At 46.3% G+C, this 71,260-nt stretch overlaps 2 protein-coding genes across 3 annotated transcripts; both read right to left on the bottom strand.

Annotated features, from left to right (window-relative positions):
- Nucleotides 1-4,707: 4,707 nt before the first annotated feature.
- CRHBP (corticotropin releasing hormone binding protein) lies at nucleotides 4,708-17,614 on the bottom strand. Of its 2 annotated transcripts, XM_084802301.1 has the most exons (7): nucleotides 17,345-17,614; nucleotides 16,913-17,006; nucleotides 16,455-16,612; nucleotides 14,784-14,994; nucleotides 12,919-13,067; nucleotides 9,354-9,471; nucleotides 4,708-5,397 (listed from the first exon to the last, which is right to left on the bottom strand). In XM_084802301.1, the coding sequence occupies exons 1-7, from the start codon at nucleotides 17,423-17,425 to the stop codon at nucleotides 5,237-5,239; spliced, it is 972 nt and encodes a 323-aa protein (XP_084658427.1). In that variant the 5' UTR covers nucleotides 17,426-17,614; the 3' UTR covers nucleotides 4,708-5,236. The 2 variants fall into 2 exon arrangements, with proteins under 2 accessions (XP_084658427.1, XP_084658428.1); XM_084802302.1 differs by lacking the exon at nucleotides 17,345-17,614 and having other exon boundaries at nucleotides 16,837-16,923.
- Nucleotides 17,615-42,663: 25,049 nt separating this feature from the next.
- S100Z (S100 calcium binding protein Z) lies at nucleotides 42,664-67,396 on the bottom strand. The gene is made up of 4 exons (XM_084802576.1): nucleotides 66,423-67,396; nucleotides 47,238-47,325; nucleotides 46,725-46,925; nucleotides 42,664-45,663 (listed from the first exon to the last, which is right to left on the bottom strand). The coding sequence occupies exons 3-4, from the start codon at nucleotides 46,863-46,865 to the stop codon at nucleotides 45,505-45,507; spliced, it is 300 nt and encodes a 99-aa protein (XP_084658702.1). The 5' UTR covers nucleotides 46,866-46,925; nucleotides 47,238-47,325; nucleotides 66,423-67,396; the 3' UTR covers nucleotides 42,664-45,504.
- Nucleotides 67,397-71,260: the final 3,864 nt, after the last annotated feature.

The raw sequence follows: 71,260 nt of genomic DNA, 5'->3' as shown, positions 1-71,260 counted from the left end.
TGTGTTTGAGCCTTTAAGAAAATCAGGGAACTGTTATGGCTTGTCTTAGTTAGGGCTTTATTGCTGTGAAGAGACACCATCACCACAGCAACTCTTATAAAGGAAAACATTTAATTGAGGCTGGCTTACAGTTCAGAGGTTTAGTTCATTATTATCATGGCGGGAAGCATGGCAGCATGCAGGCAGACATGGTGCTGGAGAAGGAGCTGAGAGTTCTACATCTTGATCTGCGGAAGAGACTGAGCCACAATAGGCCTAGCTTGAGCATATAAGACCTCAAAGCCCGCCTCCACAATGACGTACTTCCTCCAACAAGGCCACACCTCCTAGTAGTGCCACTCCTTTATGGGCCAAGCATGGGTCTCTTAGGAACATCCCTATTCAAACCACTCTACGGTTTAAATATGAAATGCCCTCCACACAACCTCCCCCCAGAAGTTCACAGGTAGAATGCTTAGCCCCTAGGTGATGTTGCCACCTTGGGAGGTGTGAGAACTTTAGGGGGTGTGGCCTCTCTGGAGGAAGTGGGTCACTGAGGACATGCCTTTGAAGGGCATACTTAGTCCCTGGTTGTCTCCTCTTTCTCTCCCTGCTTCCTGTCTACCATGAGGTGAACAGTAGCTTACCCCCACGTGATGTCACCGCCATGATGCTCAGCCTCACCAATGGAGCTCAGAATTCAGAACTGAAATTCTGTAACCATGAATCAGAATAAAGCCTCCCTACCACCACTGTTTGAGTCAGCATTTGGTGGACAAGCAGTGCAGGAACTAGTGGATTACTGCTTCCTTCAATATATTTGTAAAGAAGGAAAGGAAGATTGTAACCATGACAACTTCAGCGAAAGGCAACCTGTCCATCAAGTGGACTTTGCTATCCTTCAACTCCTACATAGGGAGCCGCCCACTTTCCCTATGTTCCGGTGGACTTGATTCTATCCGATTCATGAGCACTGGCTTCTATCTCTAATACTAAGAAACCCAGGGAAGGAGAGGCATCAGTGGGGAACACCCACCATTTTACTGGGAAACCCCAGTACCTGTCTACCCTTCTAAGGATGAGGGTCATGGCTCCATCCTGCTCTGACCTTCTGTGTGACTGTTGACACTGAACCTTTGCTCTAAATAAAGCAGAGAGCACTTCATCCTTCCTTGGCTGCTGAGGGGCCGAGCGCACACTCACCAGGAGCAGAGCCCAGAGCCCAGGTCACAGACTATGATTTTTACTAGTATCCCAGCCCTCTAAACAAGCCTTTCTTTCACCCACTCAGATTCCATCTCCTCCCTCTGGTCCTTCACTCTGTGCCATTTGTCTTCACACAGAGAGACAAGAATTTCAGATGTGAAGAGGGAAATGGACGGTAATCATTACAGACGACCCATTAGGAAGAAGCCGCCCGCATCTTTAGTTGCTCATACAAAGGTGTCTTTTTTGGCTGTGAGCTGCTACAGAGAGCAGTGCGTTCAGAGATAATTTCCCATGATTACCCTTTGATTGGAGATTCTTTCCCCCAGCTTCTCCTGGGTATTCTGAGCATGTAAACAAACTGCCTACAAGAATAACCCACCCATCAGATCCCTCCTTTCTCTTTCATGGAGATTCTACTTTGCAGGCAAACACTGCCCCCGCCCTCGCCCGCCCCCGCCCACCCCCGTCCCCCGCCCACCTGTTAAAATGGGAAGAAAAGAAATTTCACAATTGAGACAGGGAGGAGGGGTGGGGGGGGGGGGGACAGTGGGGAATAAAATTTGTTCTGAGCCAAATGCACTTCCTTCCCTGGAAAGATCCAGACAATAGGCAAAGAAAACCCCCACCTAATGCAAGTAAAAGTGAATGGCTGGACAGGGAGCAGAGGCACTGAGCCTCTTAATGAATGCTCTGGGCAATGCAGAAGAGACAGCAAGCCAGGCTGAGCGGACTGACACGGAACTGACTTTTATCATGATTGCCGGGGCCTCGATCTGAAGCCCTGAATGGGTACAGGGGATGGGGGAGGGGCAGGGATCTGATAACCTTTGAGCGATCTGGAGGTGTTTGTAACTATATGGGATTTCTTTCCTGGCCCATGATCCATTAGTCGTGTCAAGGAGTCTTAAGAATTTCCATCCTGGGCTGGAGAGATGGCTCAGAGGTGAAGAGCACTGGCTGTTCTTCCAGAGGTCCTGAGTTCAATTCCCAGCAACCACATGGTGGCTCACAACCATCTATAATGAGATCTGGTTCCCTCTTCTGGCATGTAGGCCTACATACAGGCAGAATACTGTATACATAATAAATAAACAAGTCTTTTTAAAAAAATTACCATCCCAGGAGGATGCACTCGGAAATAAACAAGTTGGATAGAACTGATCAATGGTAAACCGCATTTATGAGATAGAATATGTGCATTTGAAGTATTTTACTTTGAAAGAGAGTCGAGGCAGGCCTGTCTGGATAGTTAACAGCCAAATTAGAGAGGAAAATTGAGGACAAACTGAGAATTGGATTTGAATAATTCCCCAGCACAAAGAAGGAAGCCTCTTGGTGGCTTAACAAAAGTATTTTACAGCCGGGCGTGGTAGCACACGACTTTAATCCCAGCACTCGGGAGGCAGAGGCAGGCAGATCGCTGTGAGTTCGAGGCCAGCCTGGTCTACAAAGCGAGTCTAGGACAGCCAAGGCTACACAGAGAGACCCTGTCTCGAAAAACAAAAAAAAAAAAAGTATTTTACACAGAGTCCACTGAGGACTTTCCTAGTCAGGAGGCAGCCTTGTCTGAGGTCATGCAGAGGCTCCGGCTTCTTGCATCCTAAGGTCTGCCTTCCAATGACCTTGGAGTGTCTTCTCTCAGAATTCCTGTATTTAAACAATATATAGAAGGTCGCGTGAGAGAAGATACCACTTCCATCCACATTCCTTCCATCAGAATTCAGTCAGATGGCCAATGCTCTCCTCAGGGAGTCTGGGAAATGTAGTCTTTACACTCAGGAGGTTGAGGATCACGTTAAACTTCTACCCTACCTGCTTCAGTGAAGCAACAATACCATAGAGAGTCTAGGACTGCAGAAAATAAGCTGGTTCAGAAGCTGGGAGAAAAGCCAATGTCATGGACATAGTAGTCCTCAGATGACACGCTTATAAGAAATAGAAAGGTGGCCAAGTGTGGCGGTCCAAGCCTTTAATCTCAGCTCTTGGTAGGCAGAAACGGATAAAAATCTCTGAGTTCCAGGCTAGCCTGGTTTACATCCTAGGCTATCTGGAGCTACATAATGAGACTCCTGTCTCCAAAACCAAACAAAAAAGAACTGGTTTAATCTCAGCACTCAGGGAGGCAGAAGAAGGTGGGTCTCTGAGTTCGAGGCCATCCTGGTCTACAAAACAAGTCCAGGACAGCCAAGACTACAAGAAAAAACTTATCTCGTGGGGGAAGAGGGACAGGGGGAGCAGGGGATGCAGAAGAAAGGCATCTAGACAGTAAGAGGATCACAGTCATAGGATTTAGAATTACAATCAGTAGTGGATCCCTAAACACTGAGCTCACATTTACAAAACCTAAGGCCAAGACTGGAGGAGAAGAGCAAGACGTGGAAAGATTAAGGAAATAGGAATAGAGCCAGGCTCGGTGTCACACACCTGTAATCCCAGCACTGAAATTTGTTCTGTGAGTTCGAGGCCAGCCTGGTCCTCAAAGCGAGTCTAGGACAGCCAAGGCTACACAGAGAAACCCTGTCTCGACAAACAAAACAAAACAGGAAACAAGCACGGATGACAGGATGGGCAGTCAAGACAAACCGTGAGATCTGTTGTTCAAGTTCCTGGATGTGGTCAGGATTGGGTCAGGAAAAAGGCAGCATCTACCAACCGGGGCTAGAGTGCCTACCAACAGAGATTAGATGTGAGGAGAGACACATGGGAACCAGGAAAGGCATAGTGTGACCTACCCCTTAGGTTATCGTTATGGCAGGGTGTGGTGGTGCTCACCTTTGACCCCAGCATTCAGGAGGCAGGGGAAAGCAGATCTCTGTGAGTTTGAAGCAAACCAGGTCTACACAGTGAGCTTCGGTCTAGCCAGGATGAGACCCTGACTCAAATAAAAATAACAATAAAAACAATATCAATAACCTCTTTATGTTTCTTTCCCCAAAGATTATAAAATATATTTACTTATTTATTGTGTGTGGCCCACCCCCTGTCGGTATATATGTACATATATCTAGGCTAGAGGGCAACTTTGGGGAGCAGATTCCACCATGTGGGTCCCCGGGATCAAACTCATCGGTTGGACTTGGTAGCAAATTATTTTGTGCACTGAGCCGTGTCACCAGCCCCCTTCTCAGACACAGGCAGGCTCTAAAGCAAAGCACTCAGATTTCTACAAATTGCATCTCTGAGAGGCGTGTAAGGCCCTCACTCTTCCTGCCGCAAACGTCCTCTGTGATGAAGACATGTACGCTGAGTGTCTTCTGAGGCTTGAGAAAGATGCGTGTCTGCTCTGTATTTCCTGGCCAGGGACTAAGTGACTTAGGATCACACTGCATTATTTCCCTCTGTCCTGCATAACCCAGCCACCAGAGTTCTGTCAGATGCAAGGAATCAAAAACAGTTTGGTCCATGGCTTGGGTGTGCATCACATGGAAACGTTTGTTTTGCTTTGTTTTGTTTTGTTTTGGGGTGGGTGGGTAATGAAGGCAGGAACCTCCTAGGAAAGCCAATAAATACATCAGACTGTCAAGATGCTAAGATGAGTATATTTATTCACATTTGGATTTATGAATGGAAAGAGTGTTTCAGTCCCCATGCTACAAAGTGTTGTTAAAAAAAAACAAGTACTACCAATTAATAACTAATAACTACAATGTGTAAACAGAAGTAGGAAGTAAAAATAACAGATACAATTCCTTTGGTATACACAAGACTTTGACACTTTTTTCTTCTGTCATGAAACCACGCATGCTGCCATTTCCCTCTCTGTGGTGTCTGCCTTTGCCACACAACTGGTTTTTTTCTCACTTGCTGTACTCTTCCCGTTCACCAGTTCACACCTGCAGCACACCAAGACTGCCCAGCATTTCCAACAGCAACTTGCCGCCTGCTTTCTGCCATTGATAAATTACAACAAAAAGGAAGCAAAATTGGAACTCATGCGTGCATGTGTTCAAGGCTTGGGACACTGACTGGCCCGGAAGGCTTTTCCCGGGCTGTCATCCAGATCGTACACAATAGCTGTCAAGAACTCACTCAGCTAGCAGCACGTCAGTCACTGAAGACCAGACAGACAGAATTCCGGGATGCTGTTTCCGGTCGAGGTTTCTAGCTCCGATGGCTCCAACTGCCGATACTCAAACGTCACACGGTTAATGTGTTTCCCGCTGGAGACCATGCGCACCACAGCATTGTCACAGCTAATTTTCATCTGGGCTATAGTTAGTTGGGGGAGCAAGGAAGTAAACGGTTTCCAACAGGTTAGAGAACATTATAATGAAAGCAGTACTGTCTGCTACGTATGTTAACCGCAGTGAAAGGGTTGGGGATGGGCACAGACGGCTTGCTCTCACACAATCAAGTCAGTTTCAGTCGAAATTTATATATATATATAAAATTAGCCGGAGAATCATGAACTTGACCCAGCCTTTTTTCTGCACATACAGGGCATCTCAAGAAAGCTGACTACAAAGAGATAAAATGACTCTTTGGCCCTTGGCCTTTTCTCCCACCTGCAGTGCTCAGGTGGCAAAGGGGACAAAGGTGACCAGTGAACTCTGTGCCATGCGGGCCCTTCTCGGACACAACACTGACCTCTAGGGAGAGGGTGGAAAGTTACAAGGACAGTTTAGGGTGAGGACAGAGTCCGGGGTGGTAAGTGGCAGTTAGTGATGAGAGGGGGCACTATACTGTTGGTTGGTTGTGCGGGCCAGACAGTATCATTTACTATATAGTCTTAGCCTAGATAAACGGCTACGTTTTACATGTGCATGAAAACCCATTTGCACAGAGTGGGCAACCAAAATAGGCTTTTGTTCTGTTGCAGTGTTTCTCAACTGTCCTGATGCTGTGACCCTTTAATACAATTTCTCACGTTGTAGTGATGCCATGAAATTATTTCATTGCTACTTCAAACTATAATTTTGCTACAGTTATAATACAAATATCTAATATGCAGGATATCCGATATGTGACCTTTCCCAAGGATCCTTTGACCCCAAAAGATTGAGAGCCACAGTTCTATTGTTTACCAATGCCTTTTAAAAAAAAAAAAACACACATTTTTATTGAAGAATAAAATAATTCATATTACATCTCATTTTCTATCCCATCCCATGCATCCTCTCATTCCTCCCTCCCTCCCACTTTCACCCCAATCCCCCTTCCCTATGACTGTGACCGAGGGGGACCTCCTCCCCATGAATATGGTGCTAGTATCAAGTGTTTACCAATGCCTTTTAAAACTGCCCTGGTGTGGACTAGCTTTGAACAGTCTCACATGGCTGACATCCAATATTTTCATTATCTGTACGGGCATCTGACACAGGTTTCCTCGCTTCTCCTGGCAGGTCTGCCTGAACAGTCACGTTGTTTTCGTTACAAAAAATTACTTTCCATTTATGTCTCTAGCAGCCGTCTGATTCCTGACATGCGTTCTATACTCTCTCTGCTATTTTAATTTTCTCAGTCTTTCCCCTTCATATTTTGTATCTACAGGGTATTTCTCAATTTTGAGACATGCTACCACTGCCACTGTGTCACTGTGTCACAGGTGCCTCCCAGACACATCCCTGGAGGCACGAATGATGCAAAACAGCACGATAATGTTATTAAGGTAAAAGGTCTATTTGAAAACATGATGTTTTAACCTTGATATTTTTTTTTAATACAAACTTGAGGAAAACCTAGCTTACCTTCTGCATAGAGAGCTACGTTTATTTTCTTTAGATAATTCAGGAGGCTGTTTATCTTTCTGGTGTCACATTGAACATATCCTATCTCCTTTAGTTGATGTGCATATGATTTGTCTTGACATAATTTCTAACAAAATTCAATTGAAAGTGGCCGGGTCTCTAATAGATCTGTGGTTTTGGATTAAACTTAGAGCACATGGAAACACGGAGGATGAAAGAAGGGAACAAAGCTAGATATGGGCCTGGAGAGATGGCTCAGAGGTTAAGAGCACTGTCTGCTTTTCCAGAGGTCCTGAGTTCAATTCCCAGCAACCATCTATAATGAGATCTGATACCCACTTCTGGCCTGCAGGCAAAACACTGTGTATGTAATAAATTAATAAATCTTTAAAAAAAAAAAAAGCTAGATATGCCAGAGACATAGCTCAGTGGGGAAAGCACTTCACATATGTGTGAGGCCCTGAATATGGTCCCTAGCACTGCACAAATAAATGAATAAGAAAAAAAAATGGAGCCGGGCGGTGGTGGCGCACGCCTTTAATCCCAGCACTTGGGAGGCAGAGGCAGGCAGATTGCTTGAGTTCGAGGCCAGCCTGGTCTACAAAGTGAGTCCAGGACAGCCAGGACTACACAGAGAAACCCTGTCTTGAAAAAACAAAAAACAAAGAAAGAAAAAGAAAAAAAAAATTTTAGAAGTAAGAAAGAAACTTAAACAATTCAAAATTAACCAAAAAGTTAATTAACCAAAAGGCTTTAAATCCCTTAACATTGGATTCAGTACTGTTTATAATTTATACAAAGGAGGAATTTTTGGCCCAGGTCCTATAATTCAAGCAGAAGCAGTGTGACTCCAACTGTCTCTCTGTAAGTCCCAAAGCATTCCTCACATTCATGTCTTTTTGCTTCCCTCAAGTACACGTCCCTAAAGGTGTCCAAAGGCTGAGGCAGGAAGACAAAGGAGCCAATGCCAGCCTGGCCTGTGTAGTGAGACCCTATCTCAAAAACCAGAAATATCCTCTCAGCCTTAGGGAAGACAACTTTAGGAAGCAATCTTTGCCTCAATGAGATAAGTTGACTTAGTCCAGTCTCACAGCCATGGCTACACCATACACCTGAAGAGGGGGCAGGACACAGCAGGCCTTCCTGTCTGTGAGCATGATTTTGGTTTTTCTATGTCTAGCCTTGGCTGCCCTGGACTCGTGTTGTAGACCAGGCTGGCCTCGAACTCACAGAGATCTGCCTGCCTCCACCTCTCCCCCCGGGTGCTGGGATTAAAGGTGCGCACCACCACACCTGCCCAGCCAGAGCTGTTTGGTTTCCTGAGGGCTCAGCATTATCTCAGAGAGAGAAAATACTGGTGACATAGCTGATCAGAACTGCAGTCGGCTTTGCGAGTTCATTACCCAGCTGGGGAAGGGGGTCTGTAGGAGTGGGAGAGGCGGGGGCTCTGTCGGGAACGGTCTGTGCAGTTTGGCATTGGTGCTCTTTGCCTTTGGTTTTAGTCTGTCTCTTTCCAGATTACCAACCATTCTTGTCACGTGGAGTACAGGTTCGAGGACGCCCTTTATAGAGTTTGTTCTATGTAATCTTCCTTCACCCCACTAATAACATACAATTATTAGTTTGATCGTGAAGTCAGTAGTTCAGACCCCAATCCTCATACACCTTAGCTTGAGCACAGAGGCATCATCCTCTTTGGTACCTGGCAAGGCAGAGCTGGCCCCACTTGGCAGCTGCATCCTAAAGCAGCTTTTTATCAATGATGACCACTTGGAGGCATCAGAATTTGCCTCTGGGTTGCAATGGCCTTTGAGGGGCTGGTATAGCTGTAGAAGTTGGGGAAATTCAGGGCCTCAGAGATATTCTAGAAGTCTTACTTGCTCTGCTGTATATGTGGCTATAAGTAATCCAATCCCCATAATATACACATATGCATATTGTATGCACAAATAGATATATCTATACATACCTGTATACACAGATGTACACATATATAAGTATGTATCATACACAGGTAGTAAAATTAGGGGTTTTTTTTGTAAGGTTAGTTATTATTTCATTATTCTACTGTTACCGATCACTGATACTTTTACTACTTGAACTGTCAGCCAACAAACAAGTTAGTCTCCCAAGGATAAAAGCAGAGATCTTCCCTAAAGTGGAGAAACATTGTCTTTTTTTTTTTTTTTTTTGAGACAGGGTTTCTCTGTGTAGCCTTGGCTGAAACACTGTCTTTTTAAGTTTTTTCTTAAATACACATTCTAGCTGTTCCATGGGTTTCTCTCTTGATTCCTGACACTCAGGGAGTAAGTTCTGACCTTATACATAGGCTCTAAAGTAAAAATTCTCACATTGGCTCCACAGATAAAATGGTTTTTTTTATGGTAGAATTTATCTTCCTGCATATGAAAAGTTGAAAGTTATTTAAGAAAGTAACCCAGACAAGCCACATAAATGACAACTGAAGAACTGTCTCACCAGGGCCGTGAAAGGGGAAGCACAGGTCTGCTAAAGGCATCATCTTGGATGGATCCAATCCAGTTCCTCCCAGCAGCTCCACAAAGTCGCCAGTTCCGCCACAGCCAGCCACAGGTTTCTAAGAGAATATAGCAGCCGATAGACAAAGCAAGATGCAGGTAAACCAATTATATAGGTCAAACTGAGCCCAGGACGGATCGGGGGGAAAAACACCCTTGTTAGCTTTCAGCTTGTGCCTGTGCCTTGACTTGGCCGGCAGAGATTGGGGATATTGTTTAAAGTGAATACAAAAACAAAAACAAACAAAACAAGACCTCTCAAGAGTCAGTTTTCTAAGTCAGTCGGTTCGTTGTGTTTAAATGTATGTGTGCTTTTTCAGGGCTAGCTTTAAAGGCTGTAAAAATGAAACAGGAATTTGTAAGCTCAGAATAAGATGTAGGAAGGCAGAACCTGGGAGTACTTGGACACACGCGAGTCACTGGGCTATCTCAAAGCACACGGAGCGAACAAAGCCTGCTCACCTGCAGTTTATAATTATACTATAATTTGTATATTAAAATTCTATGTTCTCCCTCAGCTTACTTCCTTTCCTCTTGCTAATGACGGAATATTTCTGTTCTCGGAACATGTCTCTTCCACAAATAAGGATTTAAGATTACTCATGGGTATATTTTAAAAAGAATAGAACTGTGATTTGGGACTAAAGTTAGCCAAACTTACCATTTACTCCTTCCTTTCAACGAAAACAAATTATTTCCACGTTACTCAAAAGAAGAAGTCGTTGTAAGGCTCCGAAACCATCATTTCCTGCTTCCCAAATCCTCGCACCACACATCTCAGGCACAGTGATTTCTGTGCCTCACTCAACCCACAGAAAGGATGCATTCTCAGTCTCAAATGATGCACTTGGGCCCTGTTTCACATGCTCCGATCTGCCCTGAATCCATGCCAATCCTCCCAAGTGTTGGGGTTCGAGGACTGAACTGCAAATGTGTATTACGTTCCTAAGGAAGTTTTAAATCCTGCCTCCTTTTCATTTTCCACCGTCTCCCCATCACCCATGTAGCTAGGTTTGCCTGTGACCCTGTTATTCATTGACGTGTACTCATTGGGAGACCTAGTGGTATGTGGCAGGTATCCAGAAGTTAACCAGCCAAACCCTGACACATAGGAGCCAAAATTTAAAACTGAGGTCTTTAAACACCCATCCACGCAGGTGCACACATAGCAGACATTGAGAAGAATGCCGGGATGTGGTGGGAACTTCAATTAGGGCATTGAATAATGCATTATTCGGCCAAGGGAGGGAGACAACAGGGGCTGCTTATATTTAAAGAACCTACTATGTGCATGTCTGTATGCCTAGGTACTTCAAACATAACTTCATTCGATACATGATGAAATAAAGATTTAATTAGGCCCACTGTGCACAAGTTTGTGAACCGGGAGTCAAATAAACTATTTAGGAGTGAAAGAACGTAATTGCCTCTCCCACGAGTAGGATAGACGGAAATTTCCACTTGGTGAGCGAGCGATGACAGCTTTCTCCTTTTTATAATCCTCTCAGGTTTTCTGGTAAACAGTGGCGGAAAGTGAACGGCATGGGAACCCCTCTCGGGTTCTGGGCCTCAGCAGCAACTCCTGTACGTCTCTGTTGACGTTTTAAGCTCTCCCCATCTCTTGCTAGGTTTACCACCCTGTGCCAAAGGCTCACCGCAGCTTGTTGAATGGGAAGCCAAGTCCCACTACTCACTATGAACACTATGAAGTCTCACCTCCCAGCACATAAGAGAGCTGAAGGGCTTAACAAAAGGATCTTGAGTGGTTCGCTAGCAGCAACCAAGACCTCTCTCACAGGGGCCATGAAAAAGGCAGCGTGTCCCCAGCCCCTTCACCAGGTGGAAGAGAGACTGACCTTCAGGCAGCACACATAAGGTCATTTCCCACCTGACCCGGACCCCAACAGCCTTCCCAGTACACCTGCTGCTCACAGCCGTCTTCCGGTGGACGGCACGCTCTGGCACTGCCCATCTTCCTTTCTACCTTGCTTCTTCCTGTTTCTAGGGTCCGATAAGCCTGTTTCTGCCTGGGCAGCGCTGGTCCCTCTGCTCACTCCTTCTGATCTAGTGCTCCAGTCAAACCAAGCATTTTCTCAAGTTTCCTTCCCTGACCACATTGTCTCGGGCAGTTCTCTCTGTCTATCAAACCACCAGACTGCATTTTTAAAAAATTTATTTTGTACAAGCTTACCGTGATTTGAAATCTGCAATAATTTTGCCTGTGTCACTCAACTAAGAAAATAGGTTCCCTGTGAGCAGGATCTGCCTTCTTCACTGCTTATTTTTAGAATCTAGGATAGTCCCTTGTACAAAGGAATTTATCATCATCATCATTTTTTTTTTTTTTTTTGGCAGTACTAGTAAAGGGAAGATCAGTGTATGTAATCCAGGCCAGCCTGGCACAAGAAGTTGTCTTATCTCAGTCTCCTAGAGCTGGGATTACAAGTATAAACCACCATACCCAGCTCTCAAAACCCAAGCCTCAAAACATAGAATTTTAAAGGAACGATGCCTATAACACAGTAGATGCTAACATGTTAAGGAGAATACCAGCATCATTCTTAGAGCTTCAACAACCTAAAACACAGATGTCCTAATATGTTAATATGCCTCCCATCAACTATCTTGTACGTGAAGAACGGCAGGCCATGCAAACGCCCTGGGTTGGACCCAAAGCACTCAGGCATTCTTATCAAAGGATCACTCCTCAATCAAGGTCCAAAAACAAAGAGGAGGCAGAGACGCATGAGTCTGGGGGCTAGAGGTAATTGACTATAAATTATTTTCCTGGGTCCCATTTCTTCTTTAGTTTTCAAAAAAAATCTGTATGCCTCTGATGCCACCAAATGCATGTGTTATCTTAACTTAGGCCTGTGAACAAGGAAAAGGAAATGATGGTGACTCACAGAGAAGTCACTGTCTGTGCAAATAGACGCAGTCAAGCCAGCATTCATTTTTAAGTCACGCACAGAAGCTGATAAGAAAGCTGGTTGGTAGGAATTTCACAGCTATTTTTTTTTTTTTTAGGCAAAATGTCATATAGCATGCTCTTGGAAACTTGACTGCTTCTTGCGATATCAAAATCCAATTTCATATTTTATGCCACCGTTAGCATTCTTTCATAGAGGAGTGCTGTCAATGAAAGGGACTTCCTTCTACCAAAAGAAAATTCCAATAATCAAGAAGGCAGCTGCGTCGATGACTCACAGGAGGCTCGGCGCGGAGAGGATTTTTGTAAAAGAGGAAAGTACAAGAGTGTCCAATTGTAATTACATACTGCAGCTTTACCAACTGAAAAGCATTTCCTATGTTACAAGAGAGACAGTAGAGCAGTCAGGATAGGCACCTGAGTGTTTGCTTGCAGCGTGACTGAAACAGATGTGGAGGAAGCCGGGACAGCATGAGGGAGGCCACGCTGCGTCAGCTTCCTGACACAAGGTGTGCTCCACCTCTGAAAAAAAGCCAGTAGCCTTACCAAATGGCCAAGGAGCAAGCGAGCCACTGACCTTTAACTGAAGGCCGTTCGCGTGGCCCAGGGTGAGGTCAGAGATCTTGATTACCACCGGGTAAATGATGGAGAAGCTGCAGTTTTGGTGCTGGCGTGGAACCACCAGAGTGAACCTTCCACTCGGGGTTTGGGAGATGACATTGCAAGCTTTAGAAGGAAAAAGAAGTTGCAATTACATTATTTGGAATGCTGTGTGTGTGTATATATATATATACACACACATATATATGTATATATACATACATATATACACACATATGTATGTATATATACGTGTGTGTGTGTGCGTGTATTCATGAAATCTTTATCCTAGATTTCAGTTCGTGACCTAGTAACTATGTCCAACCTGGGGCCCACTTGTCACATGTGCCCCAGGATATGAATGGTGCCAAACATTTTTGTAGGTTAAACAACATCCAAAGGCTGGACCTCCCTGGCTAGGTTTCCTGCCCAGCAGGGGAACAGAACTCAATGACATGTGAATATTGTCAGGAAGCACCGGCTACGGGGGACGGGAGGAAAGGTTGCTCACCTTTGTCTGTGGTTTCTAACAGTCCTAAGGTACAAACGCTTTACCAGGCAAACCACACACCTGAGAGCAATCCTAGGCACGTCTGTGGAGTTGGGTCTAGGTCCAAGTTGGGAGAATGAACAAGGCTCAGCCTTGAAGCTGGAACCTAATCCCATGCTAAATCCTCACCCACAGACTTTGGAGCCACCGTGTTACTTTTTAAATAATAAAGCCATGAGTAATTTTGTTCTAAAGATTTCATGAGAGTGACCAAAGAAGGTGAGAACAAAATAGAGAACGGTTTTACACCTAGTGCAGATTTGCTGGGTATTAAGTAATGTAAAATGGTCAATTTTTAAATCTTGGGAGTCTCAAGGTTTTCTGTAATTTTTTTTTTTAAACTTCCAGTCCAAACTTAAAACCAAATTCTTTTTCTATCTAAGAAACTGAGACATGGGATTTGCCTTTCTGCTGACCTACCTCCTTATATTTTTACTTATATTTAATGTCAGAATGAAGGGAAATTCCTTGACAATTCTAGAGACATCTTTTGATTCCTTATGAGCAAATGCGGGGGTGGGGGAGGGGGGGCGGCAAGAAGCATATGTTTTCCTGTCACTCTACTTCTCAGCTTTTCAGTCTGTCTGTCTCTCTCTCTCTCTCTCTCTCTCTCTCTCTCTCTCTCTCTCCTTCCAGCCTCCTTCTCTCCCTCCCTTCTTCTCTCACTAGTGCCAGAGTTTGAACCCAAGTTTTGTGTATCCTCACACAAGCGGTTTGCCGCTTGACTGTATCTCTAGCTCCCAGGTTTTTCTCTTAATGAGGAAATAAGCCGATGTGGGAACTCAGTTTGCTCAAAACCACCCTCTTCCAGCTGTGGCTCTATAGTTTTACAGCACATTCCATGTGTTTCTCTATCAGAAATGAACTGATTACGGTCGTGACTTTGAGGGAGAAGATAACAGAAGGAGGCACAAAGGCACTCGGGTTCACTCCTCTCCTTAGGGCACCATGTCCGCCCGCCTGTCTCAGAAGCATGGCCTTTTAGTCTTTGTTTATGAAGCTTATCCTGCATCTGTGGGATGGTTTTGGAGATGAAAGTTGGTTACTGAACCCATTATAATGCCTTGAGAGGGCACAACAAGGCTTTGGAGGAAAATAGAAGTGTATATAGCATATGCTAGAGTGTTACCTAGCCTGGGAAATTAAACAAAAACAAACCTGTGGTTTAATTTTCATAACAACAAATAAAGAGTCCACAGCATTCCTTGGTTTCAGTCTGTGAGGTGATGCCATCTCTACAAAGTAGGGGTGACCACCTCCCACTGTCCTGTCTTTTGCTTGAGCTTACTTACGGAAAAGGTTGGGCTCTCTCTCTATGGTCAGTGTGAATCCATTTCCGGGTTCATAGATCCGGAAGAAGACCATGGCCACATTCTGGGAAGACCTGATGCTCCTTCTAGAAAGACCGCTCTCACAGAAATCTGTGTACCGCTTCGCCGTGGGGAGAGGGTGGTCCTGGGAACTTGGGAAATGCTCCCCTTTGAGGATCCAACCATCAAATACCTTCAAATCATAACAACAACAACAACAACAATATACAGACTGAAACGGAAACTTTCACCAGCTCCTGAACCAGACTTTGCCGAGAAGAAAGGGCAAAGCTCCCCGGCAAGGAGTCTTCAGTTGTAGGTGAGGAACTCACAGCCCCTATTCACAGCCTGCCTGCTTTTCATTCATATATATTTAGACCCCATGCATGTTGGTTGCAAGTAATATTACTGATTAATATTTTTTTCTGCGTAAGCCTTCAAAGTTGCTAAGTTAGCACATCTTTTCATACTTTATCACCTAATTTGGTAAAAGGAAATTAATTACGCACAACACTGATTTTTTTCCCTCTGTCTTTTCCACGTCCAGGTGAACTCTACTGGAGCACTGTTCGGATTTCATTTGACTTCGGTTTCTATTTTCCTCTTATCAGGGAAATGTGAATAGCAACATATCTCAAAGAAAAGAATGCTAACAACGGATCTGGGTATGATGGAGGGTGTTTGTAATAATCCCAGGACCTCGGAGGCTGAGGGCGAGCATCGTGGTTTGCAGCTAACCTGGGGTGATTGTGTCAAAATGAGGGAGTGAAGGGGGCAGGTGAGGGGTTTGGGAAGGTTAGAGCATCAGGCTTCTTTGGCAGCGGTTCACTCTTCACATTAAAGAAAGAAGTCACTTCAAGTTATTATTATTTTTTATATATTTATAAATGCCGCAGTCAGGTGGTGCTGGCTAGTAAACCTTGTAAGATTTCCTCTTTGCTTCCTGGGACAAAGGGTCAAAGTCAACTTGACACTGCTCTCAAAAAATCACCGCAGGCCTCCATTTTAATGAGTCCATCATAGCAAAATTGGCAACAACAGGCTTGCAAGTTATTTCTAGCGAGCTTGTCAGGGTCCCAGATGGCTCTACTTTGGCGGTCTTAAGCCTAATTGTTTTCCTGGGGCAGTAGGGCTCCACGCAGCCTCCCTCAGCTGACCTGTGTGGCTGTGGAGGGGGACGCTGTGGGGGCTGGGTGACTCTTGCTAATCTCAAACTATACCTGCTTTCAGCATCCTTCCCCCAACTAGTGCCTTACTACTCCATCAGCCTGGCTCTCAAGAGTCTCTCCGCTCCAGGAAGAGCGAGATGGGTCCAGAACTCAGGGAGCAAAAGGAGAATTCGTCTATTCTAGCGGTAGACTTCTGCCATGTTTTTTGTCTGCCTCAGATTACATTACAGCGTCTCACACTGCCAGTTCAAATGCTAGGAAGTTCCCAGGAGTTGGGGAGAGCACGGAAGAGAAATTAAACCACCGGCGTCCAGGGGCGCTAGACCTGCAGTAAATGGGACGAGCCCCTTCCTTGGAATCCGACCTCTTGGGCTCCCCCGGTGCGCTTCTGCGACTCAGGCACTTATTGGTTCAGAGTTGTCCCCCATGTGGTCACGCTTAGGGGCGCTCGGGCTGGGACTGCGTTGAGTGGGGACCCCCTCACCTTCAGAAATTCCCCACCCTGGCAGTCGATGGAGACCAAATCGTAGTGGATAGTGATGAACTCCTCCGGTTCCGCGATGAAGAAAGCGGCGCAGTGCAGCTGTGGCCGATCGGCGGTGAAGGTGAACTGGCCAGAGAGGCTCAGCATGTCCAGGCACCCTGGTAGAGAGCATGGAGCCCGGGGTCCCCAGCTGCCTAAGGAAGCTGTTCACAGCACTCTCCATTCTCCGGCTCTGCAGCGCGCCCCAAACTGGAGCTCCCGGCTTAGGCAGCGCTGGGGTCCCTAGCTTTGGTTTGGAAAGCGCCTTTTCAGATGCCACAACCCGGAGGTCCCAGCGAGCCCCGCCCCCCGCCCCCTTCCCCAGACTGGAGATCCCGCAAACCTGTGTCCTAGGTGCGGAGCTCCAGCCTCCCGCCTCCCAGGCGCCCACACACCCGAGCAGGACAGCCCCAACTCACTCAGAGCCCGGCGGTATGGCTGCTCCTCTGCCAGGTCCCTCTTGAGATTGGCGCTGAAGAGCAGGAAAGGGTCGTAGTCCAAGGCGTCCTGCATCTGGCAGGGAAAGTGGATTCGGTCCGGCAAAGTTCAGAGGGAACGAAAGAAAGTGAACCAAGAGCAAGGCAGCCTTGTGGAAGCTCAGAGAAGACAAGAGGGGCGTGGGGGAAGTCCATGTCTCCCTAGTCTAGAAAGAGAGAGTCTTACACTCTGTCGATCAGATCAGTGTACCCAGGCCAGAGAAAGGCAGGCAGTTAGGATGCCCAGAGGCAAGGAGAAAGTCTAGGTAAATCAAGGGGGAAAGGGTGCGGCAGACACAGAATCAAAAGCCTGCCTGCTGTCCCTGGCTGAGTACTCACCGTAAACGTGTTAAGAATCAAGGAAGGATGGCTCACCTCTAGGTACCGGCTCTCCCCCCTTAGGGCTGTCAGGAGGAGCAGAATGAAGTGACATTGGAGTTTGAAATTCGGTGGCATGCTGGCCTTGTCTCTGCAGCTGGTGCGCTCACTGGCTCGGCTGCAGAGATCTTAGCCGTTCCTTCCCACACCTTCGCCCACGCTGAGAGCTCGAGGCTGCTGGGGTCCCTTCACTGGGTCTCTTTTATAGAGCAGTGGAGAGAGGGGAGGCTCTCTGCCCCTTAACTGATCGGGAGCTTAGTTACCATGGGTTACCCTGCCTCGGTGACAAAATACGTGGCAATGACGAGGGTCCAGCTCTCAGCCTGTCCCAGGATTATTCACCAAGAATGACTTCAATCACGAGAACCTGTGACTGACCCGAAATACAGGAGAAGGAAGGAGACAGAGGCAGTCTGAGGGCAGGCGTTTTACTTGGGCTGTCAAACATCATATTACACTCATATTATATGTATTCAGGGACATTGTAATTTTGAAAAAAACAAAAGTGACAAAGTTATACAATTGCGTGAAGTATCCAGACACATATGACCTCATCATGGGGCCCAGTCATATAACTGTGCATGGGATCCTCATGGGAACGGCCAGGGAGCAGTATCAGTGCGACTATCACGTGCCCCCTTAAGAAACATGAGGTGCCTCCAGCTTCAAAGCGTTGACAGAGCCTGGTTTTTTACAAAATACTGCAGAAATTGAAGTCCACAACTTTTCTAAACCTACCTTATTTGAGGTTCTTCAGTGCTTATACCTCCCTTCCAAGCCACCTACCCTAGATAGAAAAGAGGTTTATGGGAACAGGAGAAGTAGACCTTTTTGGACCCAGTTCCTGGGAGCAATTCCCCTGGTATAGGATTTCAGGATTTCAGCAGACCAGTAATTCAACCAAAGTTGCTGCTGGAACCTGGAGCAGCAGGACCTGGAGCCCCGAAATGTTCTCTGCAGTGGTTCTCTCTAAGAGTGTCTCGAAGGAGAGCAATGAACAGCCAAACAATATCAAGACCCAAAAAGCCCCCACCTCCTGGTTTGGGATTATATATTTATATGTAATTATATATATAGGATCATATATTATATAAAGCATATATTTATATATGTGTGTATATATACGTGTGTGTGTGTGTGTGTGCGCGCGCGCGCGCGCGCGCGTGTGTATACACTAAGATGTGTCTCAGCTGGCAAAAACCAAGCCCCCACATGAGGTGGTTCATCTTCTAGTGGATGAACATCACCTGACCTCTCACAAGTCCATTCATTTCCCATCCCACACTTGGGATCAAAACAAAAACATGTTTATAACCACTTATACTATTCCTTGTTTTACTCCGGTCCCTTTTCTAATCAGCATTCCCTTAACAAGAAGTAAGAGTCTACAGACGTCTGGATGCCAGCTAGGCTGTTCCCTGACCCACATGTTTCACTGTGTACACACTCCTGGACAGTTCTCTGTGGCCAGGGCTTTAGCCCCACTGGAATTGCTGGACAGAGCACATCGCTCCACCCTGTGCTTCCAAACACCTGGGTCTCTTGGATTCACTGGTGGGGAAAAAGCGCTGAAGTTTCCCCAACTGAGGCACAGGTCCAGTTGCATGGTGGTGGTGGTGGTGGTGGTGGTGGTGGTGATGGTGGTGGTGGTGGTGATGGTGATGGCGGTGGTGATGGTGGTGATGGTGGTAGTGGTGGCGGTGGTGATGGTGGTGGTGGTGGTGGTGGTGATGGTGGTGGTGGTGGTGGTGGTGGTGGTGGTGATGGTGGTGGTGGTGGTGGTGGTGGTGGTGGTGGTGGTGATGGTGGTAGTGGTGGCGGTGGTGATGGTGGTGGTGGTGGTGGTGGTGGTGGTGGTGGTGGTGGTGATGGTGGTGGTGGTGGTGGTGGTGATGGTGATGGTGGTGGTGATGGTGGTGGTGGTGGTGATGGTGATGGCGGTGGTGATGGTGGTGATGGTGGTAGTGGTGGCGGTGGTGATGGTGGTGGTGGTGGTGGTGGTGGTGGTGATGGTGATGGTGGTGGTGGTGGTGGTGGTGGTGGTGGTGATGGTGGTGGTGGTGGTGATGGTGATGGCGGTGGTGATGGTGGTGATGGTGGTAGTGGTGGCGGTGGTGGCGGTGGTGGTGGTGGTGGTGGTGATGGTGGTGATGGTGGTGGTGGTGGTGATGGTGATGGCGGTGGTGATGGTGGTGATGGTGGTAGTGGTGGCGGTGGTGGTGGTGGTGGTGGTGGTGGTGATGGTGGTGGTGGTGGTGGTGGTGGTGATGGTGATGGTGGTGGTGGTGGGTGGTAAGGATCCAGACAGGAGTTAGGGGTAAGCTTACCTTTGCTAAATGGCAGAAGACCATGGCTTCTGCTTTCTGTCCAGAGCTGTGGACAATGCAGAGAGTCCTCTTTAGTCTTCCTATGCCTAAACAACAGGTGGCAAGTACTGCTAGAAGCGGAACTCAAGACCACAATGGAAGGCTTTAATGGAAGAAAAAGGGTTACAGCTGTGGTTTTAAACTACTTAAAAGTAACAGGAAACTCCTCATGATATCGGAAAATTTGATGTTTTCGCATTTGAGACACCACTGAGCTCTGTGGGGGTTGTGCCACAGGATTTTCAGCAGGAGGTCTTCCCATCCCAGTCTGTAAACAATACTTAGACCAGACAGCAGAGCAGAAAGGGCACACACAAGCACTGGCCACCATGCTGTCCTCTCCATCCTCCACACAAATTTGGTATCTGAATTTCAGAGAGGGACCCAGAACCTTGAGAGAAAGGACGGAAGAGGAAAGTGAATAGCTTAGCAGCACCTGCCTGCCTTAAAGTCATCAGGCTCCTTCAGGACCATCTCCCATCCCGTTCCCATGCACCCTGCATACTGTGACCTACCCTCCTCTCCCGTCATCGTAGACCAGACCTTGGCTGGCCTAGGGTTCACCCCAACACTGACATCCAGCCCAATGCTGTCTTTTTTTTCCACTTTGGGGGGTGGGGGGGGGTTGACACCTGTGTCATCTCAGCTTTAAGTTACTCATTAACATCATCAAGACAGTATTGTTCTCTGACCCGCCCACCCCTTCGAGGACACTCCCCCCTCCCCCCCCTCCCCCCCCTCCCCCCCCCCCCCCCGCACACCCTACCTCCCACCGCCACCAGCACATAGACAATGATGTCCTCTGCATGCTTGCACAAAATAATAAATAGATAAATAAGTTTTTGGCTTTTGTTTTTTTTTTTTTAGGTTTTTAAAGAAACAAAGATAGAGCTAGTCACAGTGGAACATACCTGTAATCCCAGCGCTCAAGAGCTGCAGAGGCAGAAATAGGGAAGACTGTGAGCTCCAGGCCAGCTTGGTTGCATAGTGAGACCTTGTCTCAAAATAAAATAAAATAAATTTTAAAAAAAGGAGGTATGGGGAAAGAAGAAGAAGGGAGGGAGGGAAGGAGGAAAGAAAAAGACTGTGGAATAAAACTTACCACAGTTAGCCTGTTTCCACTTGCTTTCCCAGTGTCTTGTTGTTTGACTTGGCTGCCATTTATTTTCTTGTGGTGAGACAATGACAGGAAGTCTACTTCTCAACACAGGACATAGTACTGACTGCGGGATGGTGCTCTCCAGCTGCTGCCTAGAGCTTACCCATCCTGCAGATCGGGGACTTTACTTGAGTAGATGCACAGTTCCACCCACCACTCCACCTCTGGCAACCTAACCCTAACCCTCTACCTTGTGCCATCAAAAGGTACTGTGGCTGTTTAGATACTTCATAGAAGCAGAATTGACACCTGTGTCATCTCAGCTTTAAGTTACTCATTAACATCATCAAGACAGTACTCAAGAGGGCCGGGACCCTAGAGTTACCAACCACTGTGGGACACATAGCAAGAGCCTGGCCAGGCAGTGGTGGCACATGCCTTTCATCCCAGCACTTGGGAGGAAGAGGCAAATGGATCTCTGTGAGTTCAAGGCCAGCCTGGTCTACATCATGTGAGTTCCCGGACAGCAAGGGTTATGTAGAGAGAGCCTGTCTCAGAAACAAAAATAACAAGCAAACCATAACGACAACAAAACCCCACCAGAACCCTGTATATTTGTCACCTATGATTGGCTTATTTCATTTGAGGTTCCTCTAAATTTAATATGTAATGGGATTTCCTTCCCTTTCTTTGAAAATGGCCATCTCAGCACACAACAGATGTGAAGTCGTGGCTTGCTGTGGTTTTTATTTGCTTTTCCTTGCTTTTTAGATCATGTTGAGCTTTTTTGTTTTGTTTTGTTTGTATAATTATTGGTCATTGATGTGCATTTCTTTGGAGAAATGTCTATTCCAATTCCAAGCCTGGGCTGGGAGCACTGGGAGGCAGTAGCAGTTGATCTCTGAGTTTGAGGCTAGCCTGGTCTACAGAGTGAGTTCCAGGACAGCCCACAGAGAAACCCTGCCTCAAAAATTAATAACAACAAAATCCTGAGCCTATTGGATAGTAAAGTTATTAGGCTTTGTTTTGTTCTGCCTTATAGGATTCCTCGTATTTTGTGGAAATTAATGAATTATCAGAATAGTTGTTAAGTATTTTCTGGCATCCAGTGGCTCACCTTTTCATACAATTGATCGATTCCCTTGTAGTGCAGAAACTTTTTAACATTTATGTGGCATCTATGGGTTTTTTTTTTTTTTGCTTTTGTTGCCTGTGTTTTTGTTGTCACAGCTATGAAATCATTGTAAAGATCAATATTGTAAATCTTTTTTCCCCATTTTTCTGGTAGTCTTGCCATTTAAGTCGTTAATCCACTTTGAGTTATTTTTGTGAGTGATATAATGTAAGGTTTCAGGTTCATTCTTGTGTGTGTGTGTGGACATCTAGGCCCCCTGATGTCATACGTCTTATCCTTGCTGTGTATGCTTGGCATCCTTGTTCAGATTAAGTCCACTGGAATATATGACTTTATACCTGGCCTTGCTGTTCCTCTCAATGGGCCTTGTATCTGTCCTTATGCCTGCACTGCAGTTGACACATGCAGCTTTGAGTTCTGAAGTCAGTTAAGTCTGATGCCTCCTGTCTTTTGCTGGTTTTTTTTTCTTCTTCTTCTTCTTCTCCTCAAGGTTTTTGTTTTGTTTTGTTTTGCTTGAGGTTTTACATTAATTTTAGAATTTTATTTGTATTTTTATCCAAAATAGATTTTATTTTATTTTATTTATTTATTTTTGGTTTTTCAAGACAGGATTTCTCTGTGTAGCGTTGACTGTCCTGGACTCACTTTGTAGACCAGGCTGGCCTCGAACTCACAGTGATCCACCTGCCTCCACCACTGCCCGGCTTAGGTTTTATTATTTTAATGCAACTATTTATAATCACTAAGATTGTTTTTCAGAGGGACTCAAGGTCAGGAAGGAACTAAATGAATCCCACTTGGGGAACTAGTGTGAGTCAGACCTTGGGTGACATGCGCATGTTTCAGCTACTTTCAAGCCACATGAAGATCCCCAGTCAAGAAAAGATAAAACTTTGATGGGGGGATGGGGGGAGGGGTGGGGGGACCATGGGGGGAGGGGTGGGGGGAGGGTGGGGATGGGAGGGAGGATGAGGGGTGGGTGGGGTGGGGGGAGGGTGGGAGGTGGGGGTGGAGGGGCAGGGTGGCAGCAAGTGATCGATGATAAAGAAGCCAAAGTATAATCAATGTGATCTATTTTCAAGATATGCAGACGTCTTCAGAATTCATGGGAAAGGAAAACAACCTGAAAGCAGGAACTGGACCGCCACTCCCCAGGCTCTCTGTCCGTGGGCTGCCGGCCCCAAGCTGCAGTCCCTGGGGCTTCGCATAGGCCACTAACAATTCCATGTCACCAACAAGCAAATGAAAATACCTCAAACTTATGTTCTTACAATCTTCACCCACAAACTGGTGGGAGGTCAGAGGTCATATTGTCCTAACAAGGCTGTTCCCTGGGAGAAAAGTGTGTGTGTGGGGGGGGGGGGGGAGCAGTTTCCAGAAACTTGAAAGTTGTAGGTAAGTGGCGGGAATTACTGTTTTCAAATATAGTTTATCTTTCCTTCACAATAGACAACATTAGAGGTGAGCTATAATAGCCATGCGGTTGTGTTATATACTAGAGGGTGCTCTGCTATTTCTGGATACCACACTGTGTAATAACATTTCAGTAACCACACAAGAGCAAAACAAAACAAATCCCACATGGGTTCCATGAGCTCTTTGGTCATAATTTATCTTGTCTATGAAATGGTAGTATATTCTAGAAATTGCCGTAGGCATCAAATAGTGTAAGTAATACAGAAAGAATAGATATAAATGGTAGCTGTTATTAAATTACCAATCCTGTTCTACGTCTTCGTCACCAGGGTTTCACTTCTAATGATAACAGCTTCGTAAGGGGCATACATGGGATATGTTTTCATATCGTTTTTAAATTGGAATGAATGACTTCACATTAGGGCATTAACTGACTTTAAAAGCCACGGCTAGAAAATGAGAGGACTAGATTAGAATCTAATTGCAGAACTGCATTTCAAAAGATGAGCCAGGCGTAGTTCCCGTTAAAGACTATGTGCATAACGGAGAGGAGCCAGTCTCATCAAAGAGAGGCAATGAGACGCAGAGTGGAATAAAATTGACAAGATGGGGGGATGGGAGACATTGATGTTATAAAGCAGAAAGAAGAGAGAGTGAGACCCCCGTATCAAGGACAGTTGAGTGACATCATGTGTTAAAACCAAGGTTAGAAATAAGAAAATGTGGTCAGTGGGAACACTTCTGAAGGTAGTGGTGGGAGGAAACAAAACAAAACAACAACAACAAAAAAAAAACAAAAACAAAAAAAACAAAAATGAAAGAGGGCAAGATCTGTCCGGATTCACACAATGAACAAGAAGCCAAGTTCACACTACAAAGCTCTCTCTCTATCCAGCCGGATGATCAATTCTTCTCCAAACACATGGGGGGGGGGGGAGACTCCTAGAAATGAGTCACCAGCAATAATAATTTGGGATTTTAAAAATAACTGGACAAGCAGCAAAGAGTGAGATGGCACAGCCCAAAGCAAGTGGCAGAGGATCAGTCGCTGTCAAGGAGGCCTCACGTTGCTCGCGCTTGTGCAGGTCCTCTTGACTTTGGAGGGACATTATTCTCTCAGCTCTCTTTGGGCTCACTCTAAAATACCCCATGACTAACATCTACCCCAGAGATTATAATGAAATGCCATTTCATATCCCTCGCTCCCTGCATCAAAGGGAAAGGTACAGCGAGGTCCAGACCCAACAATGTGTGTCACCGGAGAGTGGTGACAAACCCTGGGATGTGACATTGCCTGCAATATCTACCTCTTCCCTGACAGAAGGGAAATAATGTGCAAAGCTTCGCGCTTCCGGTGTCTTCAAATAGATCTGAAGGACAGAGGTTTACAGGACTTTGAAAAGGACAGGAGCAGAGAAAGACACACCCTAGGCAACACTTAGCTATCGGTGGTAACTTCTTGCCTCGCTGTTGCACAACACCCCACCAATGGGTTGGAAAAAATGCATAAAGGACAAAATAAGACAGCATCGATATCGATCGCCTCAGGCCTCGGAGTGGCTCGACACAACACTGTGTAGTCAGAGCACCAGACAGAAGCCTACGGGAGAAATCAAGAGTCTCAGGCTGAGATGACCCAAGTTCCAGCCATCATGGAAGTCCCTATACCGGAACCTCCCTACGGAACACTTCCTGCACTCAACCTCAGGAGCCAGAGAAACAACTACTATCCTTACGATTCATTAAGGTTTAGAAAGAGCCATTACTCAAAGAGGAACTAACACAGGCCCTTCTAATCCACGTTCCTGGGCTTTGCCTTGGGGAGGCTCCAAGCTTGCCAACTGTACGACAGCTTTCGTCTGTAAAGCTGTTGACTCAGTCACCATCTGTGTCCATGTGTGGCCTCGTTCCCAGACAGCCACTTCCAGACCGAGTCAACATCTGTAAAAAAAACAAAACAAAACAGAACAAAACAAAACAAAAAAAAAAACCTGCCGAAATGGACTTATGAGGGGGAAGAGAGTGTGGCAAAAGAACAGATGCCAGAAACCTCCAGACCTCAGCCCTGGGGCCTGCAAGCCCTCACCAGCTGGTGCCAGCACTCTGAAGCATCGCAAAGCACTCTCCCCTTTTCTGTGCTGACATTTATACGGTTCTGATTGGCACCGCTATGGTCATTTCCTCTAGGGTACCTGGGTAAGGAAGGCTAGCTCCTGTTGAGGAATCAGGGTTTAGACAATATAATGAATACATATGTGTGTGTGTGTGTGTGTGTGTGTGTGTGTGTGTGTATACCTTGCTAGTGTTGATAAACAACTGAATAAACTATAAATGGAGAGACCAGACAAGTCTCTCATATAGAGTAATATGAAAGCATTTATGTTGGTATTCTTCAAATGTGGGCATTAAAACTAGTGCTTTCCTTCTCCCCCCCAAAGTGTGGGAAGAGTGAGCTAGGAGTAGCATTAACAGTAAGAAATCCAACAAAACACTGTCTAAAGTAGACTGCAGTTGGTATCAGTAGTCAAAAAAAAAAATCAGATCGACAGTATGACCCTTGATCTAACACAATAAAAATGGCACATTTTACCTCTGAGGTCTTCCTCTTCCAAACCCTTACAGCTCGGACTAATCATGGCTAAAACGTGAGACAGTGTCCAACAGAGAGGCATCTTGCACTGTACCTAAGCAATGCTCCCAAAACCGCCAGACGTGCAAGTGTATGTGTGTACACGCGCATTTGCTAAGATGGGCTTAGATATACTCGCGCGCGCACACACACACACACACACACACACACACACACACACACACAAGCAATCTGAGAAATTGTCCCAGCCAGAAGTAGCCTAAGAAGACATGACACACATACATAAAACCAAACCCTAGATGGGACCCAGAAACTGAAAGAGAGCATCAGGAAAAGCTAAGGAAGGCTGTGTGGTTTGGGGGGTTTGGGGCTGTTTGCTTGCATTTCTGTATAGAAGCTGTTTAGTCTGATGGGGCCCCATTTGTCCATTATTGGTCTTATTTCCTGCCCTGTAGGAGACCCATAAAGACAACGTATGTTCCCTCTTATATGTGGACTTTTGCTTCAAACCATTAGGCGTGTGTGTTGAGCTTACAGTACATATAGAAGCAGGAAACTGAGAAAGGGCCATTAGGAAGGAGGGGCAAGAAAGATTTGGTGGAGGGGTATAGTAGGACACAGATGATAAAAACAGGAAAGAGGACTAAGAGGAGGCGGGGCTTTGCATGGGAGGGGAGGGTAAGTGAGAAGGTGCGGGCGGATACCTTACCCTAAGGATATTGAGGGGATTATATAAACCTACTATTTTAAAAGCTTCCAAAAACAGTACATATTTTTAAAAGTGTAGGTGGAGTCACCCTACATGGGGGATGAAACATCACAAGTTGGTCTTGGTGTTACCTCATTGCAGAAAAAGAGGAATCTGTCCATGGAAACATGAATGGAGTTTAGAGAGAGCAAAAGTGGTTTTTATTTGAATGCACCACCATGATTTTAGAGACATGACTTTTTTTTTTCTCTCTATCATAAAAACAACCAAACTGTGCTCATGGTTAAAATTTTTAAAAACTTAAAATACAGATAGAAGAAAAACTCATAAGGCCCCCTTAATTCTATCATGCATATATAGCCACAGTTAATGTGGCATTTACCAATTCCAGAGACTGTACATGTGGGATTTCCTTTACAGAAATGAGGTCATAGTTCACATTTACAATGTAATTCCTTCATGCCACACCACAAAACACAGCTGTGTACATACCGCCCTCCTTAACCAATGACAGCATAGTGTTTTCATTCACACAAAATACTATTATATTTAACCAACCTATGGAAGAACACTTCTACTATTTCAAATAATTAAATTATATGTTTAAATCCTTCATTTTAATTCTCCAGACTTGAACATAAGCACGGAAAGTCAATAGATTGTCAGCTGTGGTATCTCCTGTGACTGGGGCCAAGGGAAAGTCAAGAGGCCAGGAACAGAATTCATTCACATAGAAGAAGAGACAGGCCAATTATTTTTCATAAAATCATAGGCCCTCTGAGTCAGATGTGCCCCCTAATACACACCCATGCCTCCATCTCAATTTGGAATTTGAAAGGAAAGGACTGAAGGCTGAGGTCAGACTGAGCAAGGTGGCTGCCTCATTTATGATGCTAAAATGGGCTTAGATAGGCTGCATATGGCATTTCATAGCACACTGCCCCTGTCTGGACAGACCTCTCAGTGTGATGAGATCAAAAGAGGTCAAATTAATCTCAATGATGTGTCAAATTAGTAATCATATTAATCTCATATTGTCACCTGCTCTTTGGCAGGTTTGATACACCACATGTGGGACTGATTATGCAGATGATTTCTGGTAAATTAAAACATCTGTTCCACACGTTACGAGCCTTGAAGGTCTTACTGAAGGTGGGATTCAGTTACGCACGGAATGTTGACACGGCTACCTCGTACAGCGGTTTGCCAGCACCTCAACTCGCCCTGTGTGTCCTTCTTGTGTCCCCCATCGGGAGGATATATTTTGGTGCACCGGGCAATAAGCTAGTTTGTTTTTCATTCATAATACACACTGACATGAACTATAAAAGTGAGAATGAAAAATATGGAATAACTATGAGAGATTTATCTTTTCCCTTCATAAAATAATTAAATAAATAAATAAATAACTCATGAGGCCACAAAGGACAGGAAAGGTGGGCAATGATAGAAATCATTCCAGGAGGCCTGAGCAGGCTATGTCAGCTTTGACAATACCTACAGCTGTGTCTTAACCCACTCGTGCTCGTATTACAAGACAGCACAGACTGGGTGATTTAGAGACAACAGAAGTTTACTTCTCAGAGTTCTGGAAACTAGGAAGCTGAAGATCAAGGTGTCAGTGGCCTTGTGCCTGGTTAGGGCTCCCCTCTGCTCCCAATATGGTGCCTTGATGCTGTATCTTGTTGAGGAAAAAAGCTATGATGAGCCGGGCGTGGTGGTGCACGCCTTTAATCCCAGCACTCCGGAGGCAGAGGCAGGCGGATTGCTGTGAGTTCGAGGCCAGCCTGGTCTACAAAGTAAGTTCAGGACAACCAAGGCTACACAGAGAAACCCTGCCCCCCCTCCCGAAAAAAAGCTATGATGTCATATGACAGAAGAAATGGAAGAGGAAGAGTTTTCCTTTCAACCTGGAGCCCCCATGAGGGCACTAGTCCTCTTCCTAGCAATGACTTAAGTCCCCGTGACTTAATAACTTCTGGGGCCCCGACTCTTAATAATATTCTTGTGTCGAGATGAGGTTTCAAGACAAATATTGGAAAAGATATCATCATTCAAACCATAGCACATGTTATGTTTTACTTTACTGAGATCTCTGGGGGGCGGGGGAGGGGAAGCTTCAGTTTGCTGTGATGGCTTCCTTTTCCCTTGTTCTAGCTATGGTTACTATTGCTGTGGCAAAACCATGGCCAAAAGCGAGCTTGTTGCGGGATGGAGGTTATTCAGCGTAGCTTACACTTCCATATCTATCGTCCATCGCTGAAGGAAGTCAGGACAGGAATTCATGCAGGGCAGGAACTTAGCATCAGGAACTGATGCAGAGGCCATGGAGGGGTGCTGCTTACTGACTTGCTCTTCATGGTGGCTTACTCTACCTGCTTTCTTACAAAACCTAGGACTACCACCCACAGTAGGCTGGGCTATTTCCCATCTATCATTAACTAGGAAAATGCTGCCCTGGGGTTGCCTACAGCTGATCCTCTGGAGGCATTTTCTCAACTGAGGCTCCCTCCTCTCAGATGACTTGTTTGTGCCACATTGACATAAAACTATCCAGCACACTCCTCCAAAACCTTTTCTTAGTTGTATTTTCAATAGAATAATGAACTGATTTTTTTGTTTGTTTGTTTGGTTGGTTGGTTGGTTTTGGTTTTGGGGGCTTTTTGTTTTTGTTTTTATTGGGTTTTTTTGGTTTGTTTTTGTTTTTTTAGATATGGTTTCTCTGTGTAACCTTGGCTGTCCTGGACTCAATTTGTAGACCAGACTGGCCTTGAACTCATATCTATCTGTCTGCCTCTGCTTCCCGAGTGCTGGGATCAAAGGTGTGCTCTACTATGCCCAGCTAATGAAGTGATTCTTAAGCTTTAGTTTCTCATGGTGGAACATGCCTTTAATCCATGCCTGCCCTAAAACACTAGGGAGGCAGAGGCAGGCAGGTCTCTATGAGTTCAATGACAGACTGGTCTACATACCAAGTTCTAGGACAGCCAAGGTCATGTAGCAAGACTCTGACTCAAAAATATTTTTAATAAATAAATAGGTAGATGGATGGATGGATAGACAGACAGACAGGCAGACAGATAGAACCAATCACCTGGGGACCTTACTAAAAATGAAAAGATTGACTTTTACCAGGACTGGAGTAGGACCAAGAAATCATACTTCTCGGTCACTCTGGGTATTCCTAACCCAGTGGTCTTGGGGTCTATATTAGGAGAAATCCTTGAGAAAGGATGAGTAACAGCGGGGATCTTGGGTGGCGTCATGCTTGGGGTTGGATTCTTCCCCTACCACTTAGGGCTCTGAGCAGGCTATTTGCTCTCAGTCCAGGTTTCAGGTCTATAAAATGGTAATATCAGAGCATGGATGAACCTCGAAAATACTTGGCTGAGTGAAAGACACAAAATGGCAAACATGTGGGTCCATTTAGGGAGCCTAGACCAGGCTGATCAGTTAGTGGCTCCCTGGGTTTAGTGGAGGAAAGAATAGGTGGCTATTGAACAAGATAACATGGGAAGTAAGACAGAGCCTTAAGAACCATGAGCAAGATGTACCCACTAATGCAATAATGGCAATGCTCTTACAGAAGTAACTAACTGCCTTCTGGTTGAATATGATGCCTATTCCACAGGAACAAATTCACTTCTGGTACTATAAACCTGGCCAGAGAGCCATGTTTGGGCAGGACATGGGTCCTAGTGGGAAAGCTATTGGGTTTTTGCTATATGTATGTGGTCTGCCTGTCAAATTCCCTTGTAAGTAAATATATTTGTGTCTATAGACACATCTGCTTTGGCTAAAAACTTTTCTTTTTTTTCCATTGGTCAGCAGTGACTGCAGAGACTCATGACTGGTCAAAAGGGTAAGAATGAATGACTGCTGGATGTCCAGCCATAAATGGGACATCTGTAGCTCCCTCTCCACAGCTCAGCAAACATCACGGAAGCAATAGCACGAAGACCATAAGAGCTGAAGGGAGTGAGGGCAGCACTGTAGAGTGCTGGTTTTCAGGCACAGCAAGGCTGTAGTACTTTGGAAACCACAAAAGCTGTGCTTATCTGGGAAAGATCTTCAGGAGGCTGGGCCTGTCGACACCCTGTCTTGGAAGGGAGAGTGCTTTGTGGGGCCGGACACTTCCCTGAGGATTCATTTGGTGTGGTACCTGTGGTCCTGTGAAGGACCCCTTACACATGATCCTGTGAGCAGCCCTAATGAAACTTCCTGGGTCATGAGAAGGGGGAGGAGGAGGAGGAGGAGGAAGGGGAAGAGGAGGAGGAGGAACGGGAAGAGGAGGAGGAGAGGGAGGGGGAGGAAGGTGAAAGGAAAGAAGAGACATGAAAGTAGGACCGCTAGTTGAGAAGAAGGTGACTGATAAGGTGGTGAACATGACTGAAATACATTATGCCTGCATATACAAATGTCAAAATGAGCGGGGGAGGGGGGAGGGGGGAGGGGGAGGGGGGAAGGGGGGAGGGAGGCCGGCGCGCACACCTTTAATCCCAGCACTCAGGAGGCTCTGTGAATTCGAGACTAGCCTGGTCTACAGAGTGAATCCAGGACAGCCAAGGCTACACAGAGAAACCCTGTCTCAAAAAAAACCAAGGAAAAAAGAAAAAAGAAAAAAAAGAAACATTTAAAAATAAGAAAAGAAATTAAAAGATGGGGCTTAGCCTGTAAGGATTAAGCAATGGCTGGCTGAGAACTGTGACAGTCTTCTCAAGAAAAACCTTTCCTCGGGCCATCTTAGGAAGTAGGTGATTATCCATCCAGCCACCAGGCCAGGCTGGGGGCCTGGCCAGACTAAGACTTCATCTTTTGTTTGTTTTGTTTTGTATTTTGAGACAGGATCTCTCTGTGTAACCCTGGCTATCCCAGAAGTCACTAGGTAGACCAGGCTGGCCTCAAACTCACAGAGATCTGTCTGCCTCCCCCTGCAGAGTGTTGGGATTAAAGCCATGAGCTATAACGCCTGGCTAGAGACTTGAGAAAAGAGCGCTTACACGTCGCTCCACATCCATCCCACCAAATCTACAACTGCTTCTAGAAAGAAAAACAAAACTGCCTTACTCTCTAGGATCAGTAAAGATTCCACTCAGGGAACACACTGAGGTTAAACTGCAGTTAACAACACGGTAATGAACAAGCTTGGGCAGCCTCGCCCTGGGGACCCAGCCTGACTTCTCCACAGCTCTGCAGTAGCCCTCCTCACCTGCCTCCCTGAATCATTCCAACTGCACACAGAGCTTAGCACGCCGCCTGCTTTTATGCAAGTACATCCTTAAACAATCTTTATTTAAAAAGAAAGAAGGAAACCCACACTTGCAAATAGCAAAGACAAACATTTATTCCACTCAATTAAATTTAATTACGAAAAGTCCCTCTTTGTTTTTCATGGGATTTATTTCTGAGTTGATAAAGTGAGCCTGAGGTTCTTTTTTTTTTTTTTTTTTTTTTTGGGGGTTTCTAATTAGTTTTGGTTCCCGCTGGTGCTGAGCGGCTTTGTTTAGTTTTAAATGTTACAAGGGCTTATTAAAAGCTTTTCTCCTCTTGGCTTCCTGTCTTTAATCTTCCTTCCTAAAGTCAAGCAGAAAAAAACTTCTAAGTCTGGCTTCATTTGCTGTTACTTTTTGTGAATGCCGATGGACGGGCAGATAGGTTTTCTTTGGGAATTGAGATGAAGAACTCTTCCATCCATGGCTGGGGAAGGACCCTGGGCACATTGTCCTAGCTCCAAAGCATTCTCTGCTTCTTTTGCTTTGCTTTTCTGACTTGAACTTAATTGGTAATCCTCCTGCCTCAGCCTCCCCAGTGATGAGATTTGAGGTGTGAACAACCACAACTGACAACTATTTTTATTTCTACCTTGCCACTATAAGATCATTAAAAACCACATGCTTCACTGCCCAGGGGGAGCTCAGCAAAGCCCTTACCATTCACATTAACCAACTTGTCTTAGACTGTGTCCGTGGAAAGGCTAAATAACTTCAGTTCTGAATAGAAGCCAAATGAGCAACAATTGGGAATCTCAGATCATTTTGATGGAGAGCCAAAGGAGAGACTTTAACAGTAAATGCTTGAGTTTACAGTTTATTGTCCTGAAAGATGAAGACACAGCACAACTGACACCTTGAGGATCTGCATGTCTTTTCATCCATCCGTGTCTGTGTCTGGATGTGTAATGTGTGACATTTTATATTCTACCACTTAACTAACATGCAAGGGGGAAAAATAGAAGTATTGTTTCAGCACTCAGGAGGAGGAGGAGGTCATAGGATTATGAGTTAGGCCAGCCTGGGCTGCATAGTGCGATTCTTTGAAAGAAAGAAAGGGGGGGGGGCTGAGAACAGAGAGGGAGGGAGGGAGGGAGGGAGGGAGGGAGGGAGGGAGGGAGGGAGGGAAAGAAGAAAAACTGCCTTTCCCATATATGACTTATCATTTTGCTTTGCTTTGTCTGCTGTTCTGAGAATTCCACTCAGGGCCACATCCATGCTGAGCATGCACGCGCACACACACACACACACACACACACACGTGTACCCACCCCTCACCTCATTCTTAAGACCATCCTCGGGATATTCTAGCTCCCACCATCCTCCAAAAAGCTTTAACTCTGTTGTCCTCAGATTCCTTACCTATCTGGTTCTTTCTATAGCACTTCAACTCTCCCAAATTTCAACCATAGAATGCTCTATAAGAAGAGAAAGAGGGAGCTGGAGAGATGGCTCAGTGGTTAAGAGCACTGTTTGCTCTTCCAGAGGTCCTGAGTTCAATTCCCAGCAACCACATGGTGGGTCTTAACCATCTATAATGAGATTGGGTGCCCTCTTCTAGTGTGTATATAATTTATATGTGTAATAAATAATAATCTTTTAAAAAAGAAAAAGAAGAAGGACTGGAGAGTTGACTCAGATGTTAGAGCACTGATTGCTCTTCCAGAGGTCCTGAGTTCAATTCCCAGCAACCACATGATGGCTCACAACCATCTATAATTAGATCTGGTGCCCTCTTCTGGCATGCAAGCAGAACACTGTATAAATAAGTAAGTAAATAAATAAATCTATTTTTTAAAAAAGTAGAAGAAGCCAAGCGTGCCTTTAATCCCAGCACTAGGGAGGCAAACGCAGCCAGAACTCTGTGAATTCAAGGACAGCTGGTCTACATAGTGAGTCCAGGAGAGCCAAGGCTATACAGAGAAACCCTGTCTCAAAAAAAAAAAAAAAAAAGAAGAAGAAGAAGAAGAGGAGGAGGAGGAGGAAGAGGAGAAAGAGACCAGAGTACCCTCATGTGTTTCAATATCTCTCTTTCTGTGTATATGTGTCTGTCTTTCTGTCTCTCTCTGTCTCTATGGCCCTCCTTTCTTAGCCACATTGTGTGTGTGTGTGTGTGTGTGTGTGTGTGTGTGTGTGTGTCTGTCTGTCTGTCTGTCTATTCTCCCCCCCATCTACACAAATACGCACACGCACATATATGTACACACACAGGCACATATGCATACTCACATGGACATACACATGCGTACATGCAAATGCATGCATACACACACATACACACGCACACACACATAGACACACACACACATACAGTAAAGGCTTCTGTCTACAAGCCAAGGAACAGAGCCCACTCCAATAACTGAAAGAGAGGACACCTTGATATTGGGCTTGACAACCTCTAGAACTGGGAGAAATGAACCTCTGATCCTGGCCTGATGCATAAGCCGTCTAGCTTAGGGACTCCTGTTGCAGCAGCCCAGGTTGACTAAGATACCTTTTATTGTTGTTGTTCAGCCCAATGTAAGTTTATGTTCCAACATGTATTGGGGGATAATTATGGACTGAGGATAATGTTTGCCCTTTTGAGCTGTTGGGAAGGTTAAATGAGATAATATGCTAAAAGCTGGATGTCTACTAAGTATAAAACAGACTTCTACAGACACTAGCTCTGGTCTCTGTCTAGAGAGAAGGGCCCAACACAGCTTAACTTGGCTTCCCTGTCAGAGATAACAGACAGGGCCCACATCTATTAAGAATCTCTAAAGGGCTTCATTAAGACATCAGTGTGGTGTTCAAGGCTCTCCAACACCCCTCAACCACCCCTCACCAAATAGCATTGGTTCAAGAAACAACGCCAGGAGTCTGACTGTCGGTTGCCTTGCTTCTGCTCTTACAGATCACAGGGTTCAAATCCAAAAGATTTCACAGTCTGAAGCTAAAAATTTAGAAGCCAAAGGTTTATCTCAGTGGTAGAGTGCTTTTCCTAGCAAACTCGGGATCTTAGTTCAATCCCCAGAACTGCAAAAAAATTAAAAATTAAAAATTAAACCCTGACTTCAAAACAGCCCCTCACCCTATCCGCAAACCAAAAATGCACACAGACACAAAAACATAGTCATGAACCACATGCCAAGTGGGTCAGCCGCAGACCGTAGGACGGAGGCCCCATAAACCTACCTAGTTACCTCGTGACGTCAAGTCTGTTCATGCAAGTAGATTCTGTGATGTTCAGACAGTTATGGAGGCCATCTCATGACACGTTTTTTCAGAATGAACCCCATCATTAGCAAGGCATTACTGTATGTGCAAGGATAGGCCCATGTGTCATAAATATAAGACTGCAAAAATATAGCCAACAGTAACTGAATCACGCACTCTATTGTAACTCTATTTGGGATTAAATTTTTAAGGCAATGAATAAATGTCTATGGTGAGCAGAAAACACATTAGCCAAACTGACTATAACTGTTTCTCTATCACAGATGGCAAAGGATCATCCGGGAGTCCCAGATGAGTCCCTTTAAGCTGGCCAGCAGCTTTCTTTGTTTTCTTGTTGTTCTGTAAGTGTACAGACTTCTTGCTAATCCTTCTGCCTCCAGCCTTCCTTGGAGAACTACCAGGGCCTGTGCTAACTCTCCTGGGCTACTCCCCGGATGATTTCTTGTCAATTTCAAAAAAAAAAAAAAAAAGTCAGATGGGATGTATCTTAAAAATATCACCTCCGCTGAGTTCCCAAACCATCTCCCAGATGGGTGATATGGCAGGAAATCATAGGTCCATAAACACCCCAGACCCTTCTTTTTTTTCTACACTCCAGACATAATGGTCAATTTCTGCAAAATATCAGCAGTGAGTCATACCCAAAGATCAATAGAAAAAGGCTCTGTGGTATTAAACAGAGTCACAAGCTGAAGGTAAAATAGGCCCAGATGACTAACTAAAGGGGCTTCAGAGTGGGGGCAGCAGTGTCTTATAGGGCATGGAGCTCATTAAAAAAAAAAAAAGAACTTCCTGTCATAGCCTTAACAGGACCTTAACATGATGGATTGGTCCCATGGCTGTCTGCCCAGCACTGAACCTAAGGATCTGTGAACCCCCCCCCCAAAAAAATCACATAATCAGGGCTGGAGAGATGGCTCAGTGGTTAAGAGCACTGACTGTTCTTCCAGAGGTCCTGAGTTCAATTCCCAGCAACCACATGGTGGCTTACAACCATCTATAATGTGATCTGATGCATACTGTATACATAATAAATACATCTTTTAAAAAAAATCACATAATCAGATTCTTGTCTCTTTCCATAGAAATGAGGCCATGTGTTATAAAGAGCTCTGGGCGTGTTAGTCAAAGCACTCCTCATGGGTCTTGCTAAAGCAGTAAGGATGGCTCTGTTCAAAAGGGAAGGCGGTGATGGTGTTTTGGAGTAAGGGGGCGGATCCCAATTTCAAGCTCAGCTCTGAACACAGCAGAAGTGGGACGCCTATAGCCTGTGATAGCCCACAGGGAAGTGGGGCCGTTGAGTACAGCAAAAGTATTCTCACTTCAGCAAGCTCAACTCAGGGGGCTAAGGTCCCCAAAACACAATCGCCAAAATCACCTCAGGCCTGTGGTTTCCGGGTCCTTTGTTTTGTGAGCTCAAAGAACGGCTTTCACGGAGAACGCGGAGGGTAAATTTAGGGAGTTTATTATAGGTTCCTTGGTGAGAGCTGAAGCAAAGGTAAGAGTGGGTCCCAGGAAATGGGGTGCCTTCCATGGTCCCCGTCTAGGGGTTAGTAAGGCCTCAGTGGGCTGAGTCCTGGGAGTGAGCTGGTCAGTGTCGTTGGCCCGCCCATGAAGTGTCCACACGCCTCAGTTTGGGTCAAATCCTCTCATATAGCATCCAGGCATTAGTGCTCACTAAGGTTGTGTGACGGGGAGGAACAAAGAAAGGCAGACTAGGAGCTAGAGCCCTCAGACACTTCAGGTGCCTCTGGCCTCTGACCAGGACAAGAGACGACAAGGACATTTCTGGCTTCTGGCCACAGACAGAAATCAGAACTATTGCCTTTTAAGGTCCCTGACCCCTACAACTGCCTGAGCAATCTTTAGGTCCTGTTCTCTTTAGTAGCAGAATGGAGTGTCAGTGGATGGGGAAATCTCTATTGGGATGGCACATTCTGGCTCACGATCAGAGGGATAACCTGATCTAAAGGGATAACCTAATCTAAAGCGATAACCTAATCTAAAGAAAGCCTTGCAGAGGGCAGACCAGGTGATCAGATATGCAGGTGTCTTCACCATCCTTTCAGCTCTGTAAAAATTCAGGATATCAGTTTTGAAACCATATTATAAAGCAGTAAGGAAACATTCCCATGTTTGTCCATGCTGTTTAGCTAGAACAGTGTGAAGGAGAGAAACCTGTTCTTTAGGATCCCAAGTGTGGGATCAAATGGTCTAGTAAGAGAACAGGTGATGTGAATTCACTAGAAGAGCAACCATCTCGTGCAGGAGCTTAATTGCTACCAGATGAAAAAAATCCCGTGAACAGACTCTGGGAGGAGCTATATAAATGAGCCCAGAACTGGCTGCGGGGCAGATTGCAGACTTGGGATAGATTTGGCTGTTCATCGCTGCCCTTCAAGACGCTCCGCTTGAGGGAAGACTTTAGAGCTCTGGCTCCTGCTGAGGCTCTGGGTCTGGTTATCCCCGGTTCCAGTGGAAGAAATCCTGCGGCTCCCGATCGGAGAATCGTTCCTCAGGACTGATATCCTTAAGGTTTTGTTGTTGTGTCAATTAATCTTCATTTCCTGCTGTTTTGGTTAATCAGGTTATAATTGACATAGGCTCGGGCAATAAGTTGTTAATAAAATATTTTGGTTAAGAAAATTGAGGCTACAACATTGGTTCTCAGCCATCGTAATGCTACAACCCTTTATTTAACACAGCTCCTCATGCTGTGGTGACCCCCCCCAACCAAAATATTGTTTAATTGCCACTTCATAACCATAATTTTGCTACTGTTATGACTCATAATATAAATATCTGTGTCTTCCAATGGTCTGAAGTGACCCCCTGAAGAAAGGGGTTGAGATGCACAGGTTGAAAACCACTTAGCTAGGAGCTCTTGGTCCACATTGCAGGCCCCCCAATTCTTCTCTCTGCCTCACCCATCAACAGGTTGACTGCTCTGTTCTTCTGGCTGCAGCTGAGACTCCAACAGTGCAGGTTATGGAGAAGCCAGCTAGCCAGGCAACTCTTACATGAGGGGCGGGGGGGGGGGGAGGGGTTGAGGGGAACACAGGGGATGCCAAATATCAGAGCACCACATCTGGATGTGAACAGAGTGGTCAATTCTGAAACGCCAGTCATCTTTTATAATTATTGATAATCAATTACGGTTCTTTTTTTTTTTTTTTTTTTTTTTTGCAATTAGACCCAAAATCTCTCATTTACAGAGGACTCTTGTGTGACACAGACCATGCACCTGACTCTGTTTCAAAGCAGAAGCAGTTCTGACTCACAGGTGGTGATGGCATAGCAGGCATGTTCTCAGTGACAGCGGGTACATCAGGCACATCTCTCACTCCCACCTCAGGTCTTCAGAGGAGCCAGATCTCGGTTTGAACTTGGCTTTCACATATATTAGATATAGGATCCTGGGAAATTTACTCAAGTAACCCTTTGAGCCTCAGTTTCCTTGTATGTAAAATGGGGATATTAGTTCTTTTAGGTTTACTGAGAAGACTCCATGTCATAATACAGCTCAAACATAGCCTAAATAAAGCCAAGAACTTAATGGGGTTAGCCCTCACCTCCTTAACTGCTCCCTCTCTGTGCTTGTCACTTGAAATGTTGACGTCTTACCTTTGGGTCGTCATCAAAAGGCTCTTCGTATTTCCTCTTACATTTTGACAGCTTTCCTCAGAGTCTAGCCACCACTGGGCAAGTCCTTAGCTTTCATGAGCCCTTGATGAGTGACATAAACACAGACTAGATCTGCCTGAGAGGCAACAGAGGCCTCAGTTGTTCCCGAGAACCAACGTCAATGTAAAAGGAAAGAGTCAGGCTGACCTGGTGAGACTTGAAACAAACCTTTGCTATGCGTTCGGCACACCATTTCTGAGTGTTGACCGTAGCAGGTGTCGTTCTAGACGGCATGAAGCATTGCTAAGTGAAGCAGGCTAAGGTCTGCCCTCCTGGAGCTTGAGATCTGGTGAGGTAGACACTTAATGACCACACGGATAAACCGGATACTTATGGATGCCAGACGTCTAAAGATAACACCTGGAAATGGGACTAAGAGTGACTGGGGGAAAGGTCCTTTAGATGAAGGGTCAAGACATGTCTCTCTGAGGAGGTAAGTCTGCGTGAAGATGAGAAAGAGCCAACAGTATGGGGCCTGGGACACTGGGAGAACCCAACTCGGCATTCTCCACAGAAGTCTAGATACCTGTCTGCAGCTTGCTGGGTGTGGGGAGCACTGTGTGAGCAGAGGGAGAAGAGACGTGTAAGGACAGGATGCCCAAGGCTTTACTTATGGGATTTGGGAGGTTGGGACCAAATCTCATAAGCGAAACAAAGTGGAATGAGTCAGCTGCAGAAGGACAGAGAGACAGGACCCGAAGGAGGCTGCTCCTGGGTAAGAGGAGAGAGTGGGGGCTGCTGTTGCTGTCAGGGAACATCTTCCTTGTCCTCCAACACAGAAGCCCTGGTTAGACTTGCTACAGAGGCAGAGAGAGAATAAAACGTCCCCAGCCAGCTGTCTCTGCCTACTTGGTGCTCACACGGCTGTGTGATCTCCTGCTGCTCAGTGGCAAGGTTAGTGTATGCGCTGACAAACGTTTTGACATAAAGGCCAGTTTTAAATCCTAATCCTACAGAAAGTTTCTTGAAGACTGACAAATGTATATTTACGGTTGGTCATCATAGCACTGTTCAGAAGAGCAAGAGCAAGAAATAAGGTAGGGCTGGAGAGATGGCTCAGTGGTCAAGAGCAGCGGCTGCTCTTCCAAAGGTCCTGAGTTCAATTCCTGGCAACCACATGACGGCTCACGACCATCCATAATGAGATCTGGTTCCCACATCTGGCCTACATGCCAGCAGAATACTGTGCAAATAATAAATAAATAAATCTTTTAGAAATAAGCTAAATGTTGACCACCAAGAAGCTGAGCTGTGACATAATGGAAATATTTAGTACTGGTGTCTCAAGGATCAACTTTAGCATCAGTATTCATCCAATTGCTGGTTTTGGCCTAAGCTTTGCGTTGGCCTCTGGGAGATGGGACAGTCTGACACCCATCCCAGTACCACTGCTGTACTTTCTGATCCAGCTGTAGTTGTGGGAGTATGTGGTCAGCCCTTACTCAGGCTGCTGAGCATCAGTAAACCAGCAAGGCTTGGCACTCAGAATTGTTGAAGCTATGAGATACAATTAAGATTGGGCAGCTCAGTCATTACAGCACTCACTGCTCTTGCAGAGGACCTGGGTTCAATTCCCAGCATCTACATGGCCACTCATAACCATCTGTAAACCCAGTCCTGGGAGACCTAATGACTTTTCTGATCTCCACACACTCCCGATTACACATGGTGTATACACATATACTCTTGGGAACATACAAATACACATAAAGTAAATATATTTTTGAGTAAGGCTGGAAATCTTTTCATGTGTATTATATTTTGAAATTCTAGCAGTAGTTGAAATAAATACATACATAAACTTCTCACATAAAATCGTAAGAAATACTGATCTAAGAATCTTTTTCCAGTGTAATGATCTTTTAAAATCTCTCTGTGTGAGAGGGTGTGGGGGCAAATGTGGACACTCATCACGCCATGGCGTACGAGTGGATATCAGAGGAAAACCTTGGGTGGTAGCCCTTTCTATCTTCCTGAGACAGCGCCTCATTTTGTTTGCTACTGAAAATACTGGCCTGCCTGGCCCAGAAGCTTCTGGAGTCTCCATCCCCATCTTGCCATAGATGACCATATGGTTTCTACTGCACATTACTGAGTGCACATTTACACAGGCTCTGGGGATCCAAACCCAGGTTCTCACACTTGCATGGCAACCACTTTACCCACTGAGCCCTCTCAAAAGCCCCTAACAAAATTATTTAATTGTATACATTTCCTATGGGGTTTTGGAACTGTGACTCATAACTTTTGATCTGCTGTACTTCCAATATATTCAATATGTACTTGACATTTTCCTTAGGATTTCCTTTTAAAAATCATGCTACAGTGCTTGAAAAACTATTTTTGTGCCAGGCATGGTGGCACACTCCTTTAATCCCAGCACTTGAGAGCCAGAGGCAGGTGAATCGCTGTGAGTTCGAGGCCAGCCTGGTCTACAGAGCAAGTCCAGGACAGCCAAGGCTACACAGAGAAATCCTGTTTCGAAAAACAAAAAACAAACAAACAAACAAAAAAATAGCAGGGCTGAGAGCTGGGACACTGCCATCATTAGACAACTTGATGTCCAAGTACATTTACTATGATGCAAAGTGACTATAGTAGATAAGCCTTAATTTTTAATTTTAATGTGTGCATGTGTGTACATGCAAACGTGTGCACAAAAGCCACATGCTTATGAGTGCCCACGAAAGCCAGAAGATGCCAGATCCCCTGGAGCTAGAATTATAGGAATTTGTGGCCACCGAGCATGGGTGCTGGAAACCAAATCATTCGAGCACTCAAAGGCGGAGCCACCTTTCAGCCCCTTACATGAGTTTTGTGTGTGTGTGTGTGTGTATGTGTGGTTTTTTTGTTTGTTTGTTTTTTTTGGTTTTTTGAGACAGGGTCTCTCTGTGTTAACCTTGGCTGTCCTGGACCCACTTTGTAGACCAGTCTGGCCTCGAACTCACAGCGATCCACCTGCCTCTGCCTCCTGAGTGCTGGGATTACAGGCGTGAGCCACCACGCCCGGCTTCCCTTAAGTGAGTTTTAACACTGGTTAAAATCTGATTGAGTGCTGATGCCTAGGCCCCACTGAAATAAATTAGGAAAGTGGGGACATATCTAGCAATCTATCTGTCTTCTATTTATTTCTTGCTTTTATTTTTTGAGACCCAGACAAACAAACGTCTCCTGCCTCAAGCTCCCCAGTGCTGGTCTCACATGCACGAACCACCAAGCCTGAAAGTGGTACGGTCAGAGAAAGATGAGGAACGAACGAACTCTACACCTCTGTGTGAAGATTTAAACCTTTAAGGGGGCCACTTAAAAACAAATTTCAGGGCTGGAGAGATGCCTCAGAGGTTAAGAGCACTGACTGTTCTTCCAGAGACCGGGGGTTCAATTCCCAGCAACCACACGACAGCTCACAACTGTCTGTAATTTCAAGCTCTGACACCCACAGACATACATGCAGGCAAAACACCAATGCACATAAAAGAAATAAGTTAATATTAAAAAACCCAAAATTCAAATGCCCCACCTTAGCACCTGTTACTACCCTCTTACACGCCACACCCTTGGACACCTGCCAGTCCGTGCCCATTGCCTTGGCCATGGTTTTCACTCTTTAATAGTGTCCCCATGTCTTTCCCCTAGCCGACACGTGGCTCACACCCCTGCCTCTGGAAAGCCTTCCTTGGTCTCTTTCTTGGTCACTGTTCTAGCACAGTCAGTAGCCTTTCCAATCTTGGACTCCAGGCAGAGTCAAGCTTTTTATGTACTATAAACCGCTCTGTGTAACGACCTCAGCACATAATGAACACACCAGTCAGAGAGAGCTCGAGAGAATGTGTTTAAAGTTCAAGTTTATTTAAATTTCAGCAAGTGAAAAAGACAAGTGTCCCTAGACATAGCCACTAAGTCGTCTGCCTCCTACAAAATTGTTTTGCATAGCCAATCAAAGGGTTGGGGACATAGGAAAGAAAAGAAGGCTGTTCACTTGAGAAGGGTTTTTGGTACACGGTGCAATTCTTATTCATTTGGAATCTAATTTGAAACATAAATTGCTTTTCCCTATATTTGATTGATTTTCAGAAACACCATAAAATGAACATTGTTTGCACATTACTTCTCTGTTTGGAGAACATCCTCCCAAGACCGGAACCATGAGAAAATTTTTGGATTTGCTTTTCACGTTTCTGTGGACCACATTAGAATATGTAAACTTCAGATCAAATTGAAATGGAAAGTGTAAAGGCCCTGAGGATGCTCAGGCCCTCACGCATTCGAGAAAACAACCTATGTCCTATGAAGGTTTTATTTTCCAAATGTTCTTAAAAGGCAACAACAACAATAAAAAAGAGCAAAGAATTTACACACAGCCAAATACATATTCAATTTTGTTTACTTCTTTCTATACCTTTAAGAGTAAGTGAATTTCAGGGTGCAGATTTCTCCTCTTGAGGGCTTTGCTCACCTGCTAAAATCTCCCCAAACTCTCTACTTAAAACTGGTTTGAGCTGGGAATGGTGGCACACGCCTGTTATCCCAGCGTTTGGGAAGGCAATGGTAGGCGAACCTCTGTGAGTTCAAGGTCAGCCTGGTCTACAAAGAGAGTTCCAGGACAGCCAGGGCTGTTACACAGAGAAACTCAGTCTCAACAAACAAACAAACAAGGCCAGCCTGGTCTACAAAGTGAGTCCAGGATGGCCAAGGCTACACAGAGAAACCTTGTCTCGAAAAAACAAAAACAAAACAAAAAAATAATAAAATAAAATAAAATATAAATAAAAAACAAACAAACAAACAAAAATAAACAAAACAAAACTGGTTGAAGGAAGCAAAAACAAAACATGGTGTGTCTTCCATCTAGAACATCAATGGCTGCCAATTTCCTTCATGTGTTTATTACAGAAATATGAGAGTCCCTTGTGAGCCAGGGACTTTCTAATCTAGCCCAGCCTCCTCAACACCACCGCCCCTGTGATGCTGACCTCTGCCTTGCCAATCTAACCATCCATCCCCCTTGTCTGCTCTCTGCTCTTCTCTGCGATCTCACCTCTCCCCAGCTCTAAACACTTCCTTCCCCACCCAGCACTACACCCTCCTAGCTTTCCTTCTGTCCCCCTGACACGATTTGCTCATATTTGACATTTGACTCAGAATAAATTAGCTCTCATTCCCTGTGAGGTGAGGGCTGTGTTCAGGGCTGACAATCCCTTCTGCCTTTGGTCTCTTCTCCATTGTCCTTCGGGGCCAGATGGGGGCTCCACTTCAGTCTTTACGCTGACATTCCAATGGACAGGAGATGAAAGAATTAACAGGTGGAACGCGGAAGGCATAAAAGCCGCTAACAGAAACAACAAAGTATTCTGGGAGATTCCTAGCCGGCTTCCACTCCCCTTTCTTGGTCAGGGTCCCCCAGCAGTACAAGATACTGGGAAATACGGTGTCTCAGCAGGTCACAGGCCACCTGCATAAACAGAGTTCTGGTGTATAGAGAAAGGCAGGCTGTATCAAGCCAACAGCAACCTGCCCTGTGACCCTTCGTAGAGCGTGCCAGCCTCTCCTCCCAAACACTACAACTGTCTGCCTTCACCTCCATCCCTGAATCCTAGCTTAAGTCACCGCGGTTTTTGACCAGACACAGCAAGCAGAGCCTCCTTCTCCGTTGCTCTCTTAGTCCTGTCTTCCCCGAGTGCCTAGCATCATCGCTTTAAAGTACAACTTCCTTTCTTCAAACTCTCCCGATTATCTGTCACAGTTTGGGTGCCCAGAAGCTGACCTATAGTCAAGGATTTCTGTACAAGTCACTTCTTTTAGGCACAGCGAACAAGTTGGGGCACTATAGTGGGGCCAGGAAGGACAGAGTTCAGCAAGTATCCTCAGGGCCCGAGGCTGCATAAACCCTAGGGGAAGCTCTCGAAACCTGTATCCAGTGTAAAACAGTCCGCCCCAGGGGGGCGTGGAAGGGTATTATTGACAGCCAAGACCTGCTCTATTCATCTATTCAGCTCCTGTAGCTTGAACACATAGTCCTGAATCTGCCCACCCCAGTCTAACTCACTGAGGCCAGTGTCTGTCTGTCTGTCTGTGTCTCTCTGTGTCTCTGCTGTCTCTCTCTCTCCCTCCCTCTCTCTCTCTCTCTCTCTCTCTCTCTCTCTCTCTCTCTCTCCTGGGTTTCTCTGTGTGTAGCCCTGGCTGGCCTGGAACTCACAGAGACCTCTGCCTGGGATTAAAGGCATGCGCCACCACAGCAGGGCTCCAGTCTTTTCTCTACCAGCCTTTGTGCTCTCTCTGCTGTTTGCAGCACATTTAAGGAGCCCATGGGGAGAGCCTAGGAAACTCTTCAGTACGGAGGAAATCTCAAAACACGATTTAAGAATGGAGATCTTAGAAGTCCATCAACTCTGAGTCTCATTTCAAAAGCGGCTACATTTGTGAGTGCTCTCCGTTTGACGAATAAATCATAACGTTTTTAGTAAGATAGGTAAATTGTAAAGACCGCATGAGGTCTGGAATATCTGTGTGAGACGTCACTATGTCAAGGTGAATATAACTTAACGCTAGTAAGTATGCATGTGTAACACAAGTGCCATGTCACTGTGTCTGTCAATGGGAAGGATACAGACGCACAGTGGGTACAGAGCTTGGATCTACGTCTGCCTTCCATTAGCTCACTAGTCATCTTTATTTGCCTGCCTTCTTCAGTTGCTCTACAAAGTAATCATTGCAGGCGACTGTCAGAGCCGCCACCATGACCACAAATTCATTAAAATCCACTTCGTTGTCCTTATTGGCATCCAGGTCCTGCATTATCTTGTCCACCAACTGGGGATCCTTTTGACACTAAGAAGAAAAGAAAGAAAGAAAGAAGAAAGAAAGAAAGTTTCTAACTCGGAGGCCTTGGGAGGATCACGACAACTGAGGTCGCATCATCCTCCTGTTTGCAGGAAAGTTTTCAATCTCTCCTTTGAGCCCCTAAAGACAGTTCCCAGAAGTCTAGTCACAAGACCTGAGCCAACCAAGAGCCTAGCCACAGCCCCAGGTCCGCAGAACTCCACAGCTCACACCCAATGGCCAGGAAAGCAAAGTAAACAGCAGCAGATTCAAGTGAGCTGTGGATGCTGGAAATGCATTTACTGGACACCATAGGCAGGAGACCAGAACTCCGGGGGCCAGTAGAGTAATGGGGGATTGGGGGGTGGGGGGGTGGAGGACCAGGACACCCAGAGGCTTCAAAGTCAAAAGAGACAACCAGTGGCCCTATCAATTACATCAGTAGGCTATTGAGCAATTATGTAACATTTCAGAATTCCCTAATTTATCTCATGGGAGGAATAGTCTCCACCCACATGATATGAGCACCTTAGACGGTGCTTAGTGCTTAGTACCAAGTTTGCTAGATCCAGCCAGTACTAGATACCTAGATAAATTTGAATTTCAGATTTAAAAAAATATATTTTTTTAATAAGTATGTCCCAAGTATTATATGGGGTACAAACTATTTTATCTCATAGCCCCGCCTAGTACAGTGTCTGAGACACACAAGCAGAAGTACCCAGGAGCCATTTTCCTTACTGCTACAGCTAGGTTCTCCAAAAGTTGACAATTACGGTGAGGTCATTTTTTTTTTCCTTTTACCCAATATTCAATATTCTGGAGCAGAAAAAAAAAAGATATCCAGGGTTCTCGTTATAGTTAATAATAGCTAGCAATACCTGGAGCTTTATACAGCAGAAAGGAAATGGCTTCCTGCCCGTGTCTGCAGAAAACAAGGATCTCCAGGGTTTTCTTCCCCGGCCCTCAGGGTCTTGAAAGAAGTTACAGACAGAGCGTGTCTAACACCGGTCCCCAAAGCCATCTACCCCCGTCTACGGACCGTCAGCTGAGGTGGAAAGCGGACTCACCGTGAGGAACTCCGTGAGCTCTCGCTGTAACAGCATCTTCAGTTCTCCCTTGTTGAGCTTGAACCTGTCCCCCTCCTTGCAAGAGTACCGGTGGAAGATGCGAATCATGGTATCCATAGCCTGTTCCAGCTGGGTGGGCATGTTGGGGAGCGGAGCAAGCGGATGACTCCTGGAGCAGGCCACCGGACCAGGGCGAAGGCGCTTGTTCAAAGGAAGCAGATAGGGGACACGTCAACTCTTTTCGTGAAAGCAGAGGACACAAGGGACTGTTCTCAAACTGTAGTAATTGTCCACTAAAGACAGTGCTGTGCCCATTCCAGAGCAAGCTGCAAATGAGAGCATTGCAGGGATTGGTTTTTCTCTTCCCCAATCCCCACTCCCCCAGCCCCTCCAGCACTTTATAATTTAACAACTAAGAAGGTCCAAAGGCATGTTAAAACACAGAATTGAAAAAAATAACAATAAAATAAAATAAAAGAATAAAAAAACAAGAGAGGAGGAAAGTCTTCTTACCCACTCGGCAGGATGCAGCTGCTGTCTACAGGTGTTCACAGTGACACTCTGAGCACTGAGACCCTCCCTGGGTTTCCACCTGGCACACCTGGTCCCAACAAATGACAATTATCGGAGACAAGAGACTCAACTGGGGATGCCTCTGAGTCTGTTTTTAATCAGCAGAGTGAACAGGTGTGCGCTGCTGCCCCGAGGGCGGGGGGGGGGGGGGGGGGGGAGGGGAGGAAGGTGAGTGTGTGCTGGGTCTTAGAGAAGATGGCAAGGTGAGAAGGAAAAGCCCTCTGTCCTGCTCCTGTGGGAATAGGGGTAGAGGTACAGTTTGTCGCTAGGAAGTTGGTGACTAGGGTGGAGTCTAAAAATAGAGTGGCAGAGAAGAAACATGGCTCAACCCCAGACAGCCCTTGGTAGTGCACTTTCGAGGTCAAGGGACTAGTCACACTGACCCGGTAGAGTGCTCACTGTCAAAACCAAGACAGCGGAAGCTGCAGGAAGATGCTCCGGTAGTGAAGAGCGCGTGGGGCAGTGAGTGGGGGCTCCTGCCTGTTGCCCCAGCTCCTCAAAAGCTGGAGTAGGAATGTCATGAGTTTGAGGCCAGCCTGGGATAGGGTGGGTTCAAGACTGGTTTGTGTTAAAGGGAGAGCTAGTATTGAAAACCATAAAACAAAGCCGGGCGGTGGGGGTGCACACCTTTAATCCCAGCACTCGGGAGGCAGAGGCAGGCGGATCGTTGTGAGTTTGAGGCCAGCCTGGTCTACAAAGCAAGCCAAGGGTACACAGAGAAACCCTGTCTCGAAAAACCAAAAAGAAAAACATGAAACAAGAACAAAATGAGAGAGAAAGAGGTGTGTGTGTGTGTGTGTGTGTGTGTGTACCTGTGTATATGTACATGCTGGTTCGCAATCTCAGTCTTGTGTCTGCCTAATAGACTACTAAGTCCTCAACTGTACATGGACTGCACAATGGGTTTGAAGGCAGAACAAGGTGATTAGCACAAGTCTTCCTGGTTTATGCAGTTACCACCAATTTTAGCCTTATCAAGGGTAGGAAAACACTACCTGGCATCTGTGGATGATAGAAAAGCTGTGGGTGTAGGAACGTTTAGGGGTATTCCCAAATACGATGACTCACAAGCAAGAGGGCCTGAGCTGGATTCCTAACGCCCACATAAAAAGCCAGATGTGGTGGCCGGAAGAACCTTATCCTGAAGCAAATCTTACTGTTAGCTTTCCTGGACCATGTCAAATGCAAAGAACACTGTTGTCTCCTTCGGGTTCAGTTTTCCTGCTAAGGTTATCCCTAAGGTTCTGTGACCACTTTCCTTCCATTTTGAATGCTCTCTTACGCTGGGGTTCTGGAATGTTATTCTTGGAGTATTCTTGGACACTTCCATAATTTCTAAATCTTTAGCCCAGGTGTCTGCTAAGCACCAAGCTGATCTGCCCAATTTCTATCTGGATGCCTTCTTGCTGAAGACTCCCATAAGCTTTTCAGATTTGGTTAAGATCAAATTAAAACACCTACCCTCTTCACACCTCCTGCCCCTGCTTGGGCCATCTCTGTCACCCACTCTCAATTCCCACCCCAACACCTGGCAACACTTAAACGGTCACTCCTTGGCACTGTCAGGCCGCAAGGCATAAGGCTCCTTACAACATTCGGGGCTCCTCCAGTCTGCCCCCCAATTCTGTTGTCATGGCCCTTGATCACAGCAGGATCAGCATCCACGCAACTGGAATGAACCGTCCCTACCTGCACACAGACAGAATGTTGAGCTCTCTCGCCTTGACTGCATCCCACCTACTCATTGATGACTGAAAGAGAATAGCCCACCCCCACCAAAAAAAAAAAAAAAAAGCCGGGCATGGTGACGCACACCTTTAATCCCAGCACTCGGGAGGCAGAGGCAGGTGGATCACTGTGAATCGGAGGCCAGTCTGGTCTACAAAGTGAGTCTAGGACAGCCAAGGATACACAGAGAAACCCACTCTCAAAAAACAAAAACAAAACAAAACAAAAACCAAACTTTGCTCATCAAAAGGGGAAAGGGTTATTTTGCTGAAATTCAGTTTGAGTTTGGGATTAAATGTGCACCAAACTAGCCTGGTGGTGGTGGCGCATGCCTTTAACCCCAGCACTTGGGAGGCAGAGGCAGGTGGATCTCTGTGAGTTCGAGGCCAGCCTGGCCTACAGAGCGAGTTCCAGGACAGCCAGAGCTGTTACACAGAGAAACCCTGTCTCAAAAAAACCAAGGAAAAAAAATGTGCACCAAAATTCCAAGTGCACTGAAGTAGGTAAATTGTTCAGAGTGCTTGGGTCTCAGCAACATTGTATTCAAATTGTATTCAACCTCAGAACTCTTTCTTTGGAGAATTTAAGTGACAGGCAAAACTTCTAATAGAGAAGATAGCAAAGGTTGAGATGCTGTGGTCAGATTTAAGAGCGAGTCTGGCTCCTCTATGCTGGAGTTCCATGGCCAGGCCGATTCCTGTTTCTCTGACCTAAAGGTTTTCTCTGGTGTGTGCTGCCCTTTAGTGTCAGGCTCTGGAACTGCTCTGAGAGCCATTCATGTAATGCACTTGGATCTGAGCCCATAAAACCCTCAGCAAGGGCTTACAAAAAGCCTTAGCCTGAGATCTCCCTAAGATACTCAGAAACAAAGACACCACCAAAGGTTCAACAAGACTCTGTCACCCTAAGGACAAGCATGCACTGGTGACAAGTGCCCAGAAGGGCTGTCCTGTGTGCTTCGCTTGTTGCCTCAACGTGTCCTCTTTTCATCTAGGAATGAGTCATGACTCTCAGAGCTAAAAAGCCCAAATGTGCATGCAAGTTACTGTGCAAAGAATGAGGAAATGGAAAGACCTGAAAAAGTTTAAAAGGAACACTCCTGGGGCAAGATGGAGACCGAAGAAATCTACAAGTGTGAAATTATTAAAAGTCTTCTTGTGGGCTGGGGAAGTGGCTCAGTGGTTAAGAGCACTGTCTGCTCTTCCAGAGGTCCTGAGTTCAATTCCCAGGAACCACATGGTGGCTCACAACCACTTATACTTGGATCTGATGCCCTCTTCTGGCGGCAGGTATACATGCAGGTAAAGCACTCATATATGTAAAATAAATATTTTCTTAAGTCTGTTTGTTGTTTGTTTAACGTGTGTGTGTGTGTGTGTGTGTGTGTGTGTGTGTGTGTGTGCTGCCTGCCTGTATGTCTGGTGCCTGGTGTGGCCAGGAGGCCAAAGGGGTGTTGGATGCCCTGGAGCTGGAGTTACAGACAGTTTTGAGCCACCAAGTAGATGCTGGGACCTGAACTGGGTCCTCTGAGAGAGCAGCCAGTGCTCTTACCTGCTGAGCCAACTCTCCAGCCCAGAGAATTCTTTTTGAGTACACTTGACAGCGAATCGAACAAGAGAAAGAAGACGCTGGAGAGGTTGCTGGCTACTCAATCCTCAGGACACCTGTTGGGATTCCAGCACACAACCACATGAGCATCCATGCACATCTGTAACACCAGCTCTGAGGGATCTGATGCCTGTGCGCACACACACACACACACACACACACACACACACACACACACACACACCATGAATCTTTGTCATCATGAGAAAAAGCTAACAAAATTGAATTATTTTACCCAAGGAAGAGAGCTAGCATTAAGGGTGTTTTGTATATGAAGGGCTATCAACCGAGGAGAGACTGACCGCAGTCACTGGTGCGATCAGATAAAGAAGAACATAAAAAAGAAAAGCTGAAGGGATAGCCCAGCAGTTGAGAGCACTGGCCGCTCTTGCAGAGGTTCCAGGTTGGGTCCCAGAACCCGCATGGTGGCTCACACTGTCTGTAACTCCAGTTCCAGGGACCAGACCACCTCTTCTGGTCTTCAAGGGCATCAGGCATGCACATATTCATATACGCATGCAGGCAAAACACTCATACACATAAAATAAAAGTAAATTGACAAGTCTTTTTTTTTTTACAAGTCTTTAAAAGTAGATATACACATTAAAGAAATCAAAAATTCCCTAAGCATTGCAATAGTGACTAGAAGACTGTGTAAAACTTTTGCTTTATTTATTTATTTTGGGTTTTTCGAAACAGGGTGTCTCTGTGTAGCCTTGGCTGTCCAGGATTCGTTTTATGTCCAGGCTGGCCTTGAACTCCTAGTGATCAACCTGCCTCTGCCTCACGAGTGGTGGAATTAAAGGTGTGCGCCGCCGCCAACACCACCAGGCTCAAAAGTCTTTTATACAAGTGAGTAACAAGACACAAAAGCTTATTAACTGCCCTGGAAAACAGAGGCAGGCAGGCAGGTTGCTGTGAGTTCGAGGCCAGCCTGGACACAAAGTGAGTCCAACCAAGGCTATAGGGAGAAACCCTGTCTCAGAAAAAGAAAAAGAAAAAAAATCTGGTACAAACCTGGGGAAATGACTTCGTCAGTAAAGTGCAGTGCAAGCAGTAGGCCCTGGCGTCCAATCCCAGAAGCCCACATTAGAATGAAGGAAGGAGGAAAGGGACGAATCCCAGCATAATTAACACCAGCACCTGTGAACACAGCCTACCAAGACAATATTCCTTTTGTGTAGAGCTATTTCAAGTAAGAATGCTAAAAATAACAGGAACCATACTTAAGGCCTGAGTGTATAAGGTTTAATCTTCCTTCCCTGACGTAAGCCTACAGTGTTCAAGGAATCTCAAATTAAAAGAAAGAAAGAAAGAAAGAAAGAAATCCCTTTTATAATAAAACACTCATCTTAACTCCCGTAGGCAATCTTGGGCTCATAGTTTTATCTTAGCTGATTACAACGTGTGATGCCCTCAGGGCAACCTTATACTTTTACTCCACTAAATCAAAGGGTGGGGTGGGGGAGGAAGTTTCTTGGGAAGCATCTGAGATCTACCTTGAGGGCCATCCAATCATATATGCTACTGTTACTACACGTAAGAGCGTCTCTCTTGAGAGGCTTACACCCACGCTCTTCGGTGTGTCTTGTCCTTTCTCTGAGAGCCTCTCTTCCTATTAACACGCTCACTCCGCCTTTAAAAATCTCTTGAGTAAATTTCAATTGCTTTATCCCGTCTATCTTTCCCTGAAATGCTTTCTGGGTGAAGTCCAGAGTCTAGCTTCACCTGAGTGGAGAGCTCAGAAGAGAATTCCTCAGATCGCCACAGGCAGCTCCAGCCAGCACCCCTCTGCCGCTTACATAGACCCCGTTCTCTGACTCTGACAAGAATGGAAGACACATCCTGCTTCGCTCCTGCTTGGATCTCTCCATCTGCTTGCTGGCAGCTGCTCATGAGGTCCCAAGGAGAGACCCCTGAGGCAACGAACCGAGGCCTGTGAAGAGCTACCGTGCAGGTGGATTCCCACAGCAGTCAGAGCTACAGGGCCGCAACACAGCCTTTTGAGAAACCAGAAACCAGGGTCTTAACAGCTCCCGAATCCTTGCCCCCACTCTTCTATAACAATAAGCAAACTAATGCAACCTGTTCAATCCTATAGAGTCCTTTTAAAAACGGTTCTCGAGAAACAGTGCAGTGTAAATAGATATGATTCTTTTAAGAGAATTTTGTTTAGAGCTAAAATGTGACTAATGAAATGTTTTTCTTTTTTCCCTCTTTCTTTTCTTGGGAGGTGGTGGGGGAGCGTGTTTCGAGACAGGGTCTCTCTGTGTAGCCTTGGCTGTCCTGGACTCACTTTGTAGACCAGGCTGGCCTCGAACTCACAGTGATCCGCCTGCCTCTGCCTCCGGAGTGCTGGGATTAAAGGCGTGCGCCACAACGCCCTGCTTGGGAAATGAAAATCTGAGGGAAGGCCGGGTGTACCACGTGCGTGCCTGGGGCAGGTCTAGGCCAGAAACGGCTGCTGGATCCCCTGAAACTAGAGTTATGCGTGGTTTGTGAGGCACCATGTGGGTGCTGGGAACTGAACCCAGGTCTTCTGCAGGAACAGCTGGTGCTCTTAACTGCTGGTCCATCTTTCCAGCCCCTTCCTCAATATCATAATATTAGGCTTTTTAAAGTGTCATCTTTACCACAAACCATCATTTCTGGTTCTCAAAGTGTCACTTCGTGCCACAAAACCCTGCCCTGTCAGAGCTCAGCGTCAAGTGCCCAAGGTCCATTCAATTAGAATGACTCTGCTTACATCCAAAGTCCCTTGGGAGTCACTGGGACTTCTCAGGAGGGCACTTTCATGGCATTTCGATCCAGAAGTCCAAAATCCTCCTGCAGCCTCTCTTTGGGATTCTTATCTCAGCACCTGAGGGGACAGGGCCAGTCTAGAGTCTCCAGCAAAGAGAAAGCTTTGAGCCAGGGCGGTGGTGACACATGCCTTTAATTCCAGCACTTGGGAAACAAAGGCAGACGGACTGCTCTGAGTTTGAGGCCAACCTGGTCACAAAGCGAGCCCAGGGGTCTACAAAGAGAGAGAGAGAGAGAGAGAGAGACAGAGACAGAGAGAAACAGAGACAGAGAGAAAGATTTGAATAAATGGCCGGGCGTGGTGGTGCACGCCTTTAATCCCAGCACTCGGGAGGCAGAGGCAGGTGGATCGCTGTGAGTTCGAGGCCAGCCTGGTCTACAAAGTGAGTCCAGGACAGCCAAGGCTACACAGAGAAACCCTGTCTCGGAAAAAAAAAAAAAAACACAAAACAAAAAAAAAAAGATTTGAATAAATGGCAACCTGAGAAGCCTCCTGCTTTGTAGTACAATCCTATCTCCCCTGTTTTCTGACATAAATGAGGGTTTACGTCATGTCTCTAATGGAAACCATGGGAAATGGCTGTAAGGTCCAGCAGCACAAATGGAGGCTGGTAGAGCTCGGAGGCCACATTGCGAGTGGTTTTTGAATCTCATTTCTGCATGATGTCTCCCCCCAAGCCCCGCCCCCTTGCTCCCTCCCTCCTCCCTACCCTCCCTCACCTGCCCTCCTCTCAGCTCTTGCAAGCCCAGTGGGTTCCCGTTCAGCAGACTCAATCTCCAGGGAGCCCTGCCCTTCCTCCAGAAAACAGGCCCGCTTTCTCTTCGTGGAGAACTGATCTCGCAAGACTGGATTTGCAGGTTACAAACACAGGGCATCCGGGTTGCAGAGGCCGAGATACAGTGCGCGGACTTTGGAGTCTGTCTCCGCGTTAAGGAAGGGGGCCTTCCTTCCAGGTGGCTCTGGGTGAGGGCCCAGGCCCAAGATCCCGCCTCACCTGCTCCTTTGTACTTTAAAGCCTAACATCCTCAAAAGACACGGGTTCCAGAAACGGTGCCCTCTCCTCTTCAGTAGGCCAGCTCATGCCTTCAAGGCCTCAGAAATAAACTGACGCTGGAGAAACCTACCTCAAAATTCCTTACCTTAGTCCTGCAGGTCACAGGATAGAGATAGGCTTCTTGCATTGACTTCACACCACTGGATGGGCACCAGACGTCTGACCTACATCTCTCTTGCTAAAACATACTATCTGGTTACAGTCTAATGGGTCTCTGAGGGGTTTTGTGTGGCCACCAAGACGGGCCTCTCTCCGTGAGTTTACAACATGGCCGCCAGCACTGTTTCCCTAAGATCATCACTCTTAAGGGGGTTACTGCAAAGACTCTCGCCCACACTCATTCATAAACGTCACTTATGCATTTGTTTTTGGTTTCTTGAAGTAAGGTCTCACTCTGTACCCGGTACTGACTTGGAACTCACTGTGTAGTGCCAGGTGTCCTCAGACTTGCAAGAACCTTCAGGTCTCAGCCTCCCAAGACTAGAATTATAGAAAAACCATGGCTGGCTTATGCACACAATTTATAAAGTAGCATAAATATTCATGTGCCAGTCTACAGACTCCCTGTTTTGAATGTAAGTAACAATAGCCAGGTGTGGTGGTGTAGATCTCTGCTCTCAAGACCTGGGAAACAGAGACTGGAATCATGAGTCGCAGGGCAGACTAAACTACATAGAGTTGAAGGTCAGTCTGAGCTACATAGTAAGACCTTATATCCAAAAACAAAACCAGAGGCAGATAATGGTGGGTGGTACATGCCTATTGTCCCAGTACTTGAGAATAAGAGGCAGGAGGATTGCCATAAGTTTGAGGACAGCCTAGTCTATATAACAAGCTCCAAGCAAGCCAGGGCTACATTGGAAAAACCCATCTCATATCAACAAACAAGCAACAATGGAAAAAAAAAGGCAAAAAACAAAACAAAACAAAAAAAATGATGAATTAGCCTTTGCGTACTGTCACCATCGCCCTTGCGTGATGGGGCTTCATCTTCTATCATCCTACTACTGACTAGAAATTCCACGTATCTGTTTGTGCCATGACTGGAGCAGAGTGAGTCGCCTGCAGTCCTGGGAAGAAATGAAGGACTCGTCGGACATGCTGCGCTAACCTTCCCTCTCAGTGACAAAAATCTCAAAAGAGTTAAAGGGGGAGAAGGTTTATTCTGCCTCATCTTTTCAATCCATGATCATTGGGCTATATTGTTTCTGGATATACCTTAAGGTGGTGCAGGATGGGGGCGGGTGGGTATAGTGGATCCATGGAAGGAGGGAGGGGAGGAGGGAGGGAGGGAGAGAGGTGTAGAGTCAGGTCTCAGTGACCCCTTCAAAGTCATAGCCCTAGCGTGGTACCTGCTCCAGCTAGCTTCCATCCTAGAAGTCCCTCTACCTCCAAGTTGGGGCCATAGCTTTTTAGACACAGCGTAGATCCCAACCTGTAACACGTGTCAAGAATCCTCTGGACAAAATAAACATTAATTAATTAATTAAAAGAATCCTCTGGACTCGCACACACAACACAACTCCATTTTGATTGCCGAGAGAGAGAGAGAGAGAGAGAGAGAGAGAGAGAGAGAGGGAAATTTTACCCCGTGTCCCTATCAACAGAGAATTGGCAAGTTGGAACCGGCCCTGGCAGCTCCATTTTTCTAGTGGGAACAGGCATGACTACTTCAACTTCTGTCAGATAAAAAGTTCCGCAGACGTCATTTTAAAAGCTGACTAGGCAAATAGAAGGCAAAACCAAATAAGGAAGAAATCCCTAGGATTTCACAAAGTGAAATTTTGTTATGAGTTGTTTTGATTGTTTCTGAAGACACTGGTAAGGACGCTGCTGAAGGAGACCGTAGATTTCGTTATACACACCGACAAGAATGCAGGGGCTGGTCAGATGACTGAGCAGGTAGAGGCACTTGCTGCCAAGCCTGACAAAATGAAATCAATCTTGAAGACCAACGTGGTGAAAGGAAAGAATTGACTCCTGGGCTGAAGAGATGGCTCAGTGGTTAAAAGTGCCACCTGCTCTTCCAGAGGTCCTGAGTTTAATTCCCAGCAACCACATGGTGGCTCACAACCATCTATAATGTAATCTGATACCCTCTTCTGCAGATAAAGCACTCATATTCAATAAATAAAATAAATAAATCTAAAAAAAAAAAAAAAAAAGAATTGACTCCTACAGGTTGTCCTCTGACCTCCCCACACATGCCGTGGCACGCCTACTCTCTCTCCACACACACACATATGCGTGCATGCACACAAATAAATAAATAAAGGGGCTGGAGAGATGGCCCAGTGGTTAAAAATAGCAGTTATTCAAACCAGGTGGTGGTGGTGCACATTTTTAATCCCAGCAGAGGCAGGTGGATCTCTGTGAGTTCAAGGCCAGCCTGGCCTACAAAGCGAGTCCAGGACAGTCAAGGCTACACAGAGAAACCCTGTCTTGAAACAAACAAACAAACAAACAAAAAAGCAGCAATTATTTTTGCAAAGGAGCAGGGTTCCCAGTACCCACAAGGTGGATCACAATTGTCTATAACTTCAGTTCCAGGGCTCTAACACCTACTTTGGACCTCTGAGCATACTTGAAATATACGTGGTAGGCACGCACACACACACACACACACACACACACACACACACACACACACATAAATATAGTCAGGCAAAACACATATACATAATTTTTTAAGCCTTTAAAACTAACTGATGTAGGGGGCTGGAGAGATGGCTCAGAGGTTAAGAGCACTGTTTGCTCTTCTAGAGGTCCTGAGTTCAATTCCCAGCAAATACATGGTGCCTCACAACCATCTGTAATGTGATCTGATGCCTTCTGCTGGTATCCATGAAGACAGAGCACTCATGTACATAAAATAAAGAAATAATTCTTTTTTAATCTCAATGGTTTATTTTAGTATTTAATTACATGCCTGTGTATGTGTGCATGCACGTGGGTAGCTGCAGAAGCCAGAAGAAGGTGTTAGAGTGTAAATGTCGTTTTTATTTCCTCAGGTGAGGGATGAGATGAGAGCAGTTTCCAGGCCTTTCTAGCTCTTTCTGAACTCTGGATGGTTGGTTCAACTCAGCTGTTGTGGCCCAAACTCTTCTCCAAGCTGACTGATTCAAACTGGCTTCTTTTGGCTTCAGGCTGAATTGCTCTTACTGGCTTCAAAATTATTGTCGCAATCTGTTCTAATCTTCTGGCTCCTCATCCCTGGCTCCTTATGTCTTTACCCGAGTCTAACTTGTTCTCTTTGCAACCTGTCTCTGTAAAACTGCCCCCAGTTTAAAAAAACAAAAACAAAAACCAAAAACAAAAAACCTGTCAGTAAAAAGCTCTCCTCTAAAATAAAAAAATTAAAATTATTTTTTTAAAAAAGTGTGGGAAGCCGCGCCCACATTCGCCATTACAAGATGGCGCTGACACCCTGTGTCCCATGCTGACAAACGACTAATCTGCGCATGTGCGAAGGGATTTTCCACTCGTTGTGCTCTGCCTCTCCCGTGGCATCATCTCGCCCGATGAGCAACAGCCAATCAGGGACTGACACATCCTAAGCGGAGGACAGTTTCCTACATAAGGGAGGGGTTTCTGCTGTTTGCTCTCTCTGTCTCCGTTTTTCGTGTTGTAAGTTTATGCTCTTCCTCTCAAGAGGCAGTAAAGCTTTACTGCAGAAGGATCCTGTTTGTGTGTGCAGCGTCGTTCTTGCTGACGAGACGGTAACGCTAGCCACATATGGTGCCGAAACCCGGGAAGACTACACCATCGTCAGCACCTTCAGAGAGCCCCTGACTACAGGGAGGATTCAGAACTGCAGGGTTGGTAAGTTCGGAGAGGTATGCATATTTCTGAAATTCTTGGGCTGATTCTAGCTGTAATATTTGCTGCCGTAATTGTTAAGAGGGCAGTAGATGAAGGACAGGTCACCCTAGAAGTTCAGGATAGCATGTCAGAAACCGAACGTAGTGAGAGGTTGGGTGCGGGCGGGAAGAAGAATGCCCGTAAAAAGAAAAAAGCTCAGGACCCTCCTGTAAAAGGAGTGCAACCCCCCTCAGGACCTAGTTCACCGCCGAGAAAAATATCGCAAAGGTTTTATCCTTTAAAGGATCTTGAGGCATTGAATATTGATAGCTCTACAAGCTTTAATACCTCTGACAATGAGACTCCTGATTCGGAGGAAGAAGCCGAATTAGAGGAAGAGGCAGTCAGGTATGAGGAAGAGAGATACCAACCTAGACGAACGAGAGGGTAATAAAAAACCCTCCCTCAATTCATTTCGCAGGGTGGCACCCACTGCTCCTCTACCCTACGAACTGCAGTTTGGATTTTCCTTCTGGCCGAAAAAGATTCGTAAAAAATTACATAATTTTTTTCCTGTGTTTGAAACAGAGAACGGGGGTCGAGTCCATGCTCCAGTGGAGTTCAATCTAATAAAGGACTTGGCTGAATCTGTTCGCAAATATGGGGTTAATGCAAATTTCACCCTGGTAATGTTAATGACAGAAGCTGCAGGGCGCATTTTTGGAGATATTGAACAGGTTGAGACAAGTTTTTCAGTCCGCGGTAAAGCGGGGGAAGGTTCTCAGGTTGTTGAGACAAGTTTTTCAGTCCGCGGTAAAGCGGGCGACGTTCGGAGACCCTTTAAAAGTGGGAAACTCTTCGTCATGTCTGATCAGGGCGGCTCAGAAAGGGCTGCTGAAAACTAAAGACTTGAGAGACTCATGCTAAAAATGGAGTCGCTCGAGTAGAAACAGCACAAGGAGGGTAGGAGGAGGAAGAAGGCGGAAGAGGCCGCGCCCAAACGAGATAATCCGCCATCTTGGCATGCCTCGGAACTGGCACCGCCGCCTTATGCGGACACTTCACCTTTATCAGCACCACAGGGGAACTATCATTCTCTGTGCCCAGAGGTTTGGAAGCAGGCTCGTGCCACCTTCCCAGTGTTTGAGGATGCCAACACCAATGGCCATGATTAATGGAGGAGCATTTGGTAATACTACTTTCAGCTGGAATACATCTGACCTTTTTGACACTTCTAACAGGTGATTCGGCTCAGATGCGAATGGAAATGTCAGGGTTATGCATTACATCTGTGCCATATAACAATTTTACACGTGCTACTAATTTGTCTTAAGAGTCTTTCAGCTTATCTCCAGGGGAGCTGGTCCGCAGAGTTTGAAGAGATCTGCGCACTGCCGCCATTGTTACATGCATGGATGTATCCACCGCTGAAGGCCTTGCCTCCTGGATTCAACAAGCTATGCATCATCTTAAGGAGTGGGCAGGTATCGGGGCTTTAGCTATGGCCCTTCTGATTATCAGCTTCCTCTGCCTTGTGTTTCTTCGACGCTTGGTCATATCCCGAAACAGAGACCGTGCCCTAATTGCACAAGCCTTCTATGCTATTAAGGCTGGACAGTCCCCTCAGGCTTGGCTGGCGGCCTTTAAGTCCTGATCCTCGTCACGTTCGGGGTGCAAGGCAAAGCACTGCACAGGAGGTACATTGTTTGCAGTTAATGGCTTCCTGGAGAGCACGTCTGATTGCATGTGGGCTGACACCCAAAATCCCACCTCCAGAAAAAGGTGTCGGTCGGGTCCAGAGCTAGGCTGGGGCCGAGCCCCTAGCTGAGTTCTGTTGTACATCAGTGGCCAAACTTCAGGGCGGGTTTCGCACATGATCAAGGTGAATAACCTGGGTTATGGGTGGTCATACATCAGTGCCCTCTGGAGATCAGACCTCTACTCTCACCCGTTTCGTCCTGTTCTTACAAAATAAAACAGGGGGGACTGTGGAGAGCTGCGATGTGCCATGCCTTAACAAGGCGCAGGCTTCCGCCTTCCGCCATCCCGACGGCGAGCGCTCTCTAAGATAAACAAGTCCTTATATGGCAAAAGGCTGTGCAAGGGTAACTGGTGATCTGATGACGAGCAGTCCTGCTCTGACGCGGACCTATGAGGAGGTGACACCTGGCATGAGCTGATTGGCCCTTGAGTTGTACTTAAGCTTGGTCCTTCCCTTCTTCGGGGCCATTCCCACTGAGCTAAATCCTGAGTAAAGATCTCGAGAAGAAGTCTGGTTGTTGGCGTCTTATTTCCGCTGGACGGTCCGGCGCCGACAAGTGGTTTTAACTGGGCTGTGAACAAAAATTCCCTGGATTATGTGTTACCTCGGTTCAATATAAAAATTTCACTAAAGCAGCTAATCTGTCAAAGAGTCTCTCTCAGTTTATTTTACAGAATTGGACAGCGGAGTTTGAACAGACCTTAAGAGAATTGCGGACTGCTATCATTCAAGTCAATTCCACACGGCTGGATCTGTCACTTGCTGAGGGATTCTCGTCGTGGATATCCTCAGCCTTCTCCTTTAAAGAATGGGTTGGGGTTGGATTGTTTGGAGCTGTAATCTGCTGTGGATTAGTGTTGACCCTATGGTTGGTCTGTAGACTCAGGGCTCAAACAAAAGGAGACAAGGTGGTTATCACCCAAGCACTTGCTGCTTTAGAGTCTGGGACCTCCCCTGATATATGGTTAACCATGCTTAAGCAATAAGTCGCTGGCTGCTCAGCTCTTGCACCCTCAGAGTCTCATCTCATTGCACGAGGTAGAGTGAGTAAGCTTCAGCAGCCCTGGAGAGTTGCATAGCGAAGCATTGCAGTAGAATGGCTCTGCGGCATATATGAGCTAATTCTAGGGAGGCATGTCATCTTGCATGAAGGTTGCGTGTCCCAGTGTCCTTCCCCCAGAAAAAACGGCACAGGGCCAGGCTATGACCTCTCCGGGTGAAGAGCTTAGGGGAGAGTTGTGTATGCAGGCCTGATATTTTGTTTGGGGATTTGACCTCTGTCTCCACTCTCCCTATTGGGTGTCTTATTGCTTCTTAATAAAAAGAAAAGGGGGAGATGTGGGAAGCCGCGCCCACATTCGCCATTACAAGATGGCGCTGACACCCTGTGTCCCATGCTGACAAACGACTAATCTGCGCATGTGCGAAGGGATTTTCCACTCGTTGTGCTCTGCCTCTCCCATGGCATCATCTCGCCCGATGAGCAACAGCCAATCAGGGACTGACACATCCTAAGCGGAGGACAGTTTCCTACATAAGGGAGGGGTTTCTGCTGTTTGCTCTCTCTGTCTCCGTTTTTCGTGTTGTAAGCTTATGCTCTTCCTCTCAAGAGGCAGTAAAGCTTTACTGCAGAAGGATCCTGTTTGTGTGTGCAGCGTCGTTCTTGCTGACGAGACGGTAATGCTAGCCACAAAAAAGGCTCTCCTTTCTCTTCTTGCACTACTATTAAAGAGCCTCTCTTTCTTGTCCTGTTCTTGTGAGAATTGGGCACATCCTATCTCTGACTCACTCTGTCAAATCTTTCTCTGACTTGTCACTTTGCCCCTAAATAGGCATCACTTTCAAACATGGCTGCTTCCTTCTATAAACTAACCCCGCCTTCATTGTTTGCGATTATAGGTGTGTGCAAGGGCGTGTCTGAATTCCAGCCAGATCCTACTGTAATCCAGAGAGTGTCTGCATTCCAGCTGGGTCACATAGACCTAGAAGGTCTTTGGATGAGATTCCCTTGCCAGAGTGGCCATTTGGATTAAAATCCCACTGCATTAGAACAGTTGGAGTTGGGGTTGCAGGTGTTTGTGACCTCGTGGTGTGGGTGTGGGGCAGGGGTTGGGGTGGGGAGGGACTAAACTCTGGTCAGCAAACACTTCTCTCCAGCCCCAGGTGTTTCTTGAGGCTTATTTATATAAACTTACTCCTCCTCACTTTTAGATTCCATCCTTGGTTTCCTTCCTCCTCCTCCTTCTCCTATCTAAATTATGCAATATCCTGTTTTGTACATCCTTATGTATCACTTTATACCCCGTATGGGACAGAATCTAAGCTGACAGCCCCTCAGCATCTCAAGCTCCAAGTCGCGCCAACCCAAACTTAACACCATTTCCACACGTCAGCCCATCTGGTCTACTCCCGCGGACTCTCCAAGCCCAGGCCTTAAGGCCAGGCCTCAGAGCTCTGGACTGAGCTTTATATTACAGGAGTTCCGCACTTAGCCCTGTGCCTCCTCTGTTCCTCTTTAGCATCTTCTATCCCTGCTGCAGAAAGCTCTCCTCTTCCCCCCTTCCCCGGCCCCCTTCACCCTGGGCAGGCTCCCTTCCAGAGGAACCTAAGCTCCACCCAGCACCTCCGCCCAACTCTGCTGCTCTTATTGCCTCACACCATAAACCCTGCCCCACCACACTCCGTTCAAAGCTCACGTACAAGTCAGTCCAAGGGATCTTACAGTTCTAGTGTTCCCGGCCACCCTACCCAGTACTCCTCACCGGAAACAGTACTGGGCTAAACGGAAAAACAACACTGAATGCGCACAAAGGGGCCTGATGCTACTGTAGATGGTTCAAATACCATTTTTTCATTTCCCCCTCAAAACTCTTTTTGTTTGTTTGTTTGTTTGTTTTTCAAGGCAGAGTTTCTCTTTGTAGCCTTGGGTGTCCTGGACTCGCTTTGTAGACCAGGCTGGCCTCGAACTCACAGCGATCCGTCTGCCTCTGCCTCCCAAGTGCTGGGAGTAAAGGCATGCACTGTCCCCTCAAAACTCTGAAGGAGAACCACTGACCCTCCGTGATCGTGAAGATCACGACACCACAGAGACCACACGTGGCTTTCCCTAGTCACAAGGTAAAGGGAAGATTTGAACTCCCAAAAATCCTGGTGCTAAGAATCCTGGTGCCAGAGGAAGGAGTGTATCAGTGCCAGGGGCTCTCATTTCCTGGGAGACTCCGTGCCCAGTGCTCTCCTGTTTACTCGGGGATTTATAGGTTGTAGGTCACAGACTAGAGCACTTCCTGCTTTTGCTCCCCTGTAAGGAACAGAGCATGCCTGCAGGCCCTGAAAGTAAGCCCGCTGCCACCCATCAGCCCTGTGCTAATCCAAGCCAAGGGCTCCAGGTTCTCTCCGGCTACCTGCAGGAAAAAGGCAGGCTATTGGCTGCCCCCAGGGACCAAGATAAGAGCCAGCCCTTATCTTACTCCAGCTTTCAGGGAGAGTTCTTTTGTGGAAGATTTTTGTTTCTTACACTGGTTGAAACTTGCCGGAGAGACTGAGGCAGGGGTGTGGGGAGCAGTGATGGCCCGCAAGGTGAGTGGAAAGTGGCCAAGGGCGATCTTTCTGCCTGTAGCCTCACCTGGGAAATAGAAAGAGGAGCGAGGAATGGGAGGTGGAGGGTGGGGGAGGGGGGAGACAGAGACAAAGACAGAGAGACAGAGACAGAGAGAGGTGTGGAAAGGGGGAAACAGTCTAAGGCAAGATGTCCTATGGTAACCTAGCCTCTAGAGTCACTTTGCTGTGACTCTCCCCCTCCCCCGCTTCCCGCTGAGACAGGGTTTCTCTGTGTAGCCTTGGCTGTCCTGGACTCACTCTGTAGACCAGGCTGGCCTCAAACTCACAGAGATCCGCCTGCCTCTGCCTCCGTCCGGAGTGCTGGGATTCCAGGCATGTGCCATTAAGCCCAGCCCTACCGTGACTCTTTTGCTGGGTGACATTCCCGCTTCAATGGACTTCGTTTCACCAGAGAAAAATCAACTTTTCTGTCCAGGCCAAAGGGCTTAAAAGAGTCTATAAGTTGATGTTTGGTGTCCAAAACTATAAAGTCCAAACGATTCAATCAGAGGTGTGCTGGGGCATAGGCTACGTGGCAATTTTGAAGTGATGCAATGGTACCCAGCCCAGCCGGACAGCAGACCAACCATCTAGGCTTGTGGAGGGCTGGGGTAGGAAACCTGGGCAACACAGTGAGCTCCAACTACATATCAAGATCCTATGTCAAAGGGGTGGGGTGTGAGGCGTCCAGGGGAGAAGAAGTCACATGTCAAGTGCCAGCATTGCCAGCGCATGCATTTTCTGTACGGTAAATCCTATCTAGTACACAGTCAGCCTGAGGCCATTTGTCCCTGTCTGCAGGTGCTACAGAGGACAGCAAGAGATAAGAATGTCAACGTTCCGCCGGGTGTGGTGGTGCACGCCTTTAATCCCAGCACTTGGGGAGCAGAGGCTGGTGGATCCCTGTTGAGTTCGAGGCCAGCCTGGTCTACAAAGTGAGTCTAGGACAGCTAAGGCTACACAGAGAGACCCTGTCTTGAAAAAAACCAAAAAAAAAAAAAAAGAATGTCAACGTTCCATAAGTGGTCAGTGGAGAGTTGGAAGTTCCATGGGATGCATTTACATTTTCCAATTCTAGATGCAATCAGCACCTTCCAGGCTGTGGGAAACCCTATGCACAAACAGCCTGGTTTTGCCAGCAGGTAAATTACAAGAGGAGAAAAGAACATGCCTTTAGTTGTAGGAAAATCAGCAACATGACATCTGAACTTTGGGTTCCGGGTTGAAAAGATAAAAGTGCACATCACGGCGTCTGAGGTGTCCAGGTGGAAATCTGGGCACGGACAGGCTGTTGCTAATTAAGGAGCTCGGGCTGCGGGTGTTGGGGGGAGGGGGGTGTTGAGTGATGAAGACCTGGAGCTTCCCTCGCAATTCTAATTCCGCATCGCCTCAAAATCCTCCAACATGCCAATTCTGGTTTAAGCAAGCAGAAACATCCCGGGAATAAATACCGCCATTCCCCTCTCTGCGGCATTCCTCTTTCCACCGCAAATCCTGAGAAGTCAGTTGTATTTTAAATGAAGTCACCCTCTACACAAGCCTCTGCTCAGAGAGAAAGACTTCTCTTTCACCTGTCTGAAAGCTATGGTGAATATTGCTATTGTTTCATGGAAGAAAGGCTACGAGTTAACTCTGGGCCTTATACCCATGGCACCTACAACGAGGTTGAGGCCCTCAGAGGAGGAGGAGCCCCAGAACGGCGGGCCGTGTCTGTGATCTATGGGGAAAGAGGACTTATAAATGCTGGTGGGAAAGGGATATTTTAAAACCTTGGCCCTCCTAGAGGCTATTTTGCTTCCTCTCCAAATTTGCTGTCCTCCACCGCTAGGCTGCTGACCTGGCTGTCCAACAAACAGCCCTAAGACCAGTGGGGCCTATTGATATTCTGAGGACATGCCTGATATTCCGATGGCATGTGCCACTTCCTGAGACTCCATTGTAAAGAAGAAATAAACAGCTCAAACCCACAGGTTGGTGGAAGACACCAGAGGGAAAAAGCACTCTCCCAGAAATAACTGGCAGAGACTAACCTTGGCCAGGCTACTTGTCTCAGGTCCACACAACTTTGTGAGTTGCTCAGACTGAGGCGTGCTATACACAGAGTGGACAGCCTAGCATGCGATGTCTCTGCCAGATGTCAGGTTTGTGCTCAAGTGAATCCCCAGGAAGAGGTCCAAATGACAACAACATTGTGACAAACTCTTGGAAACTGGCTTTTTCAAGATCTGGCCTGCCAGCGGAGGATAAAAGTACTTGCTAGTTTTTATAGATACCTTTTCAGGCTGGGTAGAAATGTTCCTCACCTCCGGGAGGTAGTGGCGCATGCCTTTCATCCCAGCATTTGAGAGGCAGAAGCAGGTGGATCTATGTGAGTTCAAGGCCAGCCTGGTCTACAGAGTGAGTCCAGGAAGCCAAGGCTACACAGAGAAACCCTGTCTCGAAAAACCAAAACAACAACAACAACCAAAAAAAAAAAAAGTTCCCACCAGACTTAAATTACTCAAATAGTAGTTCAAAAGCTCCTCCAGTAACTGGCCCCCTGATTTGGCCTCCCCCTACCAATAAGGTCCGACAACGGCCTGGCTTTTGTAGCCAAAACCCCTCACTGAATAGCTAATGCTTTAGAACTTCATTGTGCATAGAGACCTCAGAGTTCTGTCCCTGTAAACAGAAGCTCTAACAAAGCCTTCCTTCCAGTCCAGCAGAGGATGGCCAGGCCGCCCTCCTTGGCGTTTCTTCAGCCCTAAGCACCCTACATAGGGAAGGATTTACCTCACTACGAGATTCTGTTTGGAAGACTCTTCCACTGCTCCTCAGGCTCAGAAACCAGCAACTGGTGGAACTTTGTCACATTCCTCTCTCAAGCCTCTACAGGCCTTTCAGTTCTCCATGCAGTCTGCTCACTAAACTATTCGAGAAACCCAGCCCTCCTCTGAGTCTACCACCAGTTTCCCCTTGTTTGAGTGCAGAGATATCATCTGGGTCAAGTGAATAGCCAAAGTGCCGCTGAAGCTAACCTCGAGAGGACCATATAAGGTGATTCTCCCCACTCCTACAGCTGTGAAGACAGCCATGGCATGACACCGTGGACCCACCACACCCAGACCAGGAAAGTGGAAGCCACCAACACTGCTGCCAAATGGACTCTCTAGACTGTGGACCCAGTGAAATTAAGGTTTCTTAATTCCTTAATTTCTGCTCCCTGGCCCTCTACCTCCTCCTGAGTCTTATGTTTTGCACTATGGGTGTGAATACAGGGTTATGTTCCGACTCCCACTGCCCTCAGGCCTGGACTGGAAACTGAGGGTGACAGATACAGGGAAGATGTTAGCTAGTGTGGCTAGGAACCAGCGACCCAGATTCCATCTTGACCTTTACCTGCAGATGCCTACATTGAGTGTCTGGCTGTATGGACAAAAGGAAAGACATGGAAATTTATTCTTTGAGATAGCAACGCAGAGTTAACAATTCTATGCCTGCCCTGCAGCTGGGCTCCCTAGTTGCCAGAAACAGGGGATTTTCCATTGCAAAAACCGGGGTTGTAAAACTGAGCCTTCCTTCTCCACAGTTGAGTGGAGAGTGGGGTATGACTTTCACATGAACTCTGGTGCCTCATATTTGACTATGTCCCCTGGAGGGGGAGACCTGGTGGCACTCAGAGGAAGGACAGCAGGTTACCAAGAAGAGACTTGATACCCTATGAACACATACAGGGGGAGGAAATCCCCCTCAGGAACAGTCATAGGGGAGGGGAATAAGGGGAAAATGAGAGGGAGGGAAGAATGGGAGGATACAAGAGATGGGATAACCATTGAGATGTAACAAGAATAAATTAATAAAAAAATTAAAACAAAACAAAACAAAACTGAGCCTTCCTGAAAAATTCCTTTAAAAGCTCCTGGCCTTTGGGAAGCAGGGAAAGGCTGGGGAATCAGACTCTGTGCCACAGGAAGGGACCCTGAGGATAGAATAAATCATTCCCAGACTGAAATCAGCCAGGATTGCTGGTTCTGCGTAAACTACTATCCCTGAAGCACATCTAGACAGGAACCAAGCAGACTACCAGCCCACTGACTGACAACGCTCACTGTGACTGTAGGTACCCCAAATTAATGCTAGAGGATTTTAAGGGGATAAAACTCGTCTAATATACAAAGCTTTTAACCTGGGCACCTCACCCCTCCCCCTTATTCTGATCCCTGCTGTCCTGCCTTGTGGGGTAACTCACATGGACATCAGCAGTATTATTGGGCCTCTGAGACTACTTGGTGGGGCATAGTAACGGTTTGACTAAATGTGCCTCTCCTGTTGCTTTCCAAACTAAGTAGAGGGATTGATCAGGACCCCCCCTAGGTCGACTTTTAATAACTCTGTGTTAAACGGTTCCATTTCTGAATTGAAACACACTAGATTCCCTTGCAGAAACGGCCCTTCAAAATTGGAGAGTCTTAGACTTCTCCTGAGATAAAGGAAATTATGTGTAGCTTTGGGAGAAACCTTTTGTCCCTATGCTAATTGATCAGTAGTAATAAAAGAAAATCTGGCCCCCATTGGGGAACTAATTGGTACAGTCTCTTTTCTCTTGCTCTCCCTGGCTAAGTACTCTGCTATCAACACTGGCTGGGCCTTTAACTTAATTCTCATTCTGATTGGATTAACATTGAGGCCCTGCATCCTTTTTTTGTTTTTTGTTTTTTGTTTTTTTAAAGCTGTATGTATTTATTATGTACACCTGCAGGCCAGAAGAGTGCATCAGATTACATTACATATAGTTGTGAGCCACTATGTGGTTGCTGGGAATTGAACTCAGACCTCTGGAAGAGCAGGCAGTGCTCTTAACCTCTGAGCCATCTCTCCAGCCCCCTTCTTTTGTTTTTGTGTTTTGTTTTGTTTTTCAAGACAGGGTTTCTCTGTGTAGCCTTGGCTGTCCTAGATTCGCTTTGTAGACCAGGCTAGCCTTGAACTCACAGCAATCCGCCTGCCTCTGCCTCCCAAGTGCTGGGATTACAGGCGTGCGCCACCATGCCTGGCCGAGGCCCTGCATCTTAAGCTAAAACAGGATGAGTTCATGGTTTGACTCACTCACTAAGACCAATAGGGAAGGTAGCAGGGCCTCCAGATCTGACTCCACACATGCACAACTGACTCCGTGATGGAAGTGCCATTCAGGCCATAAAATTCAGCACATAAGACCCCAGCACCACCTGCCAAAACAAAACAAAGGCCTAATCCATCAAAGTCCCTAGTCCTGGGAGTGTCTCCAAATACACTAACCTTGCTTTTTGGCTTCTGTAGTTCTGCTTCTGGCTAAACTGTTCTTGTTGACTGAAGTATGTCAACCCAGGACATGGTATTTGTGCTGAAAAGCTCACCCTGAGAAAGGCTTGGTGCTACAGTGGGATCCCAAACACCCAGTGTAGTCACCAGCCAGCTAAGAACGGCTTTCTATTGGCTTAAACCCATGTCCGAGCAGTTAGACAAAGGCCCCTCCAGATTCCCAGGTGTCTTCTGAAAGAGCTCAAAGCTGGGCTAAAACCGCTTTCCCAGGATTAGCTAATTAGCCTGCCTAATGCTACACAGAAGCTCTAAATAAACTCCTATATGGTAAAGCAGGGTTGAGACACTTGGCCTAATGCTGAGGGTTAAGACCTGGTCTTAAGGTAAGATGGCCAGGGTCCAGGCTAGCATTCTTAGGGTCAGTTGTAGTGCTGTAGCCACGCCCCCACATCCTCTGCACTAGGATGGCACAAGGTGGTCAAACGAAGCATTCCTGAAGAACCTACCCAGAAGAACTTAGGTTTTATTTCAATAGCACATAGAAAAGTGGGATCAAGTTTCTTCTTGTCCTGTCATATCCTCTACCATTACGATGCCCTCCACCACACCTTAGTGGGGAACAGTGACAGTGTATGTAAAATGCCAAGGAAACAACTTCCTGTCTTCCCAGTGAGCCACAGTCCTGCATGACCATTGCCCTCTACCTTCAGTTTCATGTTGGTAAATTCTGAGAATGGTGGGAGCCCAGCATTTTCTGCAGCTTGTATAAACACACACACACACACACACACACACACACACACACACACTTGGATCTAGAAAGATGGCTCTGCAGCCAAAAGCACTGGTTGCACACCCAGAGGATCTGGGTTAAGTTTCTAGCATGACCATGGTGGCTCATAGCCATCTGCATCTATAACTCCTCTTCTGGCCTTTGAAGATACCAGATCTGCACACGGTGCACAGATATGCCTGTGGGCAAAACACGCATACACATAAAATTAAATGAAAAAAAATTTAAGTAGACACGTTCGGGGCAGGTGTATAAATCTATGCACCACCCCAAAGAGGCAATTTACTAGGGTCAAAGTCACACGTGTCATTTGACCCAGAAATTCCGTTTCTAGAATGCAGAACATCCAAAGCCACTCCCGGGCTCCCTCAGCAGACGTCTCCACCTTTGTGTGTGGTACCAGCATCCTTCTCACTGCTTTCTTCACTCTTATCTTACTCGACCCCTCAGTACCATCTAGAAAGTATAGACATGCTCTGCTTTATGCCTTCCCTGAACTTCCCCCCACCCCCCAGTGCAGTGTCACACCCTTTCAGTCTCTTCTGCTCCAAATGCTGTGAGTGTACAGGCCTCTGTCCTTCCTAAGCAGCCTTCTGTAAAAGTTCTTCTGGCTCAGTTGTTGGCTGGAAGGCTTACTGCCTCCTTCTGCTAACCTAGGCCTAATCCTGGAAGCTTCTAGCCTCTATATAATCTAATTTAGGCCTGTAATGTTTTCAGCCTCGGAGACTTACTGCTTAATAAACTCACCCTTTTTGTTCTTTCTGAGCTCATAGCTGGGCTGGTTCAACTAAGCTGTTCTGGCTCAAACTCCTCTCCCAGATGACTTATTCAATCTGGCTTCTCTTTTGGCCTGGAAATGCTCTTCTTGGCCTCAAACTAACTCAGGAATGTGTTCTAATCATTTGGCTTCTTGTTTTCTGTCCATCCACCTTCATCTGAGTTCTCTCTCTCTGCAACTCCTCTCTCTATTACTGTCCTCATAAAACCATTCCCTCTCTTTGTAAAACTGCCCCTTAAGCAGCTCCCCTTTCCTGATGAGAGTTGATAGATCCCATTCTGTTAAATCTCTGATTCATCACCTTTTCTGCCGCCCAATTAGACATCACTTTCAAATGTGGGTGCTTCCTTCTACAAACTAACTTTACCTTTGTTTGGGATTAAAGGCATGTACCACCACGACTGGACCTAAACTTGTCTTTACCTGATACTTGCTCCTATACCAGGCTGGCCTTGAACTCAGATCTGCTAGCCTCTGTCTCCTGGATTAAAGGCAAGTGTTTGTATTCCAGATGGATCACACAGACCTAGAAAGTCTTTGGATGTGATCTCTTGCCAGATGGGTCACATAGATCTAGAAGATCTTAGGATGTGATCTCATGCCAGAACAGCCTTGTTCTGAATTAACATTCTTCTACACCCGTCTCTCCATCCGTGCATGCTCTTCCTTAAAGAAGGCCAAGAAGCTTTGTTTAAATGCTAGCAAAATGGTAGAACTATAGCTCCGTTCCTGACTACATTAATGAAACATTACTGAGATGCC

The sequence above is a fragment of the Acomys minous genome, assembly GCF_964271855.1.
Source record: "Acomys minous genome assembly, chromosome: 11".
NCBI classification, from domain to species: Eukaryota; Metazoa; Chordata; class Mammalia; order Rodentia; family Muridae; genus Acomys; species Acomys minous.
The sequence above is the reverse complement of the archived record's forward strand: the minus strand, read 5'-3'. Positions and strand labels throughout refer to the sequence as shown.

Bases quoted from the DNA above. Each gene is read 5' to 3' on its own strand.
- CRHBP (XM_084802301.1), bottom strand. From the start codon at position 17,425: ATGCCACCGAATTTCAAACTCCAATGTCACTTCATTCTGCTCCTCCTG. The intron at 14,995-16,454 runs GTGAGGGGGTCC...TATGATTTGAAG, and splicing joins AGGGTGGGGAATTTCTGAAG to GTATTTGATGGTTGGATCCT. The intron at 13,068-14,783 runs GTAAGTAAGCTC...TTCCTTCTAAAG, and splicing joins GAGAGAGCCCAACCTTTTCC to CTTGCAATGTCATCTCCCAA.
- S100Z (XM_084802576.1), bottom strand. From the start codon at position 46,865: ATGCCCACCCAGCTGGAACAGGCTATGGATACCATGATTCGCATCTTC. The intron at 45,664-46,724 runs GTGAGTCCGCTT...TTTTCTTCTTAG, and splicing joins AGCTCACGGAGTTCCTCACG to TGTCAAAAGGATCCCCAGTT.